The 71,507-nt window shown below is 47.3% G+C and overlaps 1 protein-coding gene and 1 pseudogene across 3 annotated transcripts; one reads left to right on the top strand and one right to left on the bottom strand.

Annotated features, from left to right (window-relative positions):
* Positions 1-19,897: 19,897 nt before the first annotated feature.
* Positions 19,898-54,009, bottom strand: OVOL2 (ovo like zinc finger 2). 3 transcript variants are annotated; one of them, XM_077951157.1, is made up of 5 exons: positions 53,390-53,628; positions 52,512-52,732; positions 37,080-37,383; positions 32,681-32,798; positions 19,898-20,689 (listed from the first exon to the last, which is right to left on the bottom strand). In XM_077951157.1, the coding sequence occupies exons 1-5, from the start codon at positions 53,487-53,489 to the stop codon at positions 20,656-20,658; spliced, it is 777 nt and encodes a 258-aa protein (XP_077807283.1). In that variant the 5' UTR covers positions 53,490-53,628; the 3' UTR covers positions 19,898-20,655. The 3 variants fall into 3 exon arrangements, with proteins under 3 accessions (XP_077807283.1, XP_077807282.1, XP_077807284.1); XM_077951156.1 differs by lacking the exon at positions 32,681-32,798 and having other exon boundaries at positions 37,080-37,269; positions 53,390-54,009; XM_077951158.1 differs by lacking the exon at positions 32,681-32,798 and having other exon boundaries at positions 53,390-53,683.
* Positions 54,010-62,927: 8,918 nt separating this feature from the next.
* Positions 62,928-64,123, top strand: LOC696949 (thioredoxin-like protein 1 pseudogene; annotated as a pseudogene).
* Positions 64,124-71,507: the final 7,384 nt, after the last annotated feature.

The raw sequence follows: 71,507 nt of genomic DNA, 5'->3' as shown, positions 1-71,507 counted from the left end.
GCTTGAACCCAGGAGGTGGAGGCTGCAGTGAGCCAAGATCGCGCCACTGCATTCCAGCCTGGGCAACAGAGCGAGACTCTGTTTCAAAAACAACAACAAACCGGGGCTGTTAATTCTAACTCACTTCTACTTTCCAAAAGCAGAATCTGAGGGCTGCTCTCTCTTTTATAAAAAGAAGATACCCAAGCAAAAAGCCGGTGGCAAAAGCTGTATGATCTACAGAGATTTTCTTCCAACTATAATCAGAAATATGGAAAACGGGTAAACTTTTTACGGTGTACGCTGGTGTTATTTAGAGCAGCACAGCGCAGTACATAAAATGTTCTCAAGTCATTTAGGAAACACTGAGGCTAGACCAGAAACAAGAGGGAGAAAATTGCCTGTTTAACAACTTTCCCCTTCATGAAGCTCGAGACACGTATAGGACATGGGACAAAGACCTGGTGTGGCTCAGGGACTTTCCACCTCCTAGCTGTGTAACCGTGAACTCACCTGTTGACATTTGGAGGCCTGGGGATTCTCAAGAAAAATGAAGTTAATGACCGCTTGCCTGCCTCACAGGGTCCCTGTAAGAACCAATTGTGAGCCACATGTTATAAGGCCTTATAGTCTGTAAAACACTGAATAAATAGAGCAGGTCGTAAGGCTATTCCGAGGCTAGGCACGAAGAGGTGAGCTGTGAGGAAAATCAAGGAGCCAGCCAAGAGATGAGAGGACCGGTGGCCTCTCCAACTGCCTTCCAGCTCCAGGACCTCCAGCTTGTCACCAGGATGACCAGGCAGGCCTCACTCCCTGCATGGCAGCTCAGGTGTCACCCCAGGACATGGAATTGATGGAGAGGCCTCTGCCCCTTCCTTTGGTAGGTTCCTTTGCTGAATGCTCAAGAAACAGCTCCCTGGTTAGGAATTCCAAGAACTTCTAACTGACAAGGAGTCCCAGCTGTCCCATCATGGAAGGCAGCCACCATATGTGTGGAGAGACTGTGAACTGTGAACCGCACTTACGTAACCCTGAACTCAAGTCTGGCTCGCAAGACCCAGCTCATGTTCCCTGCGCTGCGAAGCTTCCCAGGAATGCTCCGTGGTGGTTCTGCCACCTGTTGCATTTGACACGGGCCTCTGCCAAGGTATTCACCATATCTGCTTTCATATCCATCTCCCTACTAGACAATGGGAAAGCCTCCAACGTTTTTATTATAATTATAATTATTATTATTATTTTTTTTTGAGACAGAGTCTCGCTCTGTCCCCCAGGCTGGAGTGCAGTGGCTGGATCTCAGCTCACTGCAAGCTCCGCCTCCCGGGTTTACGCCATTCTCCTGCCTCAGCCTCCCGAGTAGCTGGGATTACAGGCGCCCGCCACCTCGCCCAGCTAGTTTTTTGTACTTTTTTAGTAGAGACAGGGTTTCACCATGTTCGCCAGGATGGTCTCGATCTCCTGACCTCGTGATCCGCCTGTCTCGGCCTCCCAAAGTGCTGGGATTACAGGCTTGAGCCACCGCGCCCGGCAATCATTATTATTATTATTTTATTTTTTTGAGATAGTGTCTTGCTCTGTTGCCCAGGCTGGAGTGCAATGGCGCCAACATGGCTCACTGCAGCCTCGAACTCCTGGATGCTAGTGATCCTCCCACCTCAGCCTCCCATGTAGCTGGGACTGTAAGCATGTGCTACTATGCCTGGCTGATTTTAACATTTTTTGTAGAGACAGGGGTCTTGCAATATTGCCCAGGCTGGTCTCGAACTTTTGACCTCAAATGATCCACTCAACTCAGCCTTCCAAAGTGTTGGGATTACATGCATGAGCCATGGTGCCCGACCTAAACCTCCCATTTTATGTTTCCTCTGCCGCTGGTCTAACTCAGTGCCTGGTATGTGGCAGACGCACAGGTCAGTGTTACAAATGACCATACCTTCAGCACTTGCTATTCCAGATGATGGCTTCTTACTAAGAACCTGAGAATTTCTGCCTGCGGGTTTTGTCTGGGTGCAGGTCAGGCCAAAGTTCCATGGAGTTAACACCCTGGGGCAACACTTAAGCAGTTAGTGGATGACTAGCCCAGCACGGGACAACCCTGGGGCAGTTTCTGCACAGTCACCTGGCCAGACCCAGCAGCACTGAGCCCTGGCTGTCCACAGCAGTGACTGCTTATAACCACTCCTCCTTCTCTTCCGGTCTCACTTCCCCTCTACCATCTCACGCTTCCTGGGTCAAAGAAACTACTATCTTGGGGTCTGCTTCTGGTGGAGCTCAAACTGAGACAACTGGCTAGTTGGCTGATTGGCTGTGTGGATGGGCATGATTAGCAGCAAAGAAAGAAATGGGAGCCCGCGCGCCGGCTGGGCCCTGGCACACGCGCTGCCCCCACAGTGTGTCTAGACTACGTCGGGGCACGTGCACAGCCAACAGATCCGACACAGGAAAAAGCACTTCTCAGCTGTCCCCACCATCCTGCTATTTGTCATTCCATCCATCTGCTGTCCCCACGAAACGCTCACCCACGTCAGCTAAAATGGTACACTGGGCTTGGAATCGGCTGGGGAAATGTCAGGCTGACAGAACAAGGGAGAGAACCAAAATAGCAACTGTGTGGACGGTGGTGGCGACACAAATCTGCCCCTTTGCGTAGAAGGCCGGACTCCCAGAGCTCAGGAGGCCTCTCGAGGGGGAATTGGTAGGTGGCAAAGGCTGCAGGGAGGGGGCCCTGGGACTCGGGGGCAGCTGGAGCAGGGCCCTCCACCCTGGGCGCTCTTCACCCCTTCCTCCCAGAACAGAGGGGATTGTCCAAACATAGAACTCAGTTTGTTTAAAGTCGTTTATTTTTAAATGTTCATCAGTTCGTTTTCCAATCAATCTTCCATGGTACAGTTCAAGAAAAATGTGTGGATTTTCATGCCTGAGGCCAGTTGCAGGATGTATCTCGCAGAACAGCATGTGCCCTTATGAGCTGGCGATTGGGTGTTTTGTTCTGTTTTGCTTTTTCAGAGAAAAGGGGTCATTCTAAAAGCAGGACTGTTTGGATCTTAGAAGACTGGATATTTATTTATTATTTAAAATTTTTTTCTCTTTTTTGAGATGAAGTCTCGCTCTGTCACCCAGGCTGGAGTGCAATGGGTTGATTTCAGCTCACTGCAACCTCTGCCTCCCCAGTTCAAGTGATTCTCCTGTCTCAGCCTCCCCAAACCAGCTGGGATTACAGGCGTGCGCCACCATGCCCAGCTAATCTTTTGTATTTTTAGTAGAGATGGGGTTTCACTTCGTTGGCCAGGGTGGTCTCGAACTCTTTTTTTTTTTTTTTTTTTTTTTTGATATGGAGTCTCGCTCTGTTGCCCAGGCTGGAAGGCTGGAGTGCAGTGGTGCGATCTCGGCTCACTGCAAGCTCCGCCTCCCGGGTTCACACCATTCTCCTGCCTCAGCCTCCCAAGTAGTTGGGACTACAGGTGCCAGCCCCTACGCCCGGCTAATTTTTTTGTATTTATAGTAGAGACGGGGTTTCACCATGTTAGGCAGGATGGTCTCGAACTCCTGACCTTGTGATCTGCCCGCCTCTGTCTCCCAAAGTGCTGGGATTACAGGCGTGAGCCACCATGCCTGGCCTATTTTTTTTTTTTTTTCTTTAATTTTAGAGAGAAGGTCTCCCTATGTTGCCCAGGCTGTTCTCATACTCCTGGGCTCAAATGATCCACCCGCTTTGGCCTCCAAAAGTGCTGAGATTATAGGTGTGAGCCACCACGCCTGCCATGGATACTTATACATTCTACAAATATTTATTGAGTGCCTGTGTTGGTCTAGGCACTGTCTTGAGCTCCAGGAGGAAAGTGAGCAAATTCAACACAATTCCCCACCTCATCGAGATTACAGACCAGTGGGAGGACTGGACAGTAAACAAATACATGTACAAATGTCAGGAGATTTTAAGTGTGAAGAAAAGCACAGGGGCCAGGTGTGGTGGCTCACACCTGTAATCCTAGCACTTTGGGAGGCCAAGGCAGGTGGATCACCTGAGGTCAGGAGTTCGAGACTAGCCTGGCCAACACGGCAAAACCCTGTCTCTACTAAAACTATAAAAATTAGCTGGGTGTGGTGGCGGACGCCTGTAGTCCCAACTATTTGGGAGAGTAAGGCAGGAGAACGGTTTGAACCTAGGAGGTGGAGGTTGCAGTGAGCCAATATTGTACCATTGCACTCCAGCCTAGGCAACAGAGCCAGATCCTGTCTCAAAAAAAAAGAAGAGGAAGGAGGAGGAGAAGGAGGAGGAGGAGGAGGAGGAGGAGGAGGAGGAGAAAAGCAGAGGAAGAAGAAGAAGAAAAGCAGAGGAAAGAAAATGCAATTTGAGTTTGGGTAGCCAGGGAAGGTGTTCCGGTCATCTCTTGCTGCATGCTAAGCCACCTCAAGACTAAGTGATTCAAAACGACAATCATTTGCTTATCTCTCATGATTCTGTGGACTAACTGGGCTCAGCTCGGGGGTTCTTTTATTCTATGCAGATTTTCTCTGCAGCAACAGTCTACTGGTGCTTGGCCAGGCTGGAACAGCCTCACTCACATGTTTGGTGTCCTGGCAGGGAGGGCTGGGGGGTTGGGCTCAGTGGGGGTGTTTAGTCAACTGGGCTCCCTCTCCAGGTGGTCTCAACACCTTTCTCTCTCCATGAGGCCTATGTGGCCTCTCACATGGTCTCTCCATGTGACCTTTCCAGCAAGGCAGCCAGACTTCTTTACATGACAGCTCAGGGCTCCTGAAATTCAGAAGCAGAAGCTGCCAGGCTGTGTCAAGGCTTAGGCCTGGAATTGTCAGGGCATCACGCCTGCCACGTCCTGTTAGTTGAAGCAAGTACCGGCTGAGATCCCGTGTGGGAGGAGGCTACACAAGGGAGGCGTGCTGGGAGGCCTGGCCGTGTACCGGCTGAGCAGAGACCAGGACAGAGGAAAGAGTGGGCCCTGCAGCGCTAAGGGGACATGCAAAGGCCCCTGAGTCAGGGCTGTGCTGTGGGAGCAGCGGGGAAAGAAACAGGCCACTGTGGCGGGAGCTGAACAGCAGAGAGGAGAGATAAGCGACGAGGCCAGGGGGTAGCCAGGGGCCAGACTGTCCCGGCCGCAGGCCACGGAGAGGGATTCAGGAGTTATTTCTAGTGGGATGAGAAGCACTGGACCTGCCTTGATTCACAACTGGTGGGTTCTGAAGCTGGGGACAGATCCCTGCCCCGTGCCCACCGCCAGGTTTGTATGCTGCCCAGAATGGCCCTGTTTCAACTGCAGCACCCTCCAGCTGCCTCTCTGCCTAATGGTCTCTCTGTGGCACTCAGCACCACTGCATGCCTGATATTTTGCTGATGTCCCTATTGTCTTGTTTACCCTCTCACTCTAGAATGTAAACTTGAAACAGACAGGGAGTCTGTCTGTTTCATCCATAGGCTCACAACCATTAAATAGTATTTGTTGTACCAATGAACTAACCAGCCCATCTCTGTAACCCCAGCTGGTGCTAACACTATATGGGGCCTGTAGCAAAAACTGCATGACTGAATTAATGCAACAACAAAATAATTTTTTTATATATATATATTTTAAGAGACAGAGTCTCGCTCTGTCATCCAGGCTGGAGTGCAGTGGCGTGATCTCGGCTCACTGCAAGCTCCGCCTGCTGGATTCACGCCATTCTCCTGCCTCAGCCTCCCGAGTAGCTGGGACTACAGGAGCCTGCTACCATGCCCGGCTAATTTTTGTATTTTTAGTAGGGACAGGGTTTCACCGTGTTAGCCAGGATGGTCTCGATCTCCTGACCTCGTGATCCGCCTGCCTCGGCCTCCCAAAGTGCTGAGATTACAGGCGTGAGCCACTGTGCCTGGCCAACAAAATAATTTTTATAGTTCCACTCAACTGATCTAAAAGTTGCTTTCAAGCAAGCAATTATCCAGGGAAAATGAAGAAGAAAAAAAAAGCCTTCAAAGTAGCCCACGCCATGACTGACAGTCACAGGACAGACCCTCATTCACCTATGATCCTGGTATGCTCGATAAGTCAGTTATCAAGCAGTCATAGCCTGGTGAGCCCTGGATTAAAGGAGGAGAGGCCTGGGACAAGAAGGCAAATGCCAGCTGTCAGGGAGGGGAGGACAGAAAACTCAAAATGCAAATGTGGCCTACCACATTTGGGGCGATGTTTCCAAGCAGAGCCATCTAGGGCTGCACGGCAGGGACAAGCCAGCCCGTGGGCCTCAGCAGCTTTCAAGCTGTGCCAGCAAACCACCTGGCAACAGGCGATATTTGTAACGATGCTTACAACACTTTTCTTTCTTTTTTTTTTTTTTTTTTCCAGGAGACAGGGTCTCATATGTTGCCCAGGCTAGACTCAAACTCCAGGGCTCAAGTGATCCTACAGCCTCAGCCTCCCAAGTAGCTGGGACTACAGGTTAGTGCCAGGTGCCTGGCTAATTTTAAAACTATTTTGTAGAGATGGGGTCTTGCTATATTGCCCAGGCTGGTCTCAAATTCCTGGCCTCCAGTAATCCTCCTGCCTTGGCCTCCCAAAGTGCTGGGATTCCTGGTGTGAGCCACCATGCGGGTCTGGAGTCATTCTTGGCTCCTCTCTTTTTCTCAGTACTAGAGTGACTGTATAATTCATTATATAAACCTGAACTTCCCCAGACAAATAAGATGTATGGTCTATCCATTAACCCACACCCAATCCATGAGCAAATCCAGTTAGCTCTATTTTAACAGACACATCCAGCATCCGGTCATTTCTCACCTCCTCCACTATCATCCTCGTCCAAGCATTCATCGTGTTCTGCCTTTATCTTTGCAATGGCCTCCTAGTTGATCCCCCACTTCTAGACTTGCCTCTTACCCCCAAATCTGTTTTCACAGCAGCCAGAGTAAGCCCGTTAAAAATAAGTGAGATCGTGTTACTCCTCTGCTGAAAATACTCGACCGTTCAGAGGAAAAGCTGAAGTCTTCAAAATGGCCTACAGCAGCAATCTGTTCCCTGCAACAGCTCTGATCTCATCCACACATTCCCCGTCTCTTCCCACTCCACGTAAGCTACACCAGTCCTCACACTCTCCAGGTAAGTCAAGCACACTCCCACTTCTGCCTGGCCTTTGACTTTGCTCTTCCCTCTGTCTGGAATGCTTCCCACATAACGACAGGGCTTCCTCTTTCACTCCTTTCTGGCCACATGTCCCTGACTCCCGTATAAAAAAAATGACGTCACCCACTGGCTGCTCTGAAAAGCCATCTTTACATTGTTCCTTGTCTGGCTCCTTGCTCGCCGCAGCCACCTTTGCCGCCGCGGACTCCGGCCACTTTATCGCCAGAGTCCCTGAACTCTCACTTTCTTTTTAATCCCCCGCATCGGATCACCGGGGTGCCCCACCATGTCAGACACAGCCGTAGACACCAGCTCCGAAATCACCACCAAGAACTTAAAGGAGAAGAAGGAAGTTGGAGAAGAGGAGGAAAATGGAACAGACGCCCCTGCTAATGGGAATGCTAATGAGGAAAATGGGGAGCTGGAGGCTGACAATGAAGTAGATGAGGAAGAGAAAGAAGGTGGGGAGGAAAAGGAGGAGGAAGAAGAAATTGATGGTGAGGAAGGGGATGGAGATGAAGACGAGGAAGCTGAGTCTGCTAGGGCAAGTGGGCAGCTGAAGATGATGAGGATGACGATGCCGATACCAAAAAGCAGAAGACCGACGAGGATGACTAGACAGCAAGAAAGGAAACGTTAGGAGGGTAAGCTATTCACCCTCCACTTCCCGTCTCAGAATCTACATATGGTCACCTTTGTGTATTGAGGCCCGTCCACCCGCCCACTGTGGGCGGTGCCACCCGCAGATGACATGTGCTCTCCACCACCCAACCCAAACCATGAGAATTTGCAACAGGGGAGGAAAAAAGAACCAAAACTTCCCAAGACTTTGCTTTTTTCCTTAAAAATACTTTAAAAAGGAAATTTGTCTGTATTTTTTAATTTACATTTTATATTTTTGTACATATTGTTAGGGTCAACCACTTTCAGTGATCTCAGATGACCAAACCAGCCTTCAGAGCATTCTCTGTCCTGCTTCTAACTTCACTTGTGGTGTGACCATGTTTGTTATAATCTCAAAGGACAAAAACAAAACCTTGTAAGAAAAGCAAAAATGACAACAGAAAAACAGTCTTATTCCGAGCATTCCAGTAACGTTTTTGTGTATGTACTTAGCTGTACTAATAAGTAGTTGGTTTGTATGAGATAGTTAAGAGGGCCAAAGATAAAAGATTTCTTTGTTTTCCTTTTTCGTCTATGGAGTTGCTGTTTGTTTATTTATTTATTTATTTATTGCCTATTTGAGGTATGTGTGAAACAATGTTGTCCAACAATATACAGGAATTTTTATTTTCCCGAGTTGTTCTAACAACAACAAAAGTGACATCAGCCGGGCGCGGCAGCCCACGACTGTAATCACAGCACTTTGTGAGGCTGTGGCAAGAGGATTGCCTGAGGCCAAGAATTCAAGACCAGTCTGGGCAATATATCAAGACCCCATCTCTCCAAAAATACATACAAATTAACTGGGCAATGTGGTGCATAGCTGTAGTTCTAGCCACTCGGGAGGCTGAGGCAGGAGGATCCTCTGAGCCCAGAAGTTCAAAGCTACAGTGAGCCATGTTTGCACCACTGCACTCCAGCCTGGGCAACAGACCAAGACCTGTATCAAAAAATTGAAACAAAATGACACCAATCTCTATCAACATCACCTCCACCTCATCCCAGCTCTCCTTCTCTTACGTGGTAAATTAAATTTTCTAACAATGGCTACAGTTACCTATGTTCTCACAAGCTCTTCTAGAACCACTCCTCCCATCAAGAGAGTTTTCTTTTTTTCTTCTTTTCTTGAGACAGGGTCTCGCTCTGTTGCCCAGGCTGGAGTGCAGTGGTGCAATCTCAGCTCACTGCAACCTCCACCTTCTGGTTCAAGCAATTCTCATGCCTCAGCCTTCTGAGTAGCTGGGATTACAGGCACATGCCACCACACCCAGCTAAGTTTTGTATTTTTAGTAGAGATGGGGTTTCACCATGTTGGCCAGGCTGGTCTCGAATCCTGGCCTCAAGCCATCCACCTGCCTCGGCCTCCCAAAGTGCTGGGATTGCAGGCGTGAGCCACCACACCTGGCCAGGAGAGTTTTCTTTCTCTCCCCATGAATATGGGCCAGCCTTTCGTAACTGGCTTCTAATAAGCAGACTGTGACAGAAGCAATGCTGCCGGACTTTTGAGGCCAGCTCTTGATCTGTGACACAGCCTCCACCTGACTCTTCCTCTTAGAACCTTCTCCTTTGGAACCTACTATGTCCTTGGAGCCCAAACCAGCCCACACAGAGAGAAACCATAAGGAGAGGTCCGTGGGGAGAGGAATCGAGGCCTCCAGCCAATCACCAGCATGAACTACCAGGTGCACGAGAGAACGGGCCTTCAGATGAAGCCCAGGACCCGGCCTTTGAGTCTTTCAGCTGAGGTCCCAGCCATGGTGGGGCAGGGAAAGCTGCTCCTGTGCCCCTATGCCAGGCCCTGTCCAAATCTTTGACCCACAGAATCCATAAGTTTGGGCCCATTTAGTTGCACAGCCCTAGTACCCAGAACACCTCATTTAATTTTTCTCTATAGTGTCTAACATAATGTGTATTTACTTGCTTCTCTATTGTCTACCCACACCCCCCACCAAGAGAATGTGAGTTCCTTGAAGGCAGAAACTTTTGTCTATTTTTTCTAGCCTCAGTATCTAGAAAAGTACCTAGCACACAGTGGGCACTTGAAAAATATTTGTTGAACAAATGAATTAAAGCAAACTGCTAATTAAAGAAAACTGCTCCTTACTATAATTCGCAACACCTTCTGCTGAGGCATGTGACCTTTTCCTGAAGAAAGTGTTCTCTGGTGTGTTTTGGACCAGCTCCCTGCTAAAAAATATCTCTTGTCAGCCATCTGGAAAATGATAAAGTTGGATCCATACCTCCCACTATACACCAGGAAATAGTCCAAGCGGATCAAAGATTTATACATGGTAAAATGAAGCCATTCAAGTCCTAGAAAAAAGCCCCGTAGCATTCTCATGTCGCCTTGGAGTAGGAAAGCCTTTCTAGCTACGACTCAGTCTCCAGCAGCCATTAAAGAAAAAGACGGGCCGGGTGCGGTGGCTCACACCTGTCACCCCAGCACTTTGGGAGGCCGAGGCAGATCGACTGCTTCAGCTCAGGAGTTCGAGACCAACCTGGGCAACATAGCAAGACCTCATCTCTACTGGAAAAAAAAAAAAAAAAGAAAAGAAAAGAAAGGAAGGAAGGAAGAAAGAAAAAATGGATCAACTCAAAGTACATAAAAATCAAAAACTTCTGCTTGGTCACGAAAACAACAACAACAACAAAACAGAATGAGCAAAATCAGGCCAGGCGCGGTGGCTCACACCTGTAATCCCAGTACTTTAGGGGGCCGAGGCGGGCAGATCATGAGGTCAGGAGTTTGAGACCAGCCTGGCTAACAGGGTGAAACTCCGTCTCTACTAAAAATACAAAAATTAGCCAGGTGTGCTGGTGAGTGCCTATAATCCCAGCTACTTGGGAGGTTGAGGCAAGAGAAGTGCTTGAACCTGGGAGGCGGAGGTTGCAGTGAGCCAAGACCACGCCATTGCACTCCAACCTGGGTGACAGAGTGAGACTCCGTCTCAAAACAAAAACAAAAAAACCAAAGAAACAAAAAACTTCTGGATATTAGGCAGGAAAAAAAAGATCAAGCTAGGCAGAAACCCAGTGGGAAAATGGGCATTCAGGCAGGCAGTTCACAGAAAACGGGACTATAAAGTCAGCCCTGTGTATCCAAGAGTTCTACATTGTGGATTCAACCAACCACAGGTTGAAAATATTTGGGGCCAGGAGCAGTGGCTCATGCCTGTAACCCTAGCACTTTGGGAAGCCGAGGTCAGAGGACTGCTTGAGACCAGCCTGGGAAACATAGTGAGACCCTGTCTATACAAAATATTAACAGGGCGTAATGGCACATGCCTGTAGTCCCAACTTCTCAGGAGGCTGAGGTAGGAAGATCACCTGAGCCTGGGAGGTCAAGGCGGCAGTGAGCCGAGATTGTGGCACTATACTCCAGCCTGGACAACAGAACGAGACCCTGTCTCAAAAAATAAAAAAAAAAGAAGGAAAAAAAAACTAATAAAAATAATATAAATAAAAAACAATAAAGCATAACTACTATTTATATAGCATTTACATAGTATTAGGTATTATAAGTAATCTAGAGATGATTTAAAGTACATGGAAGGGCTGGGTGTAGTGGCTTATGCCTGTAATCCTAGCACTTTGGGAGGATGGAGTGAGAGGATCACTTGAGTTCAGGAGTTTGAGACAAGCCTGGGCCACATAGTGAGACCTCATCTTTAAAAACACACACATATATGTGTGTATGTGTGTGTGTATATATGTGTATGTGTGTGTATATATATGTGTGTGTATATATATGTGTGTGTGTATATATATATAATTGGGTCACATCTATCAACATTATAAAAACCAGCAACTTACATCATAATGGGCCAAACTTCCTGATATATTTTGAAAAGATCCCCCAAACTCCTAGAAGTTATATATCCATATATATATATGGATACACACACACATACACACACATATATAAAGGATGTGTGTAGGTTATATGCAAATACTACACCTTTTTTTTTTTCTTTTTTTTTGAGATGGGGTCTTACTCTGTCACCCAGGCTGGAGTATAGTGGAGCGATCTCGGCTCACTGCAACCTCTGTCTCCCAGGCTCAAGTGATCCTCCCACCTCAGCCTCCTGAGTAGCTGGGACTACAGGCCTGTGCCACCAGCCTGGAAAATTTTTTGTCGTTTTGGTAGAGGTAGGGTTTTCCCACGTTGCCCAGGCTGGTCTTGAACTCCTGAGCAAAAGTGATCTGCCCGCCTTGGCCTCCCAAAGGGCTGGAATTACAGGTATGAGCCATAGTAACCAGCCAATACTACACCATTTTATATCAGGGACTTGAGCATCTGTGGATTTTGGTATCTGTAGGGGTCCTGGAACCAGTCCCACACACGTAGACTGTACAAATGACCGTTAATCATATGAAAAAACATTCACTCTCTCTCAAATATAACAAAAATATAAAATAAAACTACACCAAAAAACTATTTCTTCCATATCAGATTGGCAAACATCCCAAACCATGGCAAGACAGCACTGGCAGGGTGGTGAGGTCACGGGTACTCTCACACATCACAAACAGTACAACCTCCGGGTAGGGTAAATTGGGCCATATCCATCAACATTATAAAAACCAGCAGCTTACATCATAATAGGCCAAACTTCCTGATATGTTTTGAAAAAACTCCTAGAAGTTAGGCAGAGAAAAACACCAACACCCCAGTGGAAAAAGGGGCATTAAGGTAGTTCACAGAAGAAGGAACTACAAATGACCCTTAATTGTATGAAATTGTTAGCTCTAACCATTGCATTTCTGGGAATTTATCCCACAGATATATTTGCTCCTATATGAAATGACATATATATAAAGTTACTCATTATAGCCTTCTCCATAGTAGCAAAACATTGGAAATAATGTTACTGCCTATCAATAGAAGACTGATAGCCTAAATTATGGCACATCCGTATAATACAATACCAGATAGCTGTAAAGAAGAATAGGAACACTTTTTTTTTTTTTTTTTTTTTTTTGAGATGGAGTCCCACTCTGTCACCCAGGCTGGAGTGCAGTGACACAATTTTGGCTCACTGCAACCTCTGCCTCCCAGGTTCAAGCAATTCTCTTGCCTCAACCTCCTGAGTAGCTGGGAGTAGAGGTACACACCACCATGCCTGGCTAATTTTTTTGTATGAGAACACTTTTTTGTACTATTTTGGAAAGAACTACTAGATGTACTATTAAAAGAAAAATGTATACATACCTACTACGTACCCACAACAATTAAAATTTAAAATTAAAAAAAAAGAAAAAAGAAAAATGTAAGGTGCCAAACAGTATGTATAGTATGCTATCTGCTAATTAAAATGCTAAAAGAAGAAGAAACAGTGGACAGCAAGAATACACACATTCATGTTTGCTTATATATGGTTAAAGAAACAGGAAAGTTACAAGAGGAGCTAATAACAGTGGTTAATTACAAAGGTAGAGGCTTGGCAGATAAGGGACTCATTTGCAGATACGACTTTCCTTTGTGTACATTTTTATATATTATTGTATTTCTTCTGAAAATGCCACATAATTTGCAATAAGTGATTCACTCCTTAGCTCCAAAAGCAAGTCCTTTATCAAAATGCAAATGTTCCAGAGGGATGTAGCCAGATTCTGTGGACCTCAGTCTTTTTCACCCCTAAGAATCTGTCCCTGTGATTTCTCTCTTCCCCTGCTTGGAGACCTTTAGAGAGCCAGCATGCAGCTGCTCAGAGCACTGACTACTAAACAGCCCACAATTGCTATTGCTGGAAATGCCCAGTGGTTATGCCTTCCCTGACCAGGGATAGCCCATAGCTGATGACGGGCCCCCTTGCCTCAAGGTGGGACAACTTCAGTCGTGCCATTCATACTCCAGAGGTGCCGGGAATCAGGCCGAGGCTGGACGTCAGCCGACCCTGTATCTTTGCTGAGTTCCTTCCTCTGCTGTACCTCACTTCCCTCACCTCCTTCTTGATTTCTCCTGAGAGCCTCCCTCAATAAATCACTTACCCCAGAATCCTCGTCTCAGACTCCGCTTCTAGGACCCAACTTAAGACATTCACAAAATAAATCACATTGATTGAAAACAGATCCCTTTCTCTAAAATGAAAGACCAGTAGGCACTTCTGACTAGCCCAAGCGTCAGCATATCCGCATGGTGCTGAACTAACACCAACCTAAAGCAGATAGTGCTGGGTGGACTCGGTACAAGTTATAGCCCATGGGTCTCCATCCCCAGCACCTTCAGACCCAAGGCTCCAGGGCTGCCAGCCTGAGAACCCTAAGTCATGATTTTGGGCACTTTGGCTGGATTTCCAAGCAACTGGCTGAGAGCAGGACAGGTAAATAGAGTTGGGAGGAGGAGGGAGCAAAAAAGGCTAGAGTGGATGTCAGTTGGCTTTGACTGCCAATATCCAGTCGCCCACCATAATCCATCCCCATTCTGCTGCACAGAAGTGTTGTGGCTGAGATGCCTGCTTTTCTCCACCTCTCTAGTTAATGTGACTAAATTCTCCCTATGGAATGGGAATGGAAGGGCCATACCCAGGCCAGTGTCTTCAGGTAGGGGCTGTGACCCTTCCACACCTGTACCAGACACAATCATCATCTCATCGCTGGGTTTTGCCAGCTTTTAGGTCTATGTGCTGAAAGTTGCTTACAGCTAACCTCCGGAGATTTTCCTGGCACAGGAAGCATGCTTGGCCAGTGCACAGGGCAAGTTGGAAGGGCCCTAATGTCAGCAGCCTTCAACCAATGATGGATGGAAAGTTGCGGACAGTGTCCTACGCATCTGCAGTGGGATAACTCGGAGACGTGTGCTGTACTGCCTCCCAGAGGGCCCAGGGCGATTAAGCACAGTTACCCACAGCAGTAACTTCCTTGATTCTGTTCCCCACATGGGCACTTTTCTTCCTGTCACACCTCCCCAATCCCCTGCAGATACTTTCTGGGATTGCTTCCTAAACAATCCACTTGAACTTTAATCCTTGCCTCAGCATTGACTTCTGGGTGAACTAAAAATACATTTTAAAAAGGAGAGACCAGCGCCTTAAGAAGAGCCCAAATTGTTGAGCTCCCTGCCAAGTCACCCCCAGGTGTCTCTGCCCACCAGCCTGTGTGAGACCCTCAGTGCAGGTTTTCCCAATCCGTTGTTTGTTCTTCCACCCAACACTCAAGATTTGCTTCTTCAAGACAACTCTCCTATCAGCTGAGACCCACAGAAACCCAGCTTCTACCACGCATATGATGGCATTATCTTAGGGCATGGCAGATAATCACAAGGAAAAACTCTGGGCCCTCAAATGATGGCATGGAGACCTCCCAACCCAGAACAACTACGTGAGAAACAACACTCTCTCTTCTTTAAGCCGTAGGTGTGTTGGGAATCTTTGTTACAGCAGCCATGCCTGATCTGGTTTTTTGTTTTGTTTTGTTTTAGAGATGGAGTCTTGCTCTGTCGCCAGGCTGGAGTGCAGTGGCACCATCTCAGCTCACTGCAACCTCTGCCTCCCGGGTTCAAGCGATTCTCGTGCCTCAGCCTCCTGAGTAGCTGGGACTACAGGCACATGCCACCACCACGCCCAGCCGATTTTTGTAGTTTTAGTAGAGATGGGGTTTCACCATGTTGGTCAGCCTGGTTTCAAACTCCTGACCTCAACTGATCCTCCCGCCTTGGCCTCCCAAAGTGCTGGGATTACAGGTGTGAGCCACTGCACCCAGCCCAGCCATGCCTTATCTTTTTTTTTTTTTTCTTTTTTTGAGACGGAGTCTCGCTTTGTTGCCCAGACTGGAGTGCAGTGGCGCAATCTCGGCTCACTGCAAGCTCCACCTCCCGGGTTCACGCCATTCTCCTGCCTCAGCCTCCGAGTAGCTGAGACTACAGGTGCCCGCCACCTCGCCCGGCTAACTTTTTGTATTTTTAGTAGAGATGGGGTTTCACCGTGTTAGCCAGGACGGTCTCGATCTCCCGACCTCGTGATCCGCCCGCCTCAGCCTCCCAAAGTGCTGGGATTACAGGCGTGAGCCACCGCGCCCGGCCTAGCCATGCCTTATCTTAACTAGCATAGCCACCCAACATCCACTTCCTCTTCTGGCCATGGCGTCCTGATTTTCTGCTGGAGAATCCCTTTCCCACTGATCCCAGACCAGGGGTGTAGCTGACCTGGGCTCTCTCCACTCAGTTCAGGGGAGGGAGGGGCTTGGGCCTGGGATAAGAGAGCCGCACATTTCCCAGGGCACAGTAATTAGTTGAGGGTGGGTCCCAGAGCCAAATCTGCCCAAGATCTTAGCCTGAAAGAGAAACCCTCCTACTGAGTGACTGCACTGTGAGGCAGAAGTCCAGAGCTGTGGGTGGCCATCCAGCCTCCATTTGCGCCTGCCTGAGAAAGAAGTCACTATGGGGGAAATTGAGCTAAAAGATGGAGAGGGAGGTAGGAGAAGATGACATCACATAAGCACCAGATCTGGCCACCCCTGAAACTGGAACAACCCTAGGCTTTTCAGCTACTACATTCCCTTTTCTGCTAAATTTGTTTTACACTGGATTTCTGTCCCTTGCAACCAAGAGCTCTGTTTAATAAAAACCTGTCCCTAAAGAGAATGTTAGCTGGTTCACAATTCCCTGTGCAAAACAGGCACAGGCCAGCTGCCCCAGCCTGTCATTTGGATATTCCCTTCTAAGAATGCTCACTTTGGTGTCTACATGACCCAGATAACCAAGGAGAAAGCAAATCAACCGCCTTCCAGCGGTGCCTTCCTAGGCAGCAGGTACTAAGAGAGAACACAATGTTAGTACTCTGCCCTCTGGAGTCAGGGTTGAGCCTCAGCACTGGCTGTCCTGGGAGGCTGCACCTGTGACACTTGAGTGCCAGCTTCAACCCTTGCTGCTGCTGCTGATGCCTGAATGGGGCCATTTAGACTGTTTTGTGCCACAGCCTCAGCCCAGAAACCCGGAACGTCAGATGAGGCAGGGCAGGGCCCCATGGTCCCTGAAACTTGCCAGTTCAAACACTGGAGGGGTGAGGACCCCCTAGTCAGCCCTGGTCTCATACCTGCCTCTGCATGGTCCCAGTCCAGCCTGAGGCCTTTGCTTTCTTTTTTGAAGGGAGGGTGAGGAGAGAGGGGGAAAACAGAGGTGTTCTGACTAGACTTAGGATTCCTGGCCTCTGCCTCTGACCGCCAGAGGACAGCCTCTGCAGTTGCCTCATCTACTCATGGAAACAGGGATGTGACCCCAGGGGCGCTCTGAGGATTCTTCCAGAAAACATCTGCCCAGTGAGGGCTACCTAGCTCACTGCCCAAAAAGCGTTTGTTTCCTTTCCTTCTGGAACAAAAGCACTGAATTGAAAGAGAAATGTTGACTCAAGCTATAGGATATGTCACTTAAAATGTCCAGATCTTGGCATAACGCCTGGCGCACAGTGTGGGAGAGGAGAGAAGGTGGAAGGAAAGGAGGGAGGGGAAAGGGAAGAGAGGAGGAAGCGGGGAGAGAGAAAATAAGACAAGGGCCTCCTCATCTGGGTGTTTCCCTAGACCAAGAAGTGGCCCAGGTGGTGCCCAGGGGACAGGGAGTGGGCAAAAAAAGACAATGGGGTGTAGGTGATCGGGGTATAGGTGATCAGGATGTAGGTGATGGGGTGTAGAAGACTGGGGTATAGGTAATGGGGTATAGATGATCAAGGAGTAGGTGATGGGGTGTAGGTGATGGGGTCAAGGTGATCAAGGTGTAGGTGATGGGGTGTTGGTGATTGGGGTGTAGGTGATCAGGGTGTAAGTGATGGGGTATAGGTGGTGGGGTGTAGGTGACCGGGGTGTAGATGATCAGGGTATAGGTGATGGGGTATAGGTGATGGGGGTCAAGGTGATCGAGGTGTAGCTGATGGGTTGTTGGTGATCAGGGTGTAGGTGATCAGGGTGTGATGGGGTATAGGTGATGGGGTGTAGGTGATGGGTTGTGGGTTATGAGGTGTAGGTGATGGGGTGTAGGTGATCAGGGTGTAGGTGATGGGGTGTAGGTGATTTGGGTGTAGGTGATTTGGGTGTAGGTCATCAGGGTATAGGTGATGGGATGTAGGTGATTGGGGTCAAGGTGATAGAGGTGTAGGTGATGGGGTGTTGGTGATCAGGGTGTAGGTGATGGGGTATAAGTGATTGGGGTATAGGTCATCAGAGTGTAGGTGACCAGGGTATAGGTGATTGGGGTGTAGGTGATGGAGTGTAGATGATCGAGGTGTAGGTGATGGGATATAGGTGATTAGGGTGTAGGTGATCAGGATGTAGGTGATGGGGTGTTGGTGACTGGGGTGTAGGTGATTGGGGTGTAGGTGATGGGATGTAGGTGATGAGGGTATAGGTGATGGGTGTAGATGATTGAGGTGTAGGTGATGGGGTATAGGTGATGGGGGTCAAAGGGGTCAAGGTGATCAAGGTGTAGGTGATCAGGGTGTAGGTGATCAGGGTGTGATGGGGTATAGGTGATGGGGTGTAAGTGATGGGGTGTAGGTGATGAGGTATAGGTGATGGGGTATAGGTGATCGGAGTGTAGGTGATGGGATGTAGGTGATTGGGGTCAAGGTGATAGAGGTGTAGGTGATAGGGTATAGGTGATCAGGGTGTGATAGGGTATAGGTGATGGGGTGTAGGTCATCGGGGTGTAGGTGATCAGGGTGTGATAGGGTATAGGTGACGGGGTGTAGGTCATCGGGGTGTAGGTGACTAGGGTATAAGTGATTGGGGTATAGGTGATCAGGGTGTGATAGGCTATAGGTGATGGGGTATAGGTCATTGGGGTGTAGGTGATCAGGGTGCGATAGGGTATAGGTGATGGGGTGTAGGTCATCGGGGTGTAGGTGACTAGGGTATAAGTGATTGGGGTATAGGTGATCAGGGTGTAGGTGATGGAGTGTAGATGATCGTGGTGTAGGTGATGGGTTATAGGTGATTGGGGTGTAGGTGATGGGATGTAGGTGATTGGGGTCAAGATGATAGAGGTGTAGGTGATGGGGTGTTGGTGATCAGGGTGTAGGTGATGTGGTGTAAGTGATTGGGGTGTAGGTCATCAGGGTGTAGGTGACCAGGGTATAGGTGATGGGGTGTAGGTGATCGGGGTCAAGGTGATTGAGGTGTACGTGATGGGATGTTGGTGACCAGGGTGTAGGTGATCAGGATGTAGGTGATGGGGTGTTGGTGACCATGGTGTAGGTGATCAGGGTGTAGGTGATGGGGTGTAGGTGATTGGAGTATCTGTGATAGGGATGTAGATGATCAGGGTGTTGGTGACTGGGGCGTAGGTGATTGGGGTATAGGTGATCTGAACTTCCTACTCAATTCAGGCAGCAGCTCCCAGCCTGAGGCAAATACCCCCCAGGCAGACAGGATGAGGAAACCTCCTCCCCCGCCCCGCATGGCCAGCTGCGCACATTTTACCCTATCAGGGTCTTGCCTCCCATGGCTCTGACGCAGGCCTTCAAGGTGAGGAGATGGAGGTAGCAGAGGTCACTGCACTCGGCTGTCACGCACCCTGAGGGAACTCCTGGCATTGTTATCCCGCCTGTAAGTGAGGAGCCAGCATTCCTCATTCTCCAGGGTTGGCCCCAAAGCCCATTCAAGGGAGGGAGAAGAGCCTTCAGCCAGCGCATCCTAACCGCAGAAAGTCAAGACCTCTGCAGAAAAAGAGACCAGGCCCATAAAAAGAGACCCAAGAGTTGAGTTCCCTGCCATGCCACCCCCAGGCATCTCTGCCCACCAGCCTGCGTGAGCCAGCCCCTCAGTGCACGTTTTTCCAATTGGCCATTTGTTCTTCCACCCAACACTCAAGTTTGCTTCTCAGCCTGGACTACATAGCAAAACTCCATCTCTACAAAAAATACAAAAATTAGCTGGGCATAGTGGCATGCACCTGTAGTCCCAGCTACTTGGGAGGCTGAAGTGGGAGGATTACCTGAGCCTGGGAGGTCAAGGCTGCAGTGAGCCATGATCGTTCCACTGCACTCCAGCCTGGGCAACAGAGTGAGAACTTGTCTCAAGAACAAAAAAAAAAAGAGAGGAAGTTCTGCTTCTTCAAACCCACACAACTAATACAAAGTAATCAACCTCCCCACCTCAATAACCTGAAATTAAACATCACACAATAAGCCCTGAACAAAGAGCTGTAGGTCAATGTTCCATTTTGCTTTTAAAAGCTTCACAAGAACATTTCATTTATTAAAATAGTTTCTGTAAACTCTTTCAGAATAACAAAATTCATTTTCCTTGCTTAAACAGCATTTCAAGTAGAAGTATTTTTATTTCAAGGCACCATAAAATGATGATCTCTCTAAGAAATACCTCTCCTTCCATGTGTGAAAATCCTTGGGGGGAAAAAAAAAATCCCACACGGTGTTCTTGGCCATCAGGATCATTGAAAACAAACTTTGGTGAATGCGAGCAACTGCGCCAGACAGGACACAGGCTACAGGGCCTGATGTCACTACGGTAACTGATAACCTTGGAACGGACCCTACTGCTGATGTTTCAAAAGGACACAGAGGTGAACTGGTCACTTCTAATTAAGAAGAGCCAGCGGGGTGGGGGACGCTGAAAACCAAAAATCCACGTAGACATACGTGGCAGTGTGAACGTCTGTCCTCCCCTTCCTTCTCCTCACTTCCTCTCCTCCTCCTCACTCAGGCTGGTATTCTCCTGGTGTGCGGACGTCAGCTTGCCCTGCAAAAGGGCTGCCAGTTTTTTCGATGTCTTTTTGAGAAACGAGCTGCCCGGGTGAGCACTGTTCACGTGAAGGTACAGGTCCTCCTGGGTGGGGCCCGTGTAGCCACAATCCTCGCAGACGTAGAGCTTGTCCCGCCGCTGCTTATAGGCGTACTGCTGCTGCACCCCATGGATCTTCTTCAGGTGGGACTCCAGAGAGCAGCGCTGGGTGAAGGCTTTATTGCAGACGTTGCATTTGTAGGGACGAATACCTGCAAGGACGAGAGACAGAAACAGCATCGACTGGTCATGGCCAAGCCAGAACCACCCAACTATGAAGCCAGTAAAAGTCATCCTGACCAAGGATTCATGGCAGCATGAGGACAATGGTTACAGCAGGAGACAAAACTGTCTACAAAAAATCATAGCATCCACCTGAGCAAACCTAACACAAACAGATGCCAACATAGGGAAAAAAGCCAAAAACAAACAAACAAACAAACAAAAACCACCAGCTTATGGGAGGAAGATTTTTATTCTTCCAACTCGCATACCTTAACGTTTTCATATTATTGTGAGCAAAGTAAACTTTTAAAAAAAAAATTACTTCAGGTCAGGTGCAGTGGCTTACGCCTGTAATCCTAGCACTTTGGGAGGCCAAGGCAGGCAGATCACTTGAGGCTAGGAGTTCGAGACCAGCCTGGCCAACATAGTGAAACCCCATCTCTACTGAAAACACAAAAAACTAGCCAGGCATGGTGGTGAGCACCTGTAGTCCCAGCAGCTCGGGAGCCTGAGGCAGGAGAATCACTGGAACCCGGGAGGCAGAGGTTGCAGTGAGCCAAGATCGAGCCACTGCACTCCAGCCTGGGCAACAGTGAGACTCCATTAAAAAAAAAATAATAATTTGGGTTTTCCCAGAAACAGAGCCTGGGACAAAGATTCTAGTACCAGTAGTTTATTTGAGAGGTGATCCTGGGAATAACCTATAGGGCAACAAAGATGTGAGGCAGGGAGGGGTAGGATCCAGTACAGGGGGAGCTACCCAGCCAGTTACCAGGGTCCAGTCCTGTTGTGCAATGCAGGGAGACAGTGTGGCACACACCTTGGCGTCATCTTGCCCCTCCAGGAGCTGAGGTCAGTCACTGGCTGCCGGCTGCTCCTGGGTGGCTTTGATTCTCCATCCCCAGCACTTCTGCCTGCCTTGTGCAGACACACTGGGCTCCAGCAGGAAACCTCTCCAGCAGAGGTGCAAGCGTGGGCAGTTGCCACTTGGACTGGTGTGCCCAGAAATGGCAGATGCCCAGGCCATTGGCAGGATACTGAGGCATTTGTTGCAGTTATGAAAATCATTTCCAAACAAGATATGCTGGCGTTAGAACTGGGCTAACATTAGACCTGCCTTCTAGCTGAGATTTCACAGGTACAATATAGAGCAGGGAGTTCAGCCTCATCAAAGCACTGCCGCTCCTACCTCCATGACTGGTACTCACCCTGATGTGTGTGGCAGAATGTCAGATAAAGAATATAAACATGGACTCTGCGTGTGTGCAACAGACTATTTGGATGAGCTTGGACAGTGCAGTATTTTACATACTTGCCAGAGCCTCAGAATCACCTGGAGAGCTTTTGAAAATCTTAACTCACTTCTCCTAAGACCAACTCAGTGGGTCTGGGGTAGGAATCAGGAATCTATTTATTTATTTATTTATTTATTTATTTATTTATTTATTTGAGACAGAGTCTGGCTCTGTTGCCCAGGCTGGAGTGCAGTGGCGAGATCTCGGCTCACTGCAAGCTCTGCCTCCCGGGTTCACACCATTCTCCTGCCTCAGCCTCGGGTTCACACCATTCTCCTGCCTCAGCCTCCCGAGTAGCTGGGACTACAGGAGCCTGCTACCATGCCCAGCTAATTTTTGTATTTTTAGTAGGGACTGGGTTTCACCGTGTTAGCCAGGATGGTCTCGATCTCCTGACCTCATGATCCGCCCGCCTCGGCCTCCCAGAGTGCTGGGATTATAGGCGTGAGCCAACGTGCCAGGCCCAGCAATCTATTTTTAACAAACGTCACTGGATATTCCAGTGTTTAACTTGGCTTTCAAGAGCTACCGATTATGGTCTTTAAGATTCTGGTTGTCGTCTTGCCTGAGGTCACGTAAGGTAGTGGCAGGGCGAAGACCTCAGAGCACACCCAGCTCAGTACCCTCCACCAGCAAAGGTCACCCCTCGAGCCAGTGGCTGAACAGGAGGCTCACACTCAAAAAGAAGGTTGGGATTTAAAGATGGAACAATAGACACTGGGGACTACCAGAGGGAGGGGCCGAGGGCTGAGAGACTCCCCATTGGGTATTATGTGCACTACCTTGGTGACGGGATCATCTGGACCTCAAATCTTAGCGTCATGCAATGTACCCATATAAACAGACCTGCACATGTACCCCCTGAATCTAAAATCAAAGTTGAATTTTTTTTTTTAAAAGGTTGAGACTGTTATGTGAGAGAAGCAAGCACACTAAGCCGAAATCTCACATGACAGATTCTAGGAAATTCCTGTAGGTCATATCAACAAGTTTTATTGGGCTTTAAGAAACGAATTGTCTGGGTGCTGCACAGTGACTCTTATCTGTGATCCTAGCACTTTGGGAGGCTGAGGTGGGTGGATCACCTGAGGTCAGGAGTTTGAGACCAGCCTGGAAATACCCCGTCTCTACTAAAGATACAGAAATTAGATAGGCAGGGCGGCATATGCCTATAATCCCAGCTACTGGGGAGGCTGAGGCAGAAGAATTGCTTGAACCCAGGAGGCAGAGGTTGCAGTCAGTCGATATTGTGCCACTGCACTCCAGCCTGGGCGACAGAGCGAGACTCCGTCTCCAAAAAAAATAAATAAGTAAGTAAGTAAGTAAGTAAATAAATAAATAAAATTAAGAAATCACCATAGTAAGGTCTAACTTAGGCTCTCAAAGAGAGGCTATGGCTGTGAAGGAGACACAGTCACAAAAGCATGGAAGCTGAGAGAGGGTGAATATGGTACTGGGGGTGCATGGAGCACAAAGGGGCCACTGCCACAGCTATGAGACCATCTTAGAGCCTAGAGACAGGAGGGATGCCACCTGGAGGAACCTGCAGATCCTGTACAGATTCCTGGACCTACCTCAGGGACCCCAGGCACTAGGTCAGGGGCTGGGACTAGGAAGCTGCAGTTTCATTTTTAATATTTTATTTTATTTTATTTTATTTTATTTTATTTTATTTTATTGAGACTGAGTCTTGCTCTGTCACTCAGGCTGAAATGCAGTGGCACAATCTCGGCTCACCGCAACCTCTGCTTCCTGAGTTCAAGCAATTCTCCTGCCTCAGCCTCCCGAGTAGCTGGGACTACAGGTGCCCACCACCACAGCCAGCTAATTTTTTTTTTTTTTTTTTGAGACAGAGTCTCTGTGTTGCCCCGGCTGGAGTGCAGTGGTGCGATCTCGGCTCACTGCAAGCTCCGCCTCCCGGGTTCATGCCATTCTCCTGCCTCAGCCTCCTGAGTAGCTGGGACTACAGGCGCCCGCCACCACGCCCGGCTAATGTTTTGTATTTTTAGTAGAGACGGGGTTTCACCATGTTAGCCAGGATGGTTTCGATCTCCTGACCTGGTGATCCACCAGCCTCTGCCTCCCAAAGTGCTGGGATTACAGGTGTGAGCCACCGTGCCAGGCACAGCCAGCTAATTTTTGCATTTTTAGTACAGACAGGGTTTCACAGTGTTGGCCAGGCTGGTGTCAAACTCCTGACCTCAGGTGATTCACCCGCCTTGGCCTCCCGAAGTGCTGAGATTACAGGCATGAACCACTGTGCCCTAATTTACCTTCTATTAAAATATAAAAAATAGGCTGGGTGCAGTGGCTCAGGCCTGTAATCCCAGCACTTTGGGAGGCCAAGCTGGGTGGATTGTGAGGTCGGGAGTTCGAGACTTGCCTGGCCAACACAGTGAAACTCCGTCTCTACTAAAAATACAAAAATCAGCCTGGTGTGGTGGCCCACATCTGTAATCTCAGCTACCTGGGAGAATGAGGCATGAAAATTGCTTGAACCCAGCACACAGAGATTGCAGTGAGCTGAGATAGTGCCACTGCACTCCAGCCTGGGCAATAGAGCGAGACCCTGTCTCAAAATAAATAAATAAATAAATAAATAAACAAAATAAATAATAAAAGGTTACTATTAATAGTTGTTTAAATTTAAAAGTAATATACCCCCAGTTTTATGGTGAAAAACAGCAGTAAATTAAAAAAAAAAAAAACAGAAAAGATCCCTTTGTCACCCATGTACCTCTCCTTCCCTAGTCCTGACTCTCAAGTTTCTTGTGATGCTTCATGTTTTCTACAAATTATATATACATACATTTTATTTTATTTTATTTTTTAAGAAGGAGGCTCGCTCTGTCTCCTAGGCTGCAGTGCAGTGGCACGATCTTGGCTCACTGCAACCTCCGCCTCCTGGGTTCAAGCGATTCTCCTGCCTCAGCCTCCCAAATAGCTGAGACCACAGATGCCTGCCACAATGTCCAGCTAACTTTTGTAATTTTTTAGTAGAGACCGGGTTTCACCATATTGGCCAGGCTGATTTTGAACTCCTGATCTCAGGAGATCCACCTGCCTCGGCCTCCCAAAGTGCTGGGATGACCGGCGTGAGCCACCACACCCGGCCTACATATATATTTTAAGATTAATAAATATATGTCATCTCTGGGTGTTGCCTGAGCAGGAGAATTTTTTAAAGCTTCCCCAGGAAGCTCTAGTGTGCAGCCAAGTATGAAAACGAGCGTTCTAAATAAATGCACATTCACACTGGCATATGCACGTATGTATATTTTTCTGAAACATAAACCTGGGGTTCTGGAGAGAAAGTCTGGAGGGTGGTGAAAGCTTACACTTGTCATTGCGTCCCTGTCTGTACTACTTCCCACCTCCAACCACCTGCCAGTATTAATGATAATAATTTTCATATTAACTGTGGTTCCTCCTGGGCAGTGGAATGACAATGAATCTCCCACCTTTTCTCTTAAAACTATTCTAGGATAGGTGCATGGCTCACGCCTGTAATCCCAGCACTTCGGCAGGCCAAGGCAGGAGGAGCTCTTGAGTCCAGGAGTTCGAGACCAGCGTGGCGAACATGGGGAGATCCCCATCTCTACAAAAAACTAAAAAATTAGCTTGGTATGGTGGCATGCCCCTGTGGTCCCAGCTACTCAGTAGGCTAAGGTGGGAGAAATGTCTTGAACCTAGGAGTTCAAGGTTACAGTGAGCCATGATTGCACCACTGCACTCCAGCCTGGGTGACAGAGTCAGATCCTATCTCAAAAAAACAAAAAACAAACAAACCAAAAAACCCTCACCAATCAAGGTTAAGAAAGTTTTAAGGCAATATTTAAAAAATCAAAATATTGAATGTATGAATGAACTCTATTGGTACCAGGAAAGAAAGGTCACATCTTTGGGACTAGTTTTCCACATAGGCAAGGGCTACAGACTTCCCTCCTAAGGAATGCACCCGCTCTAGCTTTCATGTTTCCACTGTAACGCAGACTCGGTGTTTTCCTGGCCTTCTAGGCCCACGCAGCAGGGAGCAGCTGGCTCCCACTATTCAACAGATCAAGCAGCAAACCTGACTTCAAACCTTCAGCTCGTCAGCAGAAATATTAGTTGCTCCTTTCACTAGTTAGTAGAAATAACCCGCTGCTGTTTCAAAATATCCAAACTAAAAATATGGGGAAGCTGGCACACTTACATCAGGGTTTAACCTGGATACAACCAACTCCTGGAGGTTCCCATCCTCCAAGGTGATCTGCCCCCTAGGAGAGGCCAGCCAGGCCACCACTCAGCCCCGTGTGCACAGGGCCACATCTCCTTCCTCTCTTCAGTCAACACATCCTTTGAGCATCTTCTATGAGCAGAGTACCCAGCAAGGCCTGGATAGCAAAGTCTAGAAGATTCCAAAGCCCTCCATCATGCCAACAACAGAGATGATGGCAGTGGGGGATTTTTTTCCAGGGAAGGGGTGGAATTAGAGCCTGGTTTGGAAGATGAGTGACTCGCAGGCAGAGATGGAAAGGAGACGTAGGCCCAAAAAGCTCTAGTTATGGCACTTCTGACTTTTGCCAAATGCACTGCTCTGGGCCCCAGCATTTCTGCTTCCCAATTTTCTAGTGTAAACGCCACCATTCACCCCTCATTCATTGGTGCGGGCACTGCCATGCGGCAGCCCCTTGGTGACCCTTTCTAGGTTTGGGAACAAGCACCTCCCTCCCAGAGCACCCCCATCACCCACACACTCAGGGGAACAAAGGTGGCCAGAGAGGAGTCCTGGGCAAGAGGGACTGATGCCAAGGCCCCTCCCACCACTGAGGCTCACCCATCTTGGTGCCCTCACGCAAAGGCCAATCGTGCCTGTGTCTAAAGCAGGACATGGGAACTGAAGAACACCACCCATGCACTAGACATCATTAACCTACTGACACCCACACGACTGTGAGTCCAAGGCCACTGAAAAGCCAGGCTGCAGATCTGCTGCTCATTAACTGAAACAGGGGCAGGCTGCTCCAGTCCAGAAGGCCGTTTCCTCACCTGTCACAGGGGTATCATAGCTCTTGCATGGCTGCTGTGAGGATTAGCTGAGATACACTAAGTTCTCAATTGGATACAGCTCAACGTAATGCAGATAAGCCTCATTCATAAGCTGGCTGCTCACCAGCCTGGCCAATATGGTGAAACCCTGCCTCTACTAAAAAATACAAAAAAAAATTTAGCCGGGCATGCTGGCGGGTGCCTGTAATCCCAGCTACTTGGGAGGCCAAGGCAGGAGAATCACTGGAATCCGGGAGGCGAAGGTTACAGTGAGCTGAGATGGCGCCACTGCACTCCAACCTGGGTAACAGAGCAACACTCTATCTCAGAAACAAAACAAAACAAAACAAAACCCAAAAAACATAAGCTGGCTGCTGGGCACATGAGTATTTTGCAGATTTGTCTTTAAACTGTACCTATATGTATACTTTTGTATGTGTTACTTATTTCACAACAAAAGAAAAGGATAATTTTTTCAAATGGGGTTGGCGGAGGAGCGGGGGGACTGCTTTCGCCATCTGCCCTTTTGAATTTTGTACCATCAGCCCGTCCTACCTAGTCCAAAAAATGTTGTTTATTGAGTTATCAAAAAGGTTTGTTGTTTTCAAATTTTTTACCTTAATAGCAAATCAAGCTTCATGCCATACATCCCCAAGGAAAATTCTTCCCTTTGGAACTTTCTAGTTGCTTTCCTTGCTATAGGTCAACTGCTCCTTTACTGAACTTTATCCGAAGGTGAACTTCAGCAAGATGATTTTTACAGGCATGCTTGTGGGAGTGGACATTTACGGCAGCCTCCTCGGAGGGCAATTTGGCAATGTCCATAAAAAAAAAAAATCATAGTGTATCTACCCTTTGGCCCAGCAATTCCACATCAGGGAAATTATCCTACAGGAAGACTCACACAGGGAGGCGAAGGATATACAAGATATACTCATGGTAGGATTGCCTGAAATGAAAGAAAGGAAAGAAGAAATAAAGGAAGGGAGGAAGGAGGGAAGGGAGAGAGAGAGAGAGAGAGAGAAAGGAAAGGAAGGGAAGGGAAGGGAAGGGAAGGGAAGGGAAGGGAAGGGAAAGGAAGCAAAGGGAAGGGAAGCGAAGGGAAGGGAAAGGAAAGGGAGAGAGAGAGAAAGAAAGAAAAGAAAAGGAAAAAAAAAAAGGAAGGGAGGGAGGATGGAAGGGAGGAAGGAAGGAAATATGCAAATGGAAGCAAATGTCATCAATTGGGGAATAGAAAAGCACAGTCCCTCAATATTGGAAATTTTGTCATGATTTCTTTTATTATTATTATTATTATTTTGAGATGGAGTCTCACTCTGTTGCCCAGGCTGGAGTGCAGTGGCGCCATCTCAGGTCACTGTAGCCTCTGCCTCCCGAGTTCAAGCGATTCTCCTGCCTCAGCCTCCTGAGTAGCTGGGATTACAGGCGCCCACCACCACGTCCAGCTAATTTTTGTGTTTTTAGTGGAGACAGGGTTTCACCATGCTGGCCAGGCCGGTCTCAAACTCCTGACCTCAAGTGATCAGCCCGCCTTGGCCTCCCAAAGTGCTGGGATTACAGGTGTGAGCCACCGCGCCCAGCTCCAAGATACATATTATATGAAAAAAGCAATAAGCATTAAAAGGTTTTGGGAAAAAAATTAAATCGTAGAACTGGGGCTTGGCATGTGAAGGAAGTTTACATTTTTTTCTTTCTTTTTATCTCCTAATGAACATATTACCTTCTTAGCTAAAAAATAAATTAAGATAAAATACAAATTAAGAATAAAACAATGAGGCGAGGGTTTGTTAACTGGACCAGGCAATTCCGCATGACAGCATTCAGGCTACTAGGGGTGGAGGTGACTTGATTCTTTCTTCTCCATCTGCCCCACTCCAAACGTCTCCCAATCTGCATTTTTCCCAATCTAGTCAATTCTTCCCTTTGGGCTCCAAACAAAGACACCATTGTTTTCTCTTCTTTAATCAAGATGGGATTTGTGTGCCTTCTCCTCCCTCTGAATGTAGCCCCCGATGGAAGATAAGGACAGAAGGCGCCCTAGAGGGTGGGGCCAGTGCCGCCTCCCCACCTCCCTGACCTCAGAATTGGAATTCCTCGCTTCACTCTGTGGAGCTCAGCAGCTTCCCCAGGAATGGCACGAGCCCTGAACTGCCTCCTTTATTCCAGCCAGCGTTGTTAAGTTATAACCAGCGTGGGTTTATGACCTCCCTGGGCCACATGGCTCCCTGCAAAGCCTTAGCCGGGAGCCCCACGGATGCGTGTGCCCTTCTCACCTGTTTATGGCCCTTTACATGGTCTTCTCTGCAGTTTTTTATATTGTCTGAAATCTTTTACAGAATATGTAGTCATTTTACAAATGAGCAAAATAAAACACTTTCCATAAATGCTGGACTTGAATGATGGGCTTGGCACATCGGGCACTTCCAAAGCAATAGTCTGCATTTCCCGCATGTTCGCTCCTGAGGACTCTGGCACTGCTGGTCCGCAGACCACCCTTTGAGTAGGGAGGGTGTGGACACTCAGTGCAGAGTCTCGTGCTTGCAAGGGCTGGTTATTATTTTTTTCCTCTAAAATACAGATCGCCTCCCTCTCCTCCCAAAGCAAATAATTGACTTCAACAGAGAGCCGTTCTTCGGAAGCATCCTAGCCTGTTCAACCTAAAACACTGAAATAAACCCAAAAGAATATCCTATAAATACTATATATATCCTAGAAACATAAAGGCCCATGATGTTTTTCACAGGCTATGAACTGAATACACATTCATTTCCTGGAAGTTCATGTCCCCTCTCTCTATTTTGAGCTGGTTAGCAGGCAAAATTTCCGATGTTGGCCTCAGTGATCCTGTCACCTTCACTGTAAAAGTACAGCAATTCCCTCAATTATATAGTGGCTGCACTGCTGGCTTCCCATCCAGACCGCTTTTCTGGGTCAGTGCCTGTCCCCAGCTGTTGTGAGGTTTCTGGCTGTCCCCCTCTTTAAGGAATCAGCAGCACTGGGCAAGTGACGTTCCAGATGCTCAGGAGTGTCTGCCTGACCTCACCCAGGGCAGACACAGCCCTCAGCCAACGTCAGACTGAAATGGGGGTAAAAAAAGTCCCTGCCTCCACCTTGCCTGTAGCAAGGTCCACCCTGGAGTCCATTCACACTCCAGATCCCCCCAGGGATGAGGTCAAGGCTGCACTCCAGCTAACAGCAAAACCCATGCTCATCCTCTGCCCTCACGGGCCCCTGTTGACAGCCCTCCCTCAATAAACCATTTGATGGGAAGCTGCTTCCAAACCCCACCTAAAACAATTTGGATTGAAAATAGCCACTTGTTTGCTGATAACATTTTCACAAAATATTACAGAGATTTTCTGCACAGGTCAGTTTCTCTCTTCCAGTCTTCAATAAGACACCATTTAACTAACACTCCCTTCTCCTCTTTCTCTCTCTCTCTCTCTCTCTCTCTCTCTCACACACACACACACACACACACACACACACACACACACACACTCCTCCAATTTACCTTTCTTGGGTGAACTCACAGGCAAAAAATAAGTCCTAATCTTTTATCTACTTGGATATTAATGTAAGACATTGTCAGGTTCTAGTTCCCCTGGATCTTTTTCAAGATGTTTCTTTGTGTTTTGAGTCTTTCCTTAGATATCCTGTTTGCTCAGTAGTTGCAGGGGATAGGAAGAGATGGGGGAGAAGGGGGTGGTGCATATTAACCCTGATTCTCTATCTCACTGTCTTTGCCCACCTCATCAATATGATAGCTACAATTCTCCAACAAAGGGTCCTGGGGTCCCAGATAAGTCTTTAAATTGGCCATGGCCTGGTCTAATTGGACTGCAAACACACACACCCCTCATTTAACTATCTGTCGTATTTATGTTAAGTGTCTATATCTTTGTTTCTGGCCTAAATATCACATTTACTTATGAAGAACCAACAGCAAAAATACAACACTCACAGCTCAGTCAAAGGCAAGACCAGGGCGCAGTGGCTCATGCCTGTAATCCCAGCACTTTGGGAGGGCGAGGCAGGCCGATCATCTGAGGTCAGGAAGTCGAGACCAGCCTGGCCAACATAGTGAAACCCCATCTCTACTGGAAATACAAAAATTAGCCAGGTGTAGTGGCATGTACCTATTATCTCAGCTACAGCTACCCGGGAGGCTGAGGCAGGAGAATCGCTGGAACCCAGGAGGCAGAGGCTGGAGTGAGCCTAGATGGGAGCCATTGTACTCCCGCCTGGGCAACAGAGCAAGACTCTGTCTAAAAAAAACAAAACAAAACAAAGCAAACAAACAAAAAACAAAGGTAAGACCAAATCCCCACTGAATTCCAGTAAGGTCTTTTGGAGCTGGTGAAGTTTGTTCACATGAACTAAAACATCATCTGAGAAACCCACATTTTTGCACTTTGTACCAACTATCTCTTTTGGACAGAGCTGAAGAGATGGCGGGGCAAGCCTGTTCCTCTGAGCTTGCCACCCGCTGATGTGTCAGGAAGCCCCGACTGCTGTTTCTGGTCTTTTATTACATGGAGACACATCTTCATCAGACAATAGGTCAGGATGGGGCAAATAGGTCTAAAACATTTCCATAGTTCCATTTGTTCATCACTTGAAGTGTGAAAATTATGACTAAAATTTTAAAATGTTATCTGTAGGTTATCTTAGTGCCATCCAATAGAAATTAAAATGCAAGCTGCTTTATAAGTTAACATTTTGTAGAAGCTGCAAACAAATAGGAAGAAATGGGTGAAATGAATTTTAATGCTATATTTTGTTTAACTCATTATGCCCAAAACACTACCATTTCAATGTAAAATCCACATTAAAAACTGAGATTTTTGGCCGAGCGTGGTGCCTTACGCCTGTAATCCCAGCACTTTGGGAGGCCGAGGCGGGCAGATCACCTGAGGTCAGGAGTTCGAAACCAGCCTGACCAACATGGAGAAACTCCAACTCTACTAAGAATACAAAATTAGTTAGGCATGGTGGCACATCCCTGTAATCCCAGCTACTCAGGAGGCTGAGGCAGGAGAATCACTTGAACCCAGGAGGCAGAGGTTGCAGTGAGCCGAGATCGAGCCATTGCACTCCAGCCTTGGCGACAAGAGCAAAACTCCTTCTCAAAAAAGAAAAAAAACAAAAAAATTGAGATTTTTACACCTTCTTTTTTTTGCATTACAACTTGAAACTTAGTGTCTCTTTTGCGCATACAACACATCTCAATCTGGACCAGCCACTCGTCTGAGACTCAGGAGCCACCCATCATCAGTGGCCGTCAGACCAGCCAGCGCACCTCTAGGTTTTTCACTCCTAGCTGCCTCCTAAGCCCCAGCCTTTCCCCTAAAGCGATAATTGTGAAGCCCTTTGGGAAAGCGTCAGGTGGAAAGCGTCATTCACTAACTTAAATGATTTTCAGCACCCTCACAGGAGTCACTAGAAGAGTAGGAGATGGAGAAAATCTGAGAACCTCAGGTTGGGAGTCCGAGCGGGTACAGGCACCCTCTTTCTTGCTTCCTCTGTGGGCAGAGGACATCTTGGCACCACTGAACTCACACGCTCACAGGCTCCTCTACAACCTACTAAACCCCAAGCCAAGGTGTGCAGTTTGTACTACTAATAGGTCTGCATTTCCCTTTATCTCACCTTCCTCTAGAAGCAAGCAGGCTTCTAGAAACTGCAACAGGGCAGGCTGGTGAGGCCCCTGCCTCAGGGAGAAGGCTGAGGAAGGCACTGGGAGGCAAAGAGGGCAGAGAAGGAGACCCTACGGAGGAGAAAAGACCATGAACTTCAGGTCAGCCGGTTTTGGTTCTCAGCTCCACCACTGAGGGGTTGTGTGAGCTCCCTGAGCCTCGTTTCCTCATCTGCAAAAGGTGGGGAACAGCAGCACTGACCGCTTGGGGTAGTTTGAGATGAGAGGATAAAGGCTGGGGGCCTGGCATGAAGGACAGTGACCACGTGTGGCTTGCTTCTGTCTGCAGGAGCCATGGTACTCTCTGAAGGGTCTCCCAGTCTCTGCCGAGCCACCCTCCTCACTTGTTAAATCTTCTGCCTCCCAGGGTGGATGCCCCGTTCATATCGCCTTAGCAGACTGCCAGGCATCTCAGATGGTTCCTGCATCTCTCTGCCTAAGGATGCTCTCCAGGCCTGCAAAGGGCTGGGGTGGGCAGTGGGTGGGGAGAACTGCCTACGAGTCAGGAGGTCCAGGATGGACACCCAAGCAGGAGGGATGGGGGTTGATCGAGCAACCTGGAGTGCATTCTGTAGGATCTCCAGCGGGATGGAGCCCCCATTGCCCATAGTGATAACCCACTCATTATTATTGAGCTCTAATTGGCTGTCTTCCCTCCCGACCTCCCCTCCCTCCTCTACTGTGTTTCCTGGGATCACCTCCCAAATACACTGCTCACATTCAAATCCTTGTGTCAGTATCTGCTTCTTGGGCAACCCAAACTAAGACACTCCTCATCAGCCACGCCCTTCCTCCTTCCGTCCTGCTGTAGAAAGCTTGCTCATCCTTCAAGGCCCAGCTGAAAGACCACCTTTTCTAAGAAGCCTCCCTGACATGCAGTTAGAAACACGGCACCTCCCAGGACTTCCCTTTGGCATGAGCCACTTTTTCTTCTGTCTGGCATATCTGCTGTTTCCCTTGTCTCACAGTCAGATGTCTGAGTTATTCCTCCCTGTGTTGGCTGAGAGCTCCATGAGCACGAGGTGAATCCTAGGGCCTGTTACACATCAGGTCCTCAGGAAGCCTCTGCCAACTGTTGCAATTTTACTACTAGCAATAGCCAATGTTTACTAAGCACTTACAATGTAAGAAGCACGTTTATGTAATTCTGGCCCTAAAACCTCACAACCACCACTTTAAGTGGCAAGTATTAAAATTATCACACCCATTCTAGAGATGGAAAAACTAAGGTGAAAGATGAATAATTTAGACCAAGTCTCACAGTCAGTTAACTCAGATCAGGAGTTCTTAACTACTATGTGATCGCCTCAACTTGTAAACTCTTCTCTGAGAAGCTGCCAGTCCCTAATATTTCCCTTAGTCTCCAGCAATGGAGGATTAACTCAATCACAGGGGAGGCAACGCCATCAGCTCAGTGTTTATTCCAGTTGATGGTACCAACAGCCAGCCATGCTCCCTGGGCCCCTTGCACTGTGTCCTAGAAGCCAGGGTTGGGGGATTGACCACAGAGTCCACCCAGGCAGGGAATGCCCTAAGGACATCCTCAGAGATGATGTCCTTGAGACACCCTCAAGGAGGGGCTGAGACACCCTCCAGGGCCGCCAATGGCCAGCGACTTCAGGAGTGGCCCCGATTTCCTGCCCCTGGGTCAGGAGGAAAGCCCAGCTTTGCTTCTGCTGGATGGGTCCCTTGACAGCCTCAAGACCTTCCCCTAGGCCTCTTATAAGACCCCCCACTGCCCTATGGATCCTCCACCACTCCCTAAGCATTCTCCTCACCCCCACCCGATGGCCAGCTTAGCCTCACAGAGGTCACACTTTTACTGATTCACTGGTGCTAGGAAAAGAAGCCATATAACCAGACCCAAAGAGCACACTGTGGGATTCCATTTACATCAAGCTCAAAAACAGGCAACAGTAACTTAAGCTGTTAGAATTTGCAACAGTGGTTTTCCTTGGAGAGAAAGAGGTGGACTGGGAGGGGTAGTGACTTCTAGTGGCTGGAAATATTCTGTTTCTTGGTCTGACTGCTAGTTGCACGAGTGTGTTCACTTTGTAAAACTTCCTAAATTCACTGAGGTCGACACTTAGGATCTGTGCACTTTTCTGGAGGTATATTAAACTGAAATGAAAAGTTCTCTTTAGAAAAAGTTTTTGGCTGGGTGTGGTGGCTCATGCCTCTAATTCCAGCATTTTGGGAGGCCAAGGCAGGTGGATTGCTTGAGCCCAGGAGTTTGAGACCAGCCTGGGCAACATGACGAAATCTCATCTCTACAAAAAGTACAAAATAAAAAAAAAAATTAGCTGGGAGTGGTGGCACGCACCTATAGTCCCAGCTACTAGGGGGGCTGAGGTGGGAGGATCAGTTGATCCCAGGAGTTGGTGGCTGCACTCCAGCCTGGGTGAGAGAGAAAGATGTTGTCTCAAAAAAAAAAAAAAAAAAAAAAAAAAAAAAAAAAAAAAAAGAAAGGAAAATAAAAGAAAAAGTTTTAAAAAAGGAAAACAGAAAAGAAATATGTTAGGATTCCAGCCACTCTCTAAGGTGGCAGAAACTCTTTCCAGACCAGGGAGGCAGCTCACGACCAATCCTCTAAGAGCAATCACGCATGATATGAACTAGAAAATAGGATGCAGAGGCCTAAGAAGGAACCTGTATGAGGGCTGAGTAGCTGGGAGCCCCATCTGGAGGGAGGAAAGTGTCTTCCCATCCCTACCAAAATACCAAGGACTGAAATAGTAAACCCTTTTTTTTTTTTTTTTCCTTGAAACCAGGTCTTGCTCTCTTGTCCAGGCTGGAGTGCAGTGGCACAATTATAGCTCACTGCAGCCTCAAACTCCTACGTTCAAGCGATCCTCCAGCCTCAGTCTTCAAAGTAGCTAGGACTATAGGCATGCACCACCATGTTTGGCTAATTTTAAAATTTTCTTGGGCAGACAGAGTCTTTCGATGTTGCCCAGGCTGGTCTCCAACTCCTGGCCTCAAGCAATCCTCCCACCTTGGCCTCCCTAAGTGCAAGGATTATGAGAATGAGCCACTGCACCCAGCCTGCAGGTAGCAAATTCTATAAGTCTGTTGGGAGGGTGGGTGGTAGCCTGGATAGGGTTGAATGGGTTAAGATGGGATGGGATAGGATGAGCTGAAATGGATTGGAGTGAGATGGGCTGGTCTGAGGTGGGCTGTGATAGGACGAGATGGGATAGGACGCGATGGGCTAGGATGGGCTGAGATAGGATGGGGATTTGAAGATAGGACCCACATTGTAAAGGCCTTTACACGAAGCCCAGCAAGATGAGAGATGAGGAGTCTGGATTTCATTCTGTTCAGAGTTGGAGATTTCTTGGGGAAGTCGAGTCCTTAGAATTCTCCTGGAGGGATCACTCTGGCAGAGGTGTGGACAATGGAGCTCAGGCGGGAAAGCATGGAGGCCAGGTGTTTCTAAGATAGAAGCAGTGAGGCCGAGACCAGAGGCCAAGGGCACCCCCAGCACTCTGTGAAGAACTGGAACTGGGGAGAACCTGGATTCCCACTTCCTAAGTCAGGAAACTGAGGCAGGTCCAAGGACAGGAAGGCGATTGCCTGCCAGGCTCCAGTAGAAGGCTCGGCGCTCCTAAAGGCAATGAGCTCCTTTTTGTCTCCCAGGAGGAACACGATGCTATCCAGAGACAGGCTTATGTCCCAAGAGAGAAGCATAAAATACTCATTGTGGGGCCACAAGACCCACATTCCAGCAGCCAGGACCAAAGGGCTGAGCTATGGCAGGCCCCGTGTGTGCCATGCATCATGATTCTCAGAATACTTCCAGCCAGGGATCCGTTTTGAGCCTCACTAGAACTCACATCAGTATCTCCATTTTGCAGCGGTGAAAGGCAGGCTACCACAGGTGGCTCACCTGGCCCAAGGTGACACAGTTGGCAGGTGGCAGAGTCAGGAGGTGAACCCAGAAGGATTGGCCCTAATGCCCCATCATCTTGTGATCTTTCTTTTTTTTTTTCTTTTTTTGAGACAGAGTCTTGCAACGTCACCCAGGCTGGAGTGCAGTGGCATGATCTTGGCTCACTGCAACCTCTGCCTCCCAGGTTCAAGCAATTCTCCTGCCTCAGCCTCCCAAGCAGCTGGGATTACAGGTGCCCACCACCACGCCCAGCTAATTTTTTTTGGATTTTTAGTAGAGACAGGGTTTCACTATGTTGGTCAGGCTGGTCTCGAACTCCTAACCTCGTGATCCCCATCTTGTGATCTTTCTAGAAACACAACATTGTTCCATGGTCTCGACCTGCTTCTTTGGTGGGGAAGAAACAGGAGCTCTTGGCCAGAATAACGAAACAGAGAACAAAGCCCATGCTCCCCACTCACCTGTGTGGGTGCGGACGTGCCTCTTCAGGTCGAAGGTGTCATTGAAGCCTTTGCCGCAGAAGGTGCACAGGTGTCTTTTCACCTGATTGTGGCACTTGAGGTGACGGTTCAGCATGCGTTGCAGACGGAAGCCCTTGCCACACAGGTCGCAGCTGTGAACCACCGAGTCGCTGCACGTGCCTGTGGTGAACTGGGGGCAGAGAGAGGCTGTGAGGGTCCCCGAGCAAGCAGGCACATCCAGTAGGTTCACTCCAGAGACCCACCTCCTGTGTCTTGAGGCTTGCCCCGTCTGCAGCTTCTGCCCCTAAAATTTTCAAGCAGGTTTTTGCTTTGGGAAAGGTGAAATAACAACTGGCGGTTCCTCCCACTTTTTTTCTCTTTTTTTTTTGAGATGGAGTCTCACTTCGTTGCCCAGGCTGGAGTACAGTGGCTCGATCTCAGCTCACTGTAACATCTACCTCTCGGATTCAAGCAATTCTCTTGCCTCAACTCTCCAAGTAGTTGGGACTACAGGGTCACATACCACCATGCCTGGCTAATTTTTGTATTTTTAGTAGAGACGGGGTTTCACCATGTTGGCCAGGCTGGTCTCAAACTCCTGACCTCAGGTGATCCATCTGCCTCAGCATCCCGAAGTGCTGGGATTACAGGCATGAGTCACAGTGCCCCGGCCAGTTCCTCCCACTTTTAATTCTCCCCTTCTTCCTTAGAACAAACCTCTGACTTCTAGCTGGGCATACTGTCTTACAGCATCCTATAGGCATATGATGGGGTATGGATGTTAGGCCCCTCCAAATGTCGTGTTGAAATGTGATCCCCAGTGTTGGAAGTGGGGCCTGGTGGGCGGTTACAGGGGCAGATCCCTTATGAATGACCTGGTGCCGCCCCGGTAGTAAAGAGTGAGCTCTTATTCTCATCAGTTCATGGGAGAGCTGGCTGTTTAAAAAAGCCTGGCGGCCAGGCGTGGTGTCTCCTGCCTGTAATCCCAGCACTTTGGGAGGCTGATGTGGGTAGATCACCTGAGGTTGGGAATTTGAGATCAGCCTGACCAACATGGAGAAACCCCGTCCCTACTAAAAATACAAAATTAGCCGGGCGTGGTGGCGCATGCCTGTAATTCCAGCTACTCGGGAAGCTGAGGCAGGAGAATCACTTGAACCTAGGAGGCAGAGGTTGCGGTGAGCCAAGATTGCGCCATTGCACTCCAGTCTGGGCAGCAAGAGCGAAACTCCATCTCAAAAAAAAGAAAAGAGCCTGGCACTTCCTCCCCTCTCTCTTGCTTCCTCCACCATGTGACACACCTATTCCCCTTCTGCCTTCTATGAGTGGAAGCTTCCTGAGGGCCTCACCAGAAGAAGACACCAGCACTATGCTTCTTGTACAGCCTGCAGAACCATGAGCCATAAACCTCTTCTCTATAAATTAGCCAGTCCCAGGTATTCTTTATGGCAACGCAAAATGGACTAAGACAGCATGGCCATGGACTACCTGGCCAATGAAATAGAAATCTCCTTGAAGGGGAACAAATGGTGCCCTCTTCCTCCTTCGCTCCTTCCTGCTGACTACAGCGCCAATAGCCACCTTGGCCCATGAGGTGGAAGTGCGTGCTGAGGATGGAGGAGAAGAAAGGAGTCTGGGTCCTGACGACGTCATGGAGCCTGGTATGTTATATTACAGACAGTACCCAAAGAGAGCCACACTCAATTCTGTCCTCCTTGTGCCTGCATCCTGCTCCATTTACCAAGAGATGGAGACTGTTTTCCCTCTCCTTGAATCTGGGTAGGGCTTATGACCAGTTGGATCAATAGAATGCAATGAAGATGTGTCCGTTCCAGGTTTTAAGAGACCCTGCAGCTTCCACTTCTTCCCTCTTGTAAGCCAGCTGCCACATAAGAAGTCTGAGGCTACCATGCTGTGAGGAAGCCCATGCTAGCCATGTGGACAGCCAAAGGCCACATGGGGGAGCACGGAGGAGCCAGATATGAATAAAGCCTCACTGGACTCTCCAGCCCAACTCAGGGCTGCCACCAGCTGAATGAGTGGCCTCCGCTAATGCTACTCAGAGTAGAACTGCCTAGCAGACCCATGCCTATAGCTTTTGTCTTGACCCACAAAATCATAAACGCATAAAATTATCAGTTTGTAAAGTGACTTGGTCAGGACTCCACAACTTTGTTACACAAAGCAAACACAACCAGACCTGGGTCTGGGCTCCCTGCTGAGTGCTTTCCACCACCTTTGCTACTGCTGAGGAAGAACATAGAATCTACATCTGTGTGATAAAAATGATGTGTTCAATTTTAGTATCTGATTTGGTAACTTTTGAACATGTGACGTGAATGTTACCAAATCAGACCCTTTAGAAGATGGATCCCATTGCTCTGCCAAAATTCATCACTAGCAAGAAGACTGGTTCTTTCCTGGCTCCATGCTCTCCCAGCTTCAAATACTCTCCTCTTTCATCCACCCTGGGTATTGCCCTCCCAAGACTCAAGGGAGCTCAGTTGCTCCCTTGCCAACGCAGCCTTCTCCAAATACTGCAGCCCATGACTAAACTGCTCACTGTCCCACGTAAACCAGTGCCTCTCAGACTCCAGCATACCTATGCCTCCCCTGGGGTCTTGTTAAAATGCAAGCTCTGATTCAGGAGGTCTGGTAGGGTCTGATGTGCTGCATTTCTAACCAGAGCCCAGGAGATGCCACTGCAGCTGGCGCACATGCCACACTAGCCCTGAGAAGTCATGCTATATTCCATCTCATTCCCAAGATTCACTATGCACACAGTTCATCTGGTTTTCTCAACTCAACACCTTGAGGATGGTCGGCAAGCATTCAGTCCCATTCCTGCCTCCCTACCCCCTGCTCCAAGCCTAGTCTAGGGCCAGTGCACAATCAGTATGTGCTGACCGGCAGCTGGGAGCAGGTGGCAGGATGCAGAGTCTCAAGGGAGGCACAAGACCCCAGAACAGGGTATTCCAGTCAGCCTTTTCCACTAGTTCGTTTTCCTTTGCTTGGAGCTTAATTTGCCCCAGCTAACACTGAGAAGTCCCTGATCCGTGACAAGCCCTGTGCTTACAGCTGGAGGCAATACAATTAGAGATGGTTTAATCCCCAGTCCCTAGGAAGCTGCCGAGTCTAGTGGGGGTGCAGGCAAGTCAACAGCCATTGACATCTGAGAGGCCCAGGGGTCCAAGGGGGCACCTACTCTGGACCTGCAGCACCAGGGAAGATGTTTCCAGAGGAAGTGAGCTCCTTAGCCAGGCAAACATGAGGAGGAAAAGGGGCGCACAGCAAAGAACATTCCAGAAGAGGATGGTGGGAAAGAGGGAACTGTGTGTGGTTCAGCATGGCTAGCCTGAGCCTGGGAGAGCAGTTAATGAAGAAAGCAGTGGTAGCTGAGAAGAGCAAGATCCCCTTAGGAGTCCACCTTGAGGGCCCTACTGGAGCTGGAATGTAGTCAAAGGGCAAGAGGGAGCCATTGGAAGACAAAGGGGGACCATCACAGCGGCTGAGTTCAATGACCCAGTTGAGTCCTGGATCCTCATCAACTGCCTCACTCCCCAGAACTGCAGCTGCCCACCTCTGCCCAAGGCTTTCCTATCACCCAGGCAGATCACGTTCTCCTCCTTGTCCGACAGACCTCATCCTGCTCACAGCCACCCTTGGAGGGATTTGAAAAGACTAAATATGCTCCACTAAGTACTTTGAACTTCTAAAGACCAAGTGCGCACAAGGACATGTGAGTGGTAGTGAGGGGCTAATGAAATAGAACAAAGACAATTACCCTGGTAATTCCAATTAAAATTAGTAAAAACCTGCAACTGTCTTTTGAAAGTCTTGTAGAATGTCCCTAAGGACTCACCAACCACAATTCAAACATGAACTCTTGTTTAATCTTTTTGATAAATTTCTATTTTTAAAATGCTCTGAATGCCATACAGATGTCTTCTATTGCAGTCTAGAGTGAAAATCTCAAATCACAGGCATTATTTTGTTTGAAAAGAATAAGATCTTAAAGGACACAGGAAAGGGAGATCAGTGACAGTTTAAGGGAGTAGGGGGCCAGTAGATCATCTGACCAAGACATAGAAAGCACTTTATTTAGTTTTGTTTGTTTTCAACCTTTTTTAGAGATGAAATCTCACTATGTTTCCCAGGCTGGTCTTCAACTCCTATCCTCAAGGGATCCTCCTGCCTCAGCCTTCCAAAGTACTGGGATTACAGGCATGAGCCACCATGACTCTCCAGGAAGCTTTATAAAACAGGGGAGAAAATGGGAATGGAGAGAAGGGGTTGGAGACTCAGGGCACACCTAATTCTCAAGGGGACCTTTCCTCTGGTTTTCTTGGAGCAAAAATGAAAATTCTCCACATACCCCTCAGCAAAGGCAATTTTTTCATTTCTCCCCATTTCACAGCATGGAAAGCTGAATCACCAAGAAGTGGCTCATGTAGGGAATTCACCCTGTGGCACACCCTCCAATCCATTAAGTGCTGCTTACCACCCTTATGACCAATCCAGACATCAGATATTAACAAATTACACTCAAAGTCTTCAGGAGCCTTGTTGAAAAAGATGTAATGTTACTTAATGGCAAAAAATCATGGCTGACAAAGCCAGCTTCTGCCAGACTATTTCACTTCTCAGAAAGGAAGGGATCTTTGTAAATTCCTAAACATGAAATTTATCCCCAAAAGTATATTAAATGTGGCTTGTGCCTTGAAATTTGGTTTGTAATAGCAAAGGACTGGAAACTAAATATATGTCTATCAACAGGAACTTGTTAAAAAATGATGGCAGAGGGCCGGGCACAGTGGCTCAAGCTTGTAATCCCAGCACTTTGGGAGGCTGAGGCAGGTGGATCACCTGAGGTCAGAAGTTTGAGACCAGCCTGGCCAACATGGAGAAATCCCATCTCTACTAAAAGTACAAAATTAGCCAGGCACAGTAGTGCATGCCTGTAATCCCAGCTATTCAGGAGTCTGAGGCAGGAGAATCGCTTGAACTTGGGAGGCAGAGGTTGCAGTGAGCCGAGATTGTGCCATTGCACTCTAGCCTGGGCAATAAGAGCAAAACTCCACCTCAAAAAAAAAAAAAAAAATGATGGCAGAACCTTACAATTAATGCACTGGACAAAGGTAAGAGGCTAGAAGCAGTTCAAGTGTCACCTGCCAGCCATGTGAGTGAGCCCTTGTGGATGTCCATCCCAGTCAAACCCCCAGAAGACTCCCGTCTCAGCCGCCATCTGACTGCAGCCACAAGGCAAGGACCGCCCTGCTGAGCCCAGTTATCCCACAGAGATGGATAATACAATATTACATTATTTCAGCTATTAAATTTGGAGTCACTTGTGGAGCAGAAATAGGTTAACTGGAACAGTAATAAACGTATCATTCTCTCCAGACGCCAGACCTGCCACATTTCTAAGTGTCTCTCCCAGGACTGCATGGTACAGAAGACATATCTGACTCCTGGACTGATGTCTCACGGGCCAGAGGACCAGTTGACCCTGCCTGGATCAGGATCACGGCTCTGCTCACTGGAGCACCTTTATTATGTTTACATAGGTTTACACCTAACACTACCTCCTAAAAGTTAAAAAAGAGTTAATCAGTCTTACTTTGTTCCTCTACAAGTAGTAAACTAAACTTAATTACATCTTAGTCATGTTAGTTACAAAACAATAGTGGAACAGAGAGACAATAAATCTGAAGGATTGAAAAAAACCCTAGATCTGGCTAGGGGTGTGATATGGAATGTCATTTAACATTACTATGTCACAATTTCCCCACATGTAAAACAATAAAATTATATTAGATGATCTCTTCAGCAGTATAAGAAGATAAGAGCAGGGTCTGTTTTCCAGTTTCCTAAATTCCTTCAATTCCTGCCCCACCACTTAGTTTGTGGCAAGTTACCTAACTTAGTTGTAGGCAAGTTACCTAACTTCTCTAAGCCTTAATTTCATCACCTGTAAAATGTGAATAATAATATTTCTGTGGCTGGGTGAGGTGGTTTATGCCTGTAACCCCAGCACTTTGGGAGGCCGAGGTGGGTGGATCACCTGAGGTCAGGAGTTCAAGACCAGTCTGACCAATATGATGAAACCCCGTCTCTACCAAAAATACAAAAATTAGCCGGGCGTGGTGGCATGCGCCTGTAATCCCAGCTACTCGGGAGGCTGAGACAAGAGAATCATTTGAACCCGGGAGGTGGAGGTTGCAGTGAGCTGAGACCATGTCGTTGCACTCCAGCCTGGGCAACAAGACCAAAACTCTGTCTCAAAATAAATAAATATAACAATAATAATAATAATAATTACCTCGTAGAAATAAATGAAGAAATTGGCAGAGCACAGTGGCTCATGCCTATAATCCCAGTACTTTGGGAGGCCAAGTCGGGTGGATCATCTGAGGTCAGGAGTTCAAGACCAGCCTGACCAACATGGCAAAACCCATCTCTACTAAAAATACAAAAATTAGCCAGGCATGGTGGTAGGCACCTGTAATCCCAACTACTCGGGAGGCTGAGACAGGAGAATCGCTTGAACCCGGGAGGTGCAGGTTGCAGTGAGCAGAGGCTGTGCCATTTTACTCCAGCCCCGGCGACAGAGTGAGACTCCATCTCAAAAAAAAAAAAAAAAAAAAAGAAAAAGAAATGAAGAAATTAAATTTTAAAAGCTACTTAAAAAGGACCTGGTACTTTGTAAGTCCCATTATAGTTAGACCAACTCCAAAATCCTGTGGTCCTAAACAAAAGGTAATTGGTCAAAATTTCTTGTTTCTCGGCCAGGCATGGTGGCTCATGCCTGTAATCCCAGCACTTTGGGAGGCTGAGGCAGGTGGATCACTTAAGTTCAGGAGTTCGAGACCAGCCTGGCCAACATGGTGAAACTCTGTCTCTACTAAAAATACAAAAATTAGCTGGGTGTGGTGGTGCATGCCTATAGTCCCAACTACTCAGGAGGTTGAGGCATGAGAATCACTTGAACCCAGGAGGCAGAGGTTGCAGTGAGCCGAGATCATGCCACTGCATTCCAGCCTCAGCCATAGAGCAAGACTCTGTCTCAAAAAAATAAAACAAAAAAATATGTTTCTCAATTTGCTTTTGAATTTTTCTCTCTTTGATGGAAGAAAAGGGGAACTAAAAACAAAAAAACAAAAAAACCTAAACTAAAAAGGGAGCCACTAGCCCCCAGTCCTTCATCTGCAACTCTGTAATTCAAAAAGCTCTGAAAAACAGCTGGGTGTAGTGGCTCGTGCCTGTAAACCCAGCACTTTGAGAAAAGCTCTGAAAAACAGCTGGGTATAGTGGCTCATGCCTGTAAACCCAGCACTTTGAGAGGTGGAGGCAGGAGGATCACTTGAGGTCAGGAGTTCAAGATCAGCCTGGCCAACATGGTGAAACCCGGACTCTACCAAAATACGAAAATTAGCTGGGCGTGGTGGCGCACACCTGTAATCCCAGCTACTCAGGAGGCTGAGGTGGGAAGGTTGCTTGAGCCGAGAGAGCACCACTGCACTCCAGCCCGAGTGACAGAGAGAGACCCTGTCTCAAAAAATAAAATAAATAAAATAAAATGTATGACAAAAAGCTCTGACAACCAACATTCTCTCCTATCTCCAGTGACAGTGAAATCTGACCTGAGCTGATGTAAAAATATTTGCAGACTTTATCCCATTTAATGTCAATATTCATATGTTTTAATACAGAAATTATTAATATATTTAATTATAGGGTACTGCTCCCGGCCTGCCAGGGGTGGTTTTTACACCATGCTACCTTCTGGCAAAGCTTAATTGTCTCACCCTTAATCCAAAATTAACACTTTGTAAAAGGCTTATTAATGAGGTAGGGAAACTACCATAGAGGGAGGAAAATGACATAGGTCTTGAAATTAATTCAGGTCACGAAGATGAAGAGAGAATGAACAGCTCTCCAACCCCATGGCCTGGCGCTTTTCTGAGCACTGTCCTGATTTCTGCAGGATCTCAGCTTTCATTTCAAAAAATGTGTAAAATTCTCCTCAAGTTCTTCTAGAAAACAGGACTCGGCGGCAAAACAAACCAATCATTGTCTCTGCACTGCTGAAAACTGCAGGAGCATCCAGGGAGGCAGGGCCTTCAGCTGGCCCTCTGACCAACTTCAAAGCTGGCTCAGATCATTCACCTGTCAAACTTCGAAAGGTGAAAACAACGACAAAGAAAAGAACAACCTTTATTTTCTGTTGATGTTTCTAGCAGACAAGTTCATTTAGTTAATGGTCCTGTTTCCTGTAGGAGGACATTCTGAGTCCAAGGCTACCTTCTGGTGGCCATTTGGACAAGATTTCCACCGACACGTGGCGATGCTTGAATGCTAAAAGCGTGCTAAGCATATTTCCCCAATTCGTTTGGCATTCAGATTCCCCTCCTGGTCCTATGTACCGTTTCCTTAGACTTCACAACTCCCCTACATGGTAGGATGGAGAGCCTTCTCAAATGCAGAGAAGATGAAGGGAATATATATCTTTATAAACCCAAAGAAGAAACTGAGGCCCAAAGAGAAATGACTTGCCCACGGCCACATGACTTGTAGTGGCCCACCCTGAGAATTTTGAATGTGGTTGTCATCTGCAAAACTTGTGCCTACAGTTCCCTCAGGACAGGCCCACAGGTCTGTGGGGCAGGAGGAGGGGGCATGAACCCCATTGTTTGTCTCATGTCATCATGAGTCCTTAATGTCAGACTATCAACACTAAGGGCTAAAGCATCAAAGCCACATGTTGACTACGGCTGACATACTGGACAGTGCGGTTGTCCCATAATGCAATGGAACAATGCTGAAAAGTTAAAGATCCTTGGGTTGAGTTTTGCCACTAACAACTTTGAGGAACTCAACAAAAACTTGCTGGACTTAATTTTTCTCACCCTGAAAGTAAGGAGATTTGGGGCCATACATGCTTTAAAGATTCCTGTAGTCGATCCTGTGGAAGGACTCAGTATCTATCCCAACTCCTTTTGGTGGGCCTTCCTGTACTGCAGAAGCTAGAGAAGTGAAAACTACACTTCCCTGACTCCTTTGCCATGAGGATTTGGGAAGTAACTTGGGTTCTACCAATTACATGCACTACCAGGAGATCTGAATTCAGCCCCGAGTTAACTGGGCAGAGACAGGCAAGAGGCAAGTGTTTTACACTCTGCAATGGCAGCCGTCGAGGTGGCAGCTTCCTGATTGGGCAGCAGCCGCAGCTCCTAGGTGGCCCCAGTTCTGCTCTGTGGCTCTGAGTCATTCGTAAGAGCTCAGCTTGCTCTTTCTTTAGTCCATTTAATACCTTTCTCTGCTTAAACTAGCTATAGTGGATTCTGATGTTCATAACTAAGCCTATGTAGTCCTTTCCAACAATAAAAACCTACTTCATCTATATTCAAGTTTAAAACCAGGTAATTAATACACATTGTTCTCATATTCCTCCTTTTCCCCCTTTTAATTAATTTAACCTTCATCAAAAATCCATTCCAAGCATTTTTCCAGTATCCCTTTTCTTCCTGCTTTCTACGTTTTCCTTCAAATGCTATCACTCATGTCTAGGGACTGTTGACTTCTTCCCCCCCCTATATTCTTGTTCTATGTTGACTTATGTCCTTCTGTGACCCAGGCACTACTGCACTGGTTGCTGGGGAGTGCGAGCCCAGTAGGAAGTGTTCCCTGGCTCTAATGGGTCTAGAGTGGAAAAGAGAAGTCCGTTGGCCAAATGTGCAGCCAAGAAAATGGGCAGCAGGTTACAATGGGGACAGCAGGAGGAGTATTCAAGGCTGTCTTGGGAGACAAAAAATAGGAGGAAAGGAGTCAGAGATGGCGCTTATATTCCCTTCCAAATATCAAATGAATTGGTTTTTAAAAATGGCTTAAATCCATAATTCACAACAAAATGAATGAAATAACAGATTGAGAGCCAGGCTCAGTGGCGTGTGCCTACAGTCCTAGCACTTTGGGAGGCTGAGACAGGAGGATCGCTTCTGCCCAGGAGTTTGAGACCAGCCTGGACAACATAGTAAGGCCCTGTCTCAGAAGGAAAAATAAAGACAGAGAAAGAAAAGAAAGAACTAATTAGCCATCAATGGAGAATTCTGGTTAACGACTGATTATCTTCATTTATAAAGGTAAATAAAGTGAATCCAGCATTATTCTGCCTTTCATAAATGAACTGTGCCACTGGGAAACCAAGCAGTAGATGAGGCAAAGTGTGTCTCTATAGAAATACATCAGTTAATAAACAGAGGACAGAATTAGATTACTGCTGTTTTAGAACACCTAATAAGCCAAAATATTTAGGTCCTGAGCATCAACTGCTAACATCAGAAAAAGAGAGATAACCAAATATTCAGTGCCTCTGATGAAGACAGATGCCTCCCACTGTGACATATTCTAGCTGAAATAGAATAGAGCTGACCAAGTGGGGAGAGTTGCATTGTCCAATAGAACTTTCTGTGGTGACAGAAAAATTATATTCTCTACTGTCCAGTACATTGGCCACTAGTCACACGTGGCTACTGAGCACTTAAAATGTCACTCGTGGAAATGAGGAACTTAATTGTTATTTTGAGATGGGGTCTGGCTCTGTTGTCCAGGCTGGAGTGCAGTGGTGCAATCTTGGCTCACTGCAACCTCTGCCTTCCGGGTTCAAGCAATTCTCCTGCCTCAGCATCCCGAGTAGCTGGAATTACAGGGACAAGCCCCATTAATTTTTTTTTGTATTTATTTAATAGAGTCAGGGTTTCACCATGTTGGCCAGGCTGGTCTCGAACTCCTGACCTCAGGTGATCCACCTGCCTCGGCCTCCCAAAGTGCTGGGATTATAGGCATGAACCACGGCACCTGGTCTAATTGTTCATTCTTAATTGACTACGGCTGTGATAGTCACATGTGATACTGGATGCTGCAGCTGCAGATCCAACTACTCGTTTAGAGAAAACCTAGGGGACTGAGGAATGTTAGGCACATGGTGATGTGCTCAGCAAAATCCAGACTGTTGGGAACTCTGCAAAACAAATCACCCATTTCTTCAACAATTAACTTGATGGAGGGAAAATGTATGAAATTAAAAGAGGCTCAAAAGACATGCCAATCAATTACAACGTGTAGACATTATGTGGACCTGATTAAGCAAACTAGAGGGGAAAAGTAAGAATTTATGAGACAATTAGTAATGTGAACACAATTGGTAATGTGGGTGTGATCATGAATTTTGGTTTTTATCCACTAAACGCACATTCTGAATGATTTGCAGTTGAAATGGTATGATGTCCTAGATTTGCTTCAAAATCATGTGTGGGGCAAGGGGTGGGGGTGTGCCTGGGCAGGAATGGCCATGGGGCTGTTGGGGCTGGGTGGCAGATACGCACCGCTGCGCCTTTGAGATTCTAAATAATACAAAGTGATGGGGGTATGGGGACTACTCCATAAACACATCTGCACCACTACAAGACTCGTTAGAGAGCTGAGTAAAAGGCCAAGAATACTTTTGAAAGAATCTAAACTTACTTTATTTTGAAGAACCCATGGAAGAAGGCAAAAAGAAAGAACAGAATAGGACAGGGTGAGAGGACAAATTCCCTTGGTACTCCATACTGGGACCTGGGTCCTACCAGCCAGAGAATCACGAATGAATACTATCAGTCAACTGGGTTAACTTCAGAGTTACTTCGTTTCTAATAAGCCTCCACAGGACAATGGTGATTAGTATTTCCTGGGTTTCTCCACCCGGCAGCTGGAGACCGGCAGATGGATCCAGCACAAAAGGGACCTGCCGTGCACACTCTGTGGAATGTAAGTCATCTTCTCACCCCTATTTGTTTGGCAAATTACAGAATTCTCAGTAGTAAAGAGACAATTTCACAATCTGCCCTGAGGCACACCGTCAAAAGGCAGATGGGCTGGGAAAGGCCAGCCACATTTCTTAACCTGCGCCTCGGACTCCTTTTCCAGATCCACCCATCAACACGATCCGTGTCCTTACTGCAGCCAACAAAATGTTGGGCATTAAAACTTGCTGTATGTCACTGTCAGCTAACTTCCTCTTGGGCAGTTTACACATACGCAGAAAGCTAAACACTTTACACTCACTATCTCATTTAATCTATGCAACTCTTGTAGGAGGCTGATTGTTTGAGTCCTCCACTTTACAGATCAAGGAACTCAGGCCCAGAGGAGATAATGTATCCATGACCACAGCCTTTAAGAGGGGCCCGACTGGCCGGCCGGGTGTGATGGTTCACACCTGTAATTCCAGCACTTTGGGAGGCCAAGGTGGGCGGATCACCTGAGGTCAGGAGTTCAAGACCAGCCCGGAAAACATGGCGAAACTCCGTCTCTATTAAAAATACAAAAATTAGCCAGGCTTTGGGGTAGGTGCCTGTAATCCCAGCTAATCGGGAGGCTGAGGCAGGAGAATTGCTTGAACCCAGGAGGCGGAGTTTGCAGTGAGCTGAGATTGTGCCACTGTGCTCCAGCTCTGGGCGACAGAGCGAGACTCTCTCTCAAAAAAAAAAAGAGGAACACGATTGGGATTTTCCTTCTGACATCATCCAGAGCTTCTCCTCTGCCCAGCAGGAGCGCCCACACTTCTTGGCTTGGCCCCTTCACCATCTCACCCTGTCCTGGTTACATTTCTAGCTCTTTACCGCCAACTCTCTCCCGGACCCCAGCAAGCCCTGTTTCCTATCTTCAGCCACCACAGCTTCATCCTTTCTATGCTCCAGCTGCGGGACTCAGCCCACACTGCCCTCAGGCCCACCCCCTCCCTTCTCCCCGGCTTTCAAATCCACATCAGGACACCTTCCCCACTCAAACTGGTCACATCTTTGCTTGGAATTCTGGTTTCACGTTCACGGTCCTGCAGCAGAGTTAATAATGTTTGTGTCTCCCTATTAACCCAAATACTATATACGGTTATTGGACACAAACCATGTTCTACCCTCCACTCATTTATCCTCACAATGCTATCAAGTAGGTATCATTATTATCATCTTACAGATAAGGAAACTGAGGCCCAGAGGGTGAGCCACTTGCTCAAGGTCACACAGCTAAGAAGTGACAAAGCCAGCGCTTACATGCTTAATAACAGCTACTACCAGATGATTCTGGAAGGAACACCAGGTTGGGAGCATTTTTACCTCCCGCTGCCTTGCACACCCCAGGTGTTAGATGGGCAGAGTGTTGCCTCTCTGTGCCAGGCAATGGCTCAAACCTGCCTTTCTTGTGGTCCCGGGAGCCCACTGCCTAAGAAACAAATTCTTGGCTGGACACGGTGGCTCACGCCTGTAATCCCAGCACTTTGGGAGGCCGAGGTGGGTGGATCACATGAGGTCGGGAGTTCAAGACCAGCCTGACCAACACGGAGAAGCCCCATCTCTACTAAAATTACAAAATTAGCAGGCGGTGGTGGCACATGCCTGTAATCCCAGCTACTTGGAAGGCTGAGGCAGGAGAATCACTCGAACCCGGGAGGCAGAGGTTGCAGTGAGCTGAGATCGAGCCATTGCATTCCAGCCTGGACAACAAGAGCGAAACTCTGTCTCAAAAAAAAAGAAAAAGAAAAGAAAAGAAAGAAAAGAAACTAATTCTTATAGAAACTCTGTGAGTTCAGCATGCCTTGGAAAGAACTTTATAATTATACAGGCAATTCGTTCAGTCATTTGAAAACTGCCAATGCCACGGCTGATGATAATTCTGGAGGCTTGGCGCATATTAACACCAAAATGTCTCCTTTTTGAGGGTAGAGGCAGAAAGAAGGAAGCTAAACATCCCCAGTAAATAAAAACTCCCCTGGAAACTATGGAAAGAAGACTTTTAATGGTTCAGGAGTGAATTGTGCCTCTCTGCCCCACTTCCCCCAGAGAACAGGCAACTAATCTAGGAAATCAGATTGGTTTACGTCTTCCTTTAATCCAGGATTCCAACGGCCCTGTGTGCCTGAGGCAGAAAAGATTGCCTAAAATGTTGGTTAAGAGACTGGATGAGAATCTGTCACTTTCTCTCCAGGGGAATTTGGGCAATTGGGGGACAGAGGGGCAAACTAGCTGCAGAGGCTCCCAAAACAACGTTGCAATTGTCCTTTCAGCCTGGTGATAAATATGCAAGTGGGGCACTTTGTAGAATTTCCCGAAGGGCAGAGCTACCAGCCTCAGGCAAATTGTTCCCTCCCATTTAACCCCACCTGGCCCAGAAGAGCCTCAGGCCAGTTGACTTTGAACGTCACCCTCACACTTACCGCTAGGCTACCGGACCGCACAGTATCGGCACTTCTTTTTTAAAGAGGTCTTTCCTTTGGATCCCAGCTGAAGCCTCAAACCTCAATTCATAACCAAATGCGCTTCAGCCCACCCCGGAGTCAAACCCTGGGAATATGCAATGTGCATAGGGGAGGGGTGGCCTCTCCCAGGAAAAAGAGGATTGCTTTCTCAATCCACAGCAAAGCCCAGGCTCTCCCTCCCCACCCTCTACTCCCGGTCTGGGTGGCGGGAGGGCACCGGAGAACCCTGGAATTACCACCTATACCGGGGATCTGGGGGTGCACAGCGTCGCACTGCGGCTCACCAGGCTAGAAAGTGGGGTCAAGTGATCATAAACCGCCACCCACTAGCTCCAGCTGGCTGAGTCAGTGGAATGGGATTCCTAAATCTTGGTGGGTAGCTGATACCTTTGGGCAGACCATCATGGAAGTTCTGCCCGAAAGCGCAGGTGGGCGTCCACAATGTTCGAGGGGGCCCTGAAAAGCGACCATAGATGGGAGCAAACACTCCAATCCACTGGGGTAAGGGCGCTCGAGAAATCGGTAGTTGAACCCTTTTACCCATCAACTTAATTCAAGACTGGAAAGATGACAGATCTAAAGTGCCGTACACAAGTCTCCTGTCTAACAGACACTGGGAACCGCTCGTGTTGGGAGAGGCCCACTATATGTCAAGCTGCCGCCCATATCCAGGACATAAGCATGGGGGGTGAACTCTCAGAACCGCGGCGCCAGGAACTGCGTTTCAGAGGGTGAAATTTCTGAGAGCGCGGGGGCTTCCTTTCTGACCTCGGGAACTCCGACGGCCTTCGTTATTCTACAGGCCTGGCGCACAGAATGGGCTGCTGGCGGAAGGCAGCGATGCCAGTGCCTTTTCCGCAGTTCCAGAGGCAGCACTCGGCATCAGGCGGGGCCACCGGGTGGACAGAGCCCACTCTGGGAACCCGCCGCCCCTGCGCAGCAGCTACCCTGCAGGCAGGAGTACGCGCCGAGGCGCCCTGGCCGCCGCCCAGGGGCAGGTGCAGGAGCTGCGCGGCGGGCGCGCTCGGGGCGCGGGTGCCGGGTTGCGCGGGCGGGCGCGGCAGGGAGGGGCGCCGGCCCCGGGAGCCCGACGCCAGGGCGTGGTGCAGGTGGCGGCGGGGGCAGAGTCGACACAGTACCTTGATTTTCGATCTGGCGACCGGGCGCTGCTTGGCCGCCAGGTGTCCATCGGGGCCCTCGGCGTCGCCGGGCTCGGGGGTTTCGCGCTCGGGGGCGTGCGGGGACGAGCTGCTCTCGGCTCCTCCAGGCTCCCCCGCGCTGCTGCTGCCGCTGCCGCTGCTGCTGCCGCCGTCGCTGCGGCAGTCCTCGGGAGGGTCGTGGAGCAGGCGGCCCAGGCCCACTGCGGAGGGAGGGGCCGCGCCCCGACATACACACTCGGCGTCAGCCCGTACGCCCGCGGCAGTTTGACCTGCGGGCGGTGCTGCCGCCGCCCCGCCCCGGACCTGGGCACCTCGCCAAGTGGGCAACGTCGCGGGGGTGGGCGAGTAAGCCCCGGATCGACCCCTACGGCTAGCTTGGAGTGCTGGGGGCCTCTTCCCGGTCCCAGCCCTGGCGCCCACGAGGAACCAGGTGGCCACGCGCGGCGGAGGACCCTGCGCGCCAAGTTTCCTCTCTGGGCGGGGGAGGCGGGTCTGACCTCTCCCCAGCTAGCCCCAGAAGGGTTGGCGGGCCTTTGTGCACCCCCATGAGGACGTGAGATTGGGGGTAGCCCCTGCTGGCTTTCAATCCCTTTCCTGGGCCACCTCGGCCCGCGCTGCAGCCAACGGTCCTGCCGCCGGGCAATTAGAGGCTCCCACTAGGGGGAAGGGGGCGCCCAGAGTCCCGGGCATCCCAGTCCCTCATTGCCCGCCCTCCCTCGCCTAGAAGACCCCCGTGTGCCCCCCGGAAGAGGGGATGAAGTGGGGAGCCCGCCCCTGCCGATGAGCGGAGAAGACCCGCCACCCCTTCCCCCACCCCGGGAGCCCAGAGCCCAGGCCCGGCCCCCGCGCGCGCTCACCTGGGATGTAGGTGTCTGCCCTTTTCTCATCCGGGAGTTCATCCCAGCTGCGTACCGAGACCCCCAGGCTCCTCCTCTTCACCAGGAAGACTTTGGGCATGGTGGGGTCCCCTCTCCCGACCGCGGCCCCCTCCTCCCGGCTGCTCCCCGCTAGGGGCGACGGCGGCGGCTCCGTCCCCGGCTCCCGGCGGCCAGAGCCCACCTTCCCGCCTCGCCTGCCCTCTTCCTCCACCCCCCGCCGCGGCGCGGCCCAGGCCTCTCCCCCGCACGCCTGGCGACTCCCAGCCTCCCGGCTGGGCGACACCTATGCCTTAAATCGCGAGTGAGACCACGCCGGGGAAAAAGTTTCATAAGGTGGAATAGAAAAGGCACCAGGAAACTTGGGAGTGAGCATGCGCCCTGCAACATAACGGTGTCAACAAGCTCGCTACCTGTCCGACCGGTTCCGGCGGCCGGGGCTGCCTGTTCCAGCCCTTCCTTAGGCATGAATGTTTGCAAAAGAATTTAAAGTCTGCTCTTCCCCCTCCTCTTTTTAAGAAAGGAAGAACATTTTTTAATCAACCCCCGCCCCATTCTCCCATCACCTGCACCTCGAGGCGAGCTCTTCGAAGTAAACCCCAGGTTCGCCTCCCAGGGCACCCTTCCGGTGAGTTGGGGCCTCCCACGAGTTGCCCCCCTCCCCCGCCGGGTGGATTTGTCTTCGACGAGCCAGAAAATGGCTCAGTTCCTCTGGACCTTGTGGAGCCTTCCCGGGGCTTGATGAAATCTGGGCGGTCAGAAGGGCGAGGCGGCGGGAGACTTCCAAGGATTCTGATTATTAATAATGGGGGGTGGGGGCTTAGGAGCTTAAGCTATCCATCAACTACAACTCCCCCCCCCCCAAAAGCAGTAAAAATAAATTTAAAAATTCGGCATCTTTAGAACACGTTATTTTTCTGACTAGTATACAATTTAAGAAAAACAGGGCTTGCCCCGCCAAAGCAGCTTCTCCCCACAAGATGTTGCACCCCGAGGCCCCCTCACCCCAAGTAAACACACAATAGAAACAAAAGCCAGGAGCATATTAAGCAAATGCAGCCTCAAAACAAGCCCCCAATCTTCGTCCACTCCCACCATTGCCTCCCCTAACCACCCGATCCCCAAATTCTGAGACTGGGAAATACCTTTCCAGGAAGCCAGCATAGTGAACATTGGCTACATCTCGCCACCCCTACCGGGGAGGTAGGAAAGCTTTGCATTTATTATTATATCTGTTTGTTCCTATCAACCTTTATGCCTGGAGGAGAGAGGGAGAGAAGGAGGGGGAGTTGGTAAAATATGCCAAGTTTCTAAAGCAGTTGTGCTCACGTTGGGGGGCGCGCTGCCCTTCCCAAGGCCTTGTTCGGGTGCGCCCAGGACAACGGGCACAGCCTCGTGTATCGCTGCGGTCGCCCTCCTCCAGGAGGTCGTCAGACGTGTGCCAGCTGCCGAGTGCTGCGGGGGCGCGTCTGACCCGGGATGCCCTGGAGCCCACGGCTCACCCAACAGCCAGCCTCACCTGCCTGTAACCTGACCCTCTGCGCTCGCAGCCTACAGCGCCCGGGAATCAACACAGCGGTTTTCCCTGCTCCCTTCCGCCCTGAATGGCCCTTGGGGACACAGCCGCCTGGTAACGGATTTCTCGGCGCTATTGGCGGACTCGCGCGGCGCAGGCAGCCGGGGCGCAGCTCTGCCCGGGCTGCAGGCGGAACCGGTGCGCGGCGCCTCTAGGTCTGCCCTCAAGGAGTCACCCTCTCTGAACTGAACCCTGAACTCCAGCTTTTCTCTAAGGAAAACCAGCTAAGAACGAAAAAGACTTTGATCCCAGTGAGCCGGAGAAGGAGGAGGAGGAAGACATTTCTGTGGCGGTGCAGGAAAACAAGGCTTCTTGTCTACGAGGCTGATGGGGCAGCTTCCGGGAGACTCTGCAGATGTATTTTTATCCGCCAACAAACGGGATTTGCTAGAAAGAAGGAGCTTGGGTGAATGGAAGAGTAAAAATAAAGTACAACTATGAAGCTACAGAATTATTCCCAGTCTTTAAAAACCTTCAAAACTTCACTTGGTTCAGAAGTCCCAATTATACGGAAGAGGCTGTCAACTCCATTTATAAAGCTTTTTTTTCTTTCACAGGTTTTCAAACCAGTGAGTGCCTTGACTACTTTACCTACTTGTATTATTTAAAAAGATGATAGGACGATGAGGTATAAGGCTAGAAACCTCCAAGGGAATGCAGCCTTTAGAGGTTTGGGGATGAAGACTTAACAGGATAACAACACTTTTATTCTATGATCACTGGATGCACACCTACTATATTTGCTGGGTGCTTCTTGAGGAGAAAGGAATTTTAATGTGTTTTATTTCTCTTTTTTTTTTCTTGATCAGACTTGATGGGGTCTATCAAAATTATTAACATATACAAAGAACCAGCTTTCATCTTGGTTGACTTGCCTCCATTGTAAGGTCGGTTTTCTAAGTATTATGAGAGGCGTTGATGAAGTATCCCAGGAAGTAGGATAAGAAATGAACCCAATTCTTATTTTCTTGCACTGCTATTATATGCTTATACACTATTGGTGAGAATGCAAATTAATTCAGTCCCTGAGGAAAGCAGTTTGGAGATTTCTTAAAGAACTAAGAATAGAATTACCATTGGACCCACCAATCCAATTACTGGGTATACAACCAAAGGAAAATAAATCGCTTTACCAATAAACACTCGTGCGTTTATTGCATCACTATTCACAATAGGACAGACATAGTATCAACCCATGTCAATCAGTGGTGGACTGAATAAAGGAAATATGGTATATATACACCCTGGAATACTATGCTGCCACAAAAAAAGAATGAAATCACATCTTTGCAGAAACATGGATGCAGCTGGAGGCCATTATCCAGTGCAAATTAACTCAGAAACAGAAAATCTAATACTGCAGGTTCTCAATTAGAAGTGGGAGCTAAGGCCGGGCGCGGTGGCTCACGCCTGTAATCCCAGCACTTTGGGAGGCCGAGGCGGGCGGATCACAAGGTCAGGAGATCGAGACCACGGTGAAACCCCGTCTCTACTAAAAATACAAAAAATTAGCCGGGCGCGGTGGCGGGCGCCTGTAGTCCCAGCTACTCAGGAGGCTGAGGCAGGAGAATGGCGTAAACCCAGGAGGCGGAGCTTGCAGTGAGCCGAGATCGCGCCACTGCACTCCAGCCTGGGAGACAGAGCGAGACTCCGTCTCAAAAAAACAAAACAAAACAAAAAAAAAAGAAGTGGGAGCTAAACATTGGGTACACACAGATACAAAGATGGGAACAATTAACAAGGGGGATTCCAAAAGTGGGGAGGGAGAGAGGGGGGAAAGTTTGAGAAACTACCTATCAGGTACTATGTTCACTATTTGTTGTTATTTTCATTTTATTTTTGAGACGTAGTTTCCCTCTGTTCCCAGGCTGGAGTGCAATGGTGAGAGCTCAGTTCGTTGCAACCTCCACCTCCTGAGCTCAAGCAATTCTCGTGCCTTAGCCTCCCAAGTAGCCAGGACTACGGGTATGCGCCACCACACTAGGCTACTTTTTGTATTTTTAGTAGAGACGAGGTTTTGCCACGTTGGCCAGGCTGGCCTCGAACTCCTGAGCTCAAGTGATCTGCCTGCCTCGCCCTCCCAAAGTGCTGGGATTATAGACATGAGCCACCACGACCGGCCTGTGTTCACAATTTGGGAGATAGGATCATTAGAAGCCCACATTTTAGCATCATGCAATTTAGCCACGTAACAAACCTGCACATGTACCCCCAAATCTAAAATTAAAAAAGAAAAGAAAAAGTAAATAACACTTTAAAACTTTTTCACATTATTTCCTAAATGCCTTTATTTACATTCATTTGGTAATATTATTTGTCCCATTTTTTAAGAAGGAGGGAAAATAGGCTATGAGAAACCAAGTAGCATTCAAGTTCCACCGGGCGCTGTGGCTCACATCTGTAATTCCTGCACTTTGGGAGGCCGAGGCAGGTGGATCACCTGAGGTCAGGAGTTCGAGACCAGCCTGGCCAACATGGTGAAACCCCATCTCTACTAAAAATACAAAAATTTGCCAGATGTGGTGGTGCACGCCTGTAATCCCAGCTACTTGGGAGGCTGAGGCAGAAGAATCACTTGTACCTAGGAAGCAGAGGTTGCAGTGAGCCAAGACTGCCCCACTACACCCCAGCCTGGGTGACAGCAAGACTCTGTCTAAAAAAACTCTAACTGTGTCGCCCAGGCTGGAGTGCAATGGCACGATCTCAGGTCACTGCAACCTCTGCCTCCTGGACTCAAGCCATTCTCCTGCCTCAGCCTCCCGTGTAGATGGGATTACAGGCGCCTGCCACCACGCCTGGCTAATTTTTGTATTTTTTGTAGAGACGGGGTTTCACCACCTTGGCTAGGCTGGTCTCGAACTCCTGACCTCATGACCCACCTGCCTCAGCCTCCCGAAGTGCTGGGATTACAGGTGTGAGCCACTGCTCCCAGCCCAATTATTCTTCATATGCACATCCTCATATCTCATTTGCAACAAAGTCAGTTTAACCTATTTGTTAAATAACAAACTATCTGCATAAGTTAAAAATATATAAAAGTAGACATTTATATCTGAGCCTCTTATTACATTAAGCACAAAATGTACTTTTGATTGTCTTGTCAAATTGTAGAGATGAGTTGCTGAGGCAGTGCAGGTACGTTTGGTAGAGTTGAGTGAATTTGGGCTGTAGCTATTGGCCTTGAAATAGATTCATTTCCTTTCCTTCCACCTGGGATCGTGGCCTCTGCCTTATTTGGACGGAGCCCTCATCATGAAAGCAATTTATCTGGCTCATATTACACAATGTGTTAAATACCTTGTTACCTCTTTAAATATAGACATTTTGGTCATAGTCAAAGTTGAATACTCAGAACTTAAAAACACCCACAAGATGTTAATAAAACCAAGTTCAATTTTAAAAAAAGAAGAAATGAATCCAATTCTTTACAAATCTCAAGACTGAAGTTGGAAGAGACAGGAGACATAATGTGGTCCATACCCCACCCAATATTGGGGGTGAGGGGTCTGTACAACATCCTTGGTAGGTGTGTATCTAGCCCTGCTTGAGTACTTCCAGAGCTGGGAAGCTCACTGTCTCAAAAAGCAACCTATTCTCTGGTTAGACAACAATGATGCTAAAAAGCTTCTCTTTCTGCTTGTGGAAATCCGCTTTCCTGCCCTTCCATCTCCCCTTTTATTCTGTCACCCAGGGCTGCTGAGACTCCCTCTGCACTTCCTCCTGCTGCACTCCCTCCCCTTGGTAGTTCTTCAAATTCTTGAAAGCCGCCATCTGCACCCTCACGTAAGACTTCTTTTCTCCAGTAATATATAGTCAGGTTGAAAGGAGGCAGGTACAAACCTGCTCAATGGCATCCCTGGAGCACAGAGCAATAAGGAGAGGGTAAGATGTTGAGAAAATATTCCTAAGGAAACTTTATTTAAACTTTCTTTTTTTTTAGGCAGAGTTTCGCTCTTGTCCCCCAGGCTGGAGTGCAATAGCAGGATCTTGGCTCACTGCAACCTCCATCTCCCAAGTTCAAGCGATTCCCCTGCCTCAGCCTCCCGAGTAGCTGGAATTACAGGCATGCACCACCATGCTTGGCTAATTTTTTGTATTTTTAGTAGAGATGGGGTTTCTCCATGATGGTCAGGCTGATCTCGAACTCCCGACCTCAGGTGATCCGCAAAAAAGAAGAAAGAAGAATATAAGGATTATAAGGGAAAACAGCAAAACTACTATTGTTTGTAGTCACTATCATTGTCTATAGAAAACCCAAAAGTATCTGTAGACAAGTTATTAGAATTAATAAGAGAGTTTAGCAAGGTCACAGTGTAGAAAATCTGAATGTGGGCTGGGCACAGTGGCTTATGCCTGTAATTCCAGCACTTTGGGAGGCCAAGGTGGGTGGATCACGAGGTCAAGAGATCGAGACCATCCTGGCCAACATAGTGAAACCCCGTCTCTACTAAAAATACAAAAATTAGCTGGGCGTGGTGGCGCGTGCCTTAGTCCCAGGTACTCGGGAGGCTGAGGCAGGAGAATCACTTGAACCCAGGAGGTGGAGGTTGCAGTGAGCCGAGATCGCACCACTGCACTGCAGCCTGGCAACAGAGCAAGACTCGGTCTCAAAAGATAGAAACAAAGAAAGAAAATCTAAGTGTGTAAGGTTTGAGTGTCAATTAAATTTCTACATGCCAGCAACAGTCAGAAAAATAAAAAGACTAATCAAAAAATGATTTAAAACACAACAAAAATACAAAGCCCCTTAGAATTGATTTTTTAAAAGTATTGTGCAAGCTCTTTGTGTATGAAATTAGAAAACTTTATTGGTAGCCGGGCGTGGTGGTGTGCACCTGTAGTCCCAGAGAGTCGGGGGAGGCTGAGGTGGGAGGATCACCTGAGTCTGGGATGTGGAGGTTGCAGTGAGCCTATATGGTGCCACTGCACTCCAGCCTGGGCCACAGAAAAACAAGACCCTGTCTAAAAGACAATCAAACAACAACAACAACAAAAATCTTTATTGGAAGACATTAAAGAAGACACTAATCAATAGAAAGTTTTACCATATTAATGGATTGAAAGATTCAGAATCAAAGAGGCCAAAAATCTCCAAATTCATCTGTCGCTGTAATACAATTTTTAAAAATACTTGACAGTCTTTTTGTGGGACATGATAAATTTCTTTCAAAGTTTATGTGAAAGAAGAGTCGAAACACTCCTGAAGGACAAGGTGTGTAGACTTGATCGATCAGATACCAATAGTAATTAAAATGATGTGGCATTCACTCACAGAGGGACAAGTGGTACCTGAGAGAGAGCCTGGAAACAGCCCCACACGTATGTGTGCATTGATTTATGAGAGAGGGTATGCAGTGCAGCAGGGAAAGATGTCATATTCAATAAATGGAATTGGAACAAGTGGTTATCCATTCGGGAAAAATAAAAGAAAAACAAAGGAAACTGAATAACACACATATTAGTTTCTGGTGGATTAAACATTTAGATGCGTGTGAATACATATACACGTATATGCACATAGACAATGTAGAAGAATATGTTTATGACCACAGGATAAGAAAGAATTTCTTAAATAAGACCCAAAAAATAAACCACAAAAGAAAAATGGTTTCCACCTTGAAGAACTGTGAACTTAAAAAAGAAAAGAAAAAGGTTGGGGCCCGGCACGGTGGCTCACGCCTGTAATCCCAGCACTTTGGGAGGCCAAGGCGGGCAGATAATGAGGTCAGGAGATTGAGACCATCCTGGCCAACATGGTGAAACCCCGCCTGTACTAAAACTACAAAAAATTAGCCAGGAGTGGTGACGTGCACCAGTAGTCCCAGCTATTCAGGAGGCTGAGGCAGGAGAATTGCTTGAACCTGGGAGGCAGAGGCTGCAGTGAGCCGAGATAATGTCACTGCACCCCAGCCTAGGCAACAGAGCCACACTCTGTCTCAAAAAAGAAAAGAAAAGAAAAGAAAAGAAAAGGTTGATAAATTTAATTGTAGACAAATTAAGAATGTCTTTATCAAAACACACAATAAGGAGAATGATACGCTAAACAATAAACTGAGTAAACTTTTTGAACACATTTCTCTTACAAATGATGAGAATCCAGAATATATAAAGAACTCTTATGAATCAATTAAAAAAAAAGACAAACTCAATAGAAAAATGGCAAAAGACATGAACGGGCATCTCCAGGAAAACATTAATATATAAACATACATATAAAAGATGCTCAATCTCATTCATAAACAAGAAAATGCAAATTAAAATGACAATGAAATACTGTTTTATATCAGACTGACAAAATCGAGGAGTCTGAAAATACCAAGTATTGGTGAGGGCACCAAGCAATAGGTTTGACTTTATTTAGTAAAATTGAGCCAGATATTCCAACCCACATTTTTAATCTAGAAAAACTCATACATTAGTGAACCAAGAGTCACAGGCAAGAATATTCATAGTATCATCATTCATAATATTCCAAAAAATAAAAACTCAACCTAAAAATAAAAGACACAACCCAATTATCTGTCAATAACTAATTGGATGAATAAATTGTGATAAATTTATGCAATAAAAATAAATGACCCCACAGCCACACACATCAATAAAGCCACACAATCAAAAATATAGTTGAATGAAAAAAGTGAATTACAAAAAAAACTTATAATATTCAAATTATTTTTAAAAACACATAAAAGTGAATAGGCTATTCAGGAACGCAAATATATGTGTTAAAACCATTACACAACAGGCCAAGTTTGGTGACTGAGGCCTCTAATCCCACCACTTTGGGAGGCCGAGGTGGGCGGATCCCCTGAGGGATCCTGAGGTCAGGAGTTCAAGACCAGCCTGGCCAACATAATGAAACCCTGTTTCTACAAAAATACAAAAATTAGCTGGGCATGGTGGTACACACCTGTAATCCCAGTTACTCGGGAGGCTCAGGCAAGAGAATTGCTTGGACCCAGGAGGCATAGGTTGCAGTGAGCCAAGATCCCAACACCGCACTCCAGCCTGTGCCACAGAGCAAGACTCTGTCTCAAAAAAAAAAAAAAAGCAAAAGCAAAAACAACAACAACAACAACAAAAAGAAAACTATTAGGCAACAATGGACAATTATGGAAGAATATCAAAAGAATTATGATGAAGAAAAAAGTCAATCTCAAAGTTTACATATTTTATGATTCCATTTATATAACATTCTTGAAATGACAAAATTACAAAAATGGAGAAAAGATTAGTGGTTGCTAGGAGTTAAGGATTTGTAAAAGGAAGACAAAATATTCTTGTGGCATTGGAACTGTGCAGTATCTTGACTGTGGTGGTTGATATACAAGCCTACATTGCGTGGTGAAATTGTATAGAACTAAGTATACACACACACACACACACAAATGAGTACAGGTAAAATGGGGTAAATCTGAATAAAAGCTGTGGATTGTTTCAATGTCAATATCCTGCTTGTGATATCATACTCTAATTCTGTAAGATTTACGGCAGGAGAAGACAGGAAAAGGGCACACAACTGCCTATGAATTTGTATTAACTCAAAATTAATAATTTAAATAATCATTAGTTACAGTAAGAAAATAACTAATAACAAAAGTCAGGATAGTAGTGACTACCATGGGGAGAGGAAAGGTATACACAAGGAGTGTCCCAACACAAAGAAAAGATAAATGTTTGAGGTGATGAATTTCCTAATTACCCTGATTTGATCATCACACATTGTATACATCTATCAAAATATCACAGGTACCCCCAAAATATATACAACTATCATATGTCAATAAAAAAATTCAACCAAATGGCCAGACGCGGTGACTCACGCATGTAATCCCAGCACTTTGGGACGTAAAGGTGGGCGGATTACTTGAGGCCAAGAGTTCACCAACATGGCAAAACCCTGTCTCTACTAAAAAAAAAAAAAAATTAAAAATAAATTCAATGATCCCTCCCCGCCCCCTGGGCCGCTCCGCCCCCTGGCATGACTCGGCACTGAGAGTCCCGGGAGAAGACGGGGCGGTCGCCACCTCTTCTGTCCAGGCCTCGGCCTTCCTGAGCGTCTCTGCTTCCTCTCCCAGATCGTCTTCTCCTTCAGTTTGGAAGCCAGTGGCGTCGCGGCCACCCTGCCGGGCTCTCTGTGAGGATGGTGGGGGTGAAGCCCGTCGGGAGCGACCCGGATTTCCAGCCAGAGCTGAGCGGCGCGGGCTCCAGACTCGCCGTGGTCAGGTTCACCATGAGAGGGTGCGGGCCATGTTTGAGGATTGACCCAGCATTCAGTTCTTTGAGTAATAAATATCCACAGGCTGTTTTCTTGGAAGTCGATGTACCTCAATGTCAGGGAACAGCTGCAACAATATATCAGTAACACCTACATTTTTGTTTTTTCGAAACAAAGTGAGAATTGATCAATATCAAGGGGCAGATGCTGTGGGATTGGAAGAAAAAATCAAGCAGCACTTAGAAAATGACCCTGGAAGCAGTGAAGACACAGATATTCCAAAAGGCTATATGGATTTCATGCCTTTTATTAACAAAGCTGGTTGTGAATGTCTTAATGAAAGTGATGAGCATGGATTTGACAACGGTTTACGAAGACACGACCTTCTTGGAATCTGACTGTGATGAACAGCTACTTATTACTGTGGCATTCAATCAACCTGTTAAGCTTTATTCCATGAAATTTCAAGGACCAGATAATGGTCAGGGCCCTAAATATGTAAAAATTTTTATCAACCTACCCCGATCTATGGATTTTGAAGAGGCAGAAAGAAGTGAACCAACTCAAGCTCTGGAACTGACAGAGGATGATATTAAAGAAGATGGCATTGTTCCACTTCCTTATGTTAAGTTTCAGAATGCTAACAGTGTAACTATATTTGTTCAGTCGAATCAAGGTGAAGAGGAAACAACAAGAATTTCATATTTCACTTTTATTGGTACTCCAGTCCAGACAACAAATATGAATGACTTCAAACGAGTAGTTGGCAAAAAGGAGAAAGCCACTAACGTGCAAAAGACACTGGACAACCATATTGCAATCAGATCTACAGCTCCTGGATAATTGCTTGATTCTCGCCGGAGACTGTCAATGTTTCATTCATTGCCATGACCAATAAATCATTGCTTTTGTTCAGATGGTATCACTAGTGTTTCCATTGTAATCTTGACACATGCAATTATAAATTAAAGTCACTACTTTTGCCAAGATTAAAAAATAAATAAATAAATAAATAAATTCAACAAAGCTCACTGACTCGTTGAGATGACTCTGGCCCTGTTGACTGCTGATGCTGTGCTCCAGCCTTCTCAGTTAGATCTGTTTGGGACCTGGGTTGTCTGGTAAGAGTCAGACTTGACAGCAACCCCTCTTTCTAGGTTGAACCTTATGTCCCGTTCCTTTTGGTAGATCTAATGGATTACTGTTCTGCAGCCAGTTCTTCATGTGGTACCTGTTAGGCCAGTCCTGGGGGAGGCACAGAACAAACACTAGTCAGTCTTGCAAAGCCTTTCTTTCACTTTAAAGTGAGATTAAGTTAATTCCAATTTGGTTAAAAACTTCCTAAAAAGAGAAAATTTAGTCTACTGATTTGGAATAGGTAAATGGACTTTAAACTTTCTTTAAAGTTGGTAGGTACTGTTAGATTATAGTCTTGAGGTTCATGTGAAACCAGTGTTACCTTATTTTGATTTCCTTGATCAGTTCAGGGCCTGAAACGTCTGCAATGGGGGAGGCAAAAGAATTCAAAATTTTCTGTATGAAAGCATTTTTCACCAAAATGAGCCTCATCCCTTTATGCAAAACACACACACTAAAGGAAATAGGGAAACAGCCTTTTTATTTTATTTATTTATTTATTTTTGAGATGGAGTCTCATTCTGTTGCCCAGGCTGGAGTGCAGTGGTGCCATCTTGGCTCACTGCAACCTCCGTCTCCTGGGTTCAAGCGTTTCTCCTGCTTCAGCCTCCCAAATAGCTGGGACTATAGGTACACGCCACCACACCCAGCTAATTTTTGTATTTTTGGTAGAGATGGAGTTTCACCATATTGGCCAGGCTAGTCTCAAACTCCTGAGCTCAAGTGATCTGCCCGCCTCAGTCTCCCAAAGTGCTGGAATTACAGGCGTGAGTCACCATGCCCAGCTGAAACTGCCTTTTTATTTCTCCCTACCATGTATAAGTTCAGTCATTGTCTTCAACACTGTCTCAAATACCTGTTTTTTGTTTTGGATAGTATCTTCTCTGAATAAGAAGCTGAACTTTCCGTAGAGAGGCCCTGGAGTCTAAAATTATCAGAAAATTAATTTAATTGTGTCTTCTACTATGATCTCTTGTTCTGACAATAAGAATCCTTATTACTGTCTCAAAAAAAAAAAAAAAAAAATCAACCAAAATCCCAAGGAAAGACAAAGAGAGGCTGGGTTTTCAAAAAAGTTCAACAAAAATCCCAAGGAAAGACAAAGAGAGGCTGTGGTTTCAGGCTGGTAATGTTGGATTTCTAAACCAGGAAAGTAAGAAAAAGTATTATTATTATTATTATTTTGAGATGGAGTTTTGCTCTTGTTGCCCAGGCTGGAATGCAATGGCATGATCTCAGCTCACTTCAACCTCTGCCTCCCATGTTCAAGCGATTCTCCTGCCTCAGCTTCCCAAGTAGCTGGGATTACAGGCTAATTTTTTGTATTTTTGTTAGAGACGGGGTTTCATCAGGTTGGTCAGGCTGGTCTCAAACTCCTGACCTCAAGTGATCCACCCACCTTGGCCTCCCAAAGTGCTGGGATTACAAGCATGAGCCACCGTGCCCAGCCAGAATAATTATTATTGTTTCACTGTGTATATATACATAATACACACTCTTGTCTGTAAAATATATTTTACGACAATTTTTTTTGAGGTATAATTGACAAGAATTGTATACATTCAAGGTATAGGTGATCGTTTGCTATACATATACACTGTGAAATGATTACTTTAGTCAAGCTAATTAACATATTCATCACCTCACAGAGATACATGTGTATGTGTGTATGTGTGTGGTGAGAATACTTAAGATCTCCTCCACTAGCAAATTTCAAGTATACAATACAGTATTATTTACTATAGTCACTATCCTGTACATTAGATCTCTAGAGCTTATTAATCTAATTACAGAACCTTTGGTCAACATCATCCCTTTTCCCCCACCCCATCCCCCTGGTAACCGCCCTTCTACTTTCTGCTTCTATGAATTCGACTTTTTAAGATTCCACATGTAAGCGAGATCATGCAATATGTGTACTTCTCATCCTCCAGGTTCATCCATGTTGTAGAAAACGGCAGAATTTCCTTCTTTTTTAAGGCTGAATAACATCCCATTATATGTGTATATTATATATATATTTTACATTTATATATTATATATTAACAAGCCACGAAAGAAAGGTATATATCCAAAGGAAATATATATTATATATAATAAATAAAATATAGCCAGGCGTGGTGGCTCATGCCTGTAATCCCAGCTACTCAGGAGGCTGAGGTAGGAGAATGGCTTGAACCCGGGAGGCAGAGGTTGCAGTGAGTGGAGATCACGCCATTGCACTCCAGGCTGGGAGATAGAGTGAGACTCCACCTCAAAAACAATTAATTAAAAAATATATATATACACACTATGTAATATATACACATGTTCTTTATCCATTCATCTGTGGATGAACACTTCAGTTGTTTCTGTATCTTGGCTACTGTGAATAATGTTGCAGTGAACACGGGATAGCTCTTTGAGATACTGATTTTATTTCCTTTGGATATATACCCAGAAGTAGGACTGCTGGATCTTATGGTAGTTCTATTTTTATTTTTTTGAGATACCTCCCTACTGTTTTCCACAATAGCTGTACCAATTTACATTCCCACCAATAATTTCTGAGGGTTTCCTCTTCTCCACATCCTTGCCAACACTTGTTATTTGCTGCCTTTTTGGTAATAGTCACCCTAACCGTTGTGAAGTGATATCTCACGGTGGTCTTGATTTGCATTTCCCTGATGATTAGTGATGTTGACTACATCACTGTTAGTCATTTCACGTACCTGTCAAGCCAGTTTGTATGTCTTCTTTGGAAAAATGTCTATTCATGTCCTTCGCCCATTTTTTAATTGGGTTATTCGGGTTTTTTTTGTTATTGAGTTGCATGACTTCCTTATTTATTTTGGATACACTCTTATTGAATATATGATTTGCAAACATTTTCTCCTATTCCATGGGTTGCTTTCTCCTTTTGTTGATTGTCACAATAATTTGATTTTTTTTTTTTTTTTTTTTTTTTGAGACAAGGTCTCACTCTGTTGCCCAGGCTGGAGTGCAATGGCATGATCTTGGCTCACTGCAACCTCTACCTCCCGGGTTCAAGAGATTCTCCTGCCTCAGTCTCCTGAGTAGCTGGGATTACAGGCACCTACCACCACACCGGGTTAATTTTTGTATTTTTAGTGGAGACAAGGTTTTACTATGTTGGCCAGGCTGGTCTCGAACTCCTGACCTCAGGTGATCCACCTGGCTCGACCTTCCAAAGTGCTGGGATTACAGGTGTGAGCCACTGCACCTGGCTGTCACAGTAATTTTTTTTTTTTTTTTTGAGACGGAGTCTCGCTCTGTCGCCCAGGCTGGAGTGCAGTGGCGCGATCTCGGCTCACTGCAAGCTCCGCCTCCCGGGTTCACGCCATTCTCCTGCCTCAGCCTCCCAAGTAGCTGGGACTACAGGCGCCCACAACCGCGCCCGGCTAATTTTTTGTATTTTTAGTAGAGACGGGGTTTCACCGTGGTCTCGATCTCCTGACCTTGTGATCCGCCCGCCTCGGCGTCCCAAAGTGCTGGGATTACAGGCGTGAGCCACCGCGCCCGGCCTTGTCACAGTAATTTTTAAAAGAGAAAACCCAATCAGCATAGTGGGCATGCGTCATGCTTTTAGGAACCTGCTGCACACCTTTATGCTTGGGCAATTTTACACTTAGGAGTTCACTTTCTCACAACAGAGTCTGCAAATTACTTTCCCAGACTCCATGCTACTGAATGCAAGCGTGTGACCCAGGTTCTATGACAAGGATTTTCCCCTAGACTCCAGTTAAAAACAAACAACATAAACAACGTGAACCAAGAGGAGCTGCCAGTGTCTGCTGGGGCAAGGGTGATGGAGAGAGACGTCCGCAGCTGGGAGGGTGCTGTGGCCAGGTTCCTGGTGGTCGAATCCTGTGCTCAACAAGAATGGTAGTTAGTTACTCAGGCATCCTGGCCAGAGATGGCAGAGACAGACGCCCTCACAGGAGTGGCCTGCACTTTAATTTGAGCATCGATTCAGGACGCTCCCTTCCAAGATGGAGTCTCCATCTCCCGAGATTCCATGAACTACCTAGCAGTGTTTAACACATTCCTTTTCTGATTCAACTGGCTGCAGTGGGTTCTGCTGCCACATCTTGGGTCATCAATTCTGCCATTGGTGTCCTAGGACAGCATTAAGACCTTCAGCTGTCTTCTGCTCGAGGACAAGATCATGGTGTCTCATCGTCCCCACCCCATCGTAATTCAAAATAAAAGCAATGCTAAACCACAAAATATGTACTTGTCTTCTTTTTTTTTTTTTTAGATAGAGTCTCACTCTTGTCACCCAGCCTGGAGTGCAATGGTGCGATCTCAGCTTACTGCAACCTCCACCTCCTGGGTTCAAACAATTCTCCTGCCTCAGTCTCCCCAATTACAGGCATATGTCACCATGCTACCTAATTTTTGTATTTTTAGTAGAGATAGGGTTTCACCATGCTGGCCAGGCTGGTCTTGAACTCCTGACCTTAGGTGGTCTGCCCACCTCAGCCTCCCAAAGTGCTGGGATTACAGATGTGAGCCACCGTGCCTGGCCTATGCTTATCTTAAATCTCCACTTTCTAGGCTATTTTGCAAGGTTCTGGTTAAGCTCATCAAAGCAGAATCTCTCTCTCTCTTTGTCTCTCTTTTTCAGCCCCTCTGCTTTGTCCTCCTGCTTTTTTGGTGTCCTAAATTTATGCCTAATCTGCCTCTAGTCCTGCACTGTCCAAATGGGAACTGCAGTTGGTTGCATGTGGCTGCTGGCTATTAAGCCAACTCGACAGGTGGGTAGTCTGAAACGAGATGTGCTATAAGGGTAAAATACACACCAGATTCCAAATATTTAACATGCAAAAAATAATGTAAAACATTAACCCTTTGTATATTCATTTACATGTTGAAATGATAGTGTTTTGGATACATCAGGGTAAATAAAACATATTACTAAAATCAATTTTTTAAACTTTTTTTTTTTTTTTTTTGAGACGGAGTCTCGCTCTGTCGCCCAGGCTGGAGTGCAGTGGTGCGATCTCGGCTCACTGCAAGCTCCGCCTCCCGGGTTCACGCCATTCTCCTGCCTCAGCCTCCCGAGTAGCTGGGACTACAGGCGCCCACAACCGCGCCCGGCTAATTTTTTGTATTTTTAGTAGAGACGGGGTTTCACCGTGGTCTTGATCTCCTGACCTTGTGATTCGCCCGCCTCGGCCTCCCAAAGTGCTGGGATTACAGGCGTGAGCCACAGCGCCCGGCCAAACTTTTATTTATTTTGAATTTTTTTGAGAGATGGGAATCTCACTATGTTGCCCAGGTTGGAGTCCAGTGGCTATTCACGGGCACAATCACAGCTAACTGCAACCTCGAGTTCCTAGGCTCAAGGGATTCTCTTGTTTCAGCCTCTCTAGTAGCTGGGATTACAGGGCCGTGCCACCATATGTGGCTCTTTAAAAAACTCTTTGTGTGGATGCTAGGAAATTTAATAATACACCCATGGTTCACATAGTCTGTCCTTCCTTCCTTCCTTCCTTCCTTTTCTCTTTCTTTTCTTTTATCCTTCCTTCCTTCTTCCCTTCCTTCCTTTCTTTCTTTCCCTTCCTTCCTTCCTTTTCTTTCTTTTCTTTCCTTCTCTCTCTCTTTCTTTCTCTCTCTCTCTTTCTTCCCTCCCTTACCTCCCTCCCTCCCTCCCTCCCTCCCTCCCTTCCTTCCTTCCTTCCTTCCTTCCTTCCTTCCTTCCTTCCTTCCTTCCTTCCTTCTTCGTTTCTTTCAAGATGGAGTCTCATGCTGTCACCCAGGCTAGAGTGCAGTGGTGCAATCTCAGCTCACTGCAACCTCTGCTTCCTGGGTTCCAATGATTCTCCTGCCTCAGCCTCCCAATTAGCTGGGATAACAGGCGCCCTCCACCAAGGCTAAGTTTTTGTATTTTCAGTAGAGACAGAGTTTCACCATGTTGGCCAGGCTGCTCTCGAACTCCTAACCTCATCATCCGCCTGCCTTGGTCTCCGGAAGTGCTGGGATTACAGGTGTGAGCCACAGCGCCTGGCTGTTCACATTGTATTTCTACTGGACAGTGGTTCTAGACTATTTTGACTGGCATGAAGAGCCTGTATTGTTCTGGAAGGCTCACTTCAGGTAGTCCTCAAATGTTCCTGATTAGCATTTGATTGAGTGGAGGATGAGAAGGAGATTGCATTGAAAGGCCAGTGACTTGGCTTTGAAACCTGGCTCGGCTACTGACAAGCTCTAGGGATGTAGTGGCTCAGTCCAGTCTGAAAGCCTCAAAAGCAGGGAAGCTAACAGTGCAGCCTTCAGTCCGTGGCCAAAGGCCCTAGAGCCCCTGGCAAACCACTGGTGCACGTCCAAGAGTTCAAAGGCCAAGGAACATGGAGTCTGATGTCCAAGGGCAGAAGGAGTGGAAGGGAGGATCCAGCATGGGAGGAAGATGAAAGCCAGAAGGCTCAGCAAGCCAGCTCATCCCACCTTCTTCCACCTGCTTTGTTCTAGCCCTGCTGGCAGCTCATAGATGGTGCCCACCCATGCTGAGGGTGGGTCTTCCTCTCCCAGTCAACCGACTCAATGTCAGTCTCCTCTGGCAACACCCTCACAGACACACCAGAAACAGTACTTTACCAGCCATCTAGGCATCCTTCAATCCAGTTAAGCCAACACCTGATATTAGCCATCACACTAGGAAAATAAAATGGGATGATATTTGTGTATGTGCTTGTATGAAGAATTATGCTACTGTTCAAATAACAAGGCTGGGCACAGTGGCTCACACCTGTAATCCCAGCACTTTGAGAGACCAAGGCAGTTGGATCATTTGAGGTCAGGAGATCGAGATCAGCTTGGCCAACATGGTGAGACCCAGTCTCTACTAAAAATACAAAAATTAGCCAAGTGTGGTGGCATGGTGGCACACGCCTGTAATCCCATCTACTCAGGGGGCTGAGGTAGGAGAATCACTTGAACCCAGGAGGTGAAGGTTGCAGTGAGCTGAGATTGTACCATTGCATTCCAGCCTGGGCGGCAGAACAAGCCTCCATCTCAAAAAAAAAAAAAAAAAAAAAAAAGACAATGACCAATATTAATCAAGTGCTCTCTGTGACCTAGCTACTGGGTAATATGCTCTGGGATATTGTTCCCTAAACAACCCTTGTGGGAGAGAAATACTCTTTTCATACCCATTTCTCAAGTGA

Source organism: Macaca mulatta, chromosome 10 (assembly GCF_049350105.2).
Source record: "Macaca mulatta isolate MMU2019108-1 chromosome 10, T2T-MMU8v2.0, whole genome shotgun sequence".
In the NCBI taxonomy this organism is placed as follows: Eukaryota; Metazoa; Chordata; class Mammalia; order Primates; family Cercopithecidae; genus Macaca; species Macaca mulatta.
This window is presented reverse-complemented; position numbering and strand designations above follow the sequence as displayed.

Bases quoted from the DNA above. Each gene is read 5' to 3' on its own strand.
- OVOL2 (XM_077951158.1), bottom strand. From the start codon at position 53,489: ATGCCCAAAGTCTTCCTGGTGAAGAGGAGGAGCCTGGGGGTCTCGGTA. The intron at 52,733-53,389 runs GTGAGCGCGCGC...CTCCCTCCGCAG, and splicing joins GGCAGACACCTACATCCCAG to TGGGCCTGGGCCGCCTGCTC. The intron at 37,384-52,511 runs GTACTGTGTCGA...TGAAAATTTTAG, and splicing joins TCGCCAGATCGAAAATCAAG to GGGCAGAAGCTGCAGACGGG.